Here is a 72,089-nt window from a genome sequence, read left to right on the forward strand (position 1 = left end):
TCCAAGAGTAGGGCAAGCTGTTCATCAACCTAAACACTGATTGGGAGTAGTGAGCCGCTGCCCCCAACACCGTCTCAACTATAGGCCCCGGTAAGCTATCCGGAGCCACATTTTGGTAATTAGGATGCCATGGAAGCAAATTGAATAGACTAGGAGCGGATTTTGTATGTAGATAACTGAATGTATGATCTGTTTGGTTGAATATATAAGCAAATTAACATTTGATTTAATCCAAACAAGTAATTGACGTAGCATGATCACATAAATAGTAATAAAACTAATAGAGTAGATGGATATATAGCATCTAAATAAGACAAAACCTATCTGTTGATCGCCAAAACCCACTGGCGGGCAGCGGCCTGTCAACACGGTAGAGCCGGGAAGAGCCTAGAGCTGCGGCTGGCTGAGACCCCTCCGAGCGACGGCCCGCAATGCTCTTCTGGTCACACGCGGCGATGCGAAGTGCAAGGGCGTGCCACCTGACCTATACCTGGTCAGGAAGGTGATGAGGATGCCTCGCTTAGTTCCTGCATGGCATACACGTAAACATTAAATCAGAGCCTCGATCGGCTCTCAGGCTATCCTGTGAATCGGCTCAAAGAGCCGATCCACCCATGATCCGTACGGGGTGCACGAATACCTGGTGATCCTGCTTGATCAAGATAAAGCTAATGAGATCTACGACGATTTAGGGTTTTCACCGCATAATCGGATCATCCTACTCCAGGTTGGGCCTCGCGGCCACGCACGGTGCTCGTAAGCCGATCCTAAACAAGGCCACACAACCAACGTGACGTTGATCATCGGAACATCCTGTTTAGGACTTGCGAACGCCACCCTACGTGCCGCTGGATCCTCCCCCCCTTCGTAAGGCCTAACTATTGCAGATATTAAACTAATCCTTGCGGAGCAAGGAGCAATCGTAACGGATCAGATCTACTAGATGATGAACAAGCAGGGTGCCGCCCCCACGCCTGAGATAGGCGTGAGGGCGGCTAGACATGCGAGGGTTGCACTACGTAAGCATGTTTATACGAAGAGCTATGCTAACCCTAACACATCTATGATAACTATGTTGCCCGCCATCAAAGACGCTTCAGTACGGGCAACGCATGAACAACGTGGGGCTTGTGCTGCCTAGATCGCAAGATGCGATCTAGGCAGCATGTCGCTTACCTGATTGAAACCCTCGAGACGAAGGAGTTGGCGATGCGCCGAGATTGGTTTGTTTTTGGGGTGAACGTTGTGTTGTTGTTTATTCCATAAACCCTAGATACATATTTATAGTCCAGCGGACTTTCTAACGTGGGAATATCCCACCGTGCGCGATACAAATTCTAAACCTTGATCTAAGATATGACCTACTATAATTAAAGATACACGGGCAAACTAGCCCAAATTCTCCGTGCAAGGCCGCTTCAGAGATCTTCCACGTGTAGTCCTCTAAGCCCATCTCTCTTATGGCCCACCTCTGGATTTGTCCAAAATCTGGTGATAACACATGCCCCCCTGGTTTTGGAAATAATTTTTCCAAAATCATTGTATTTTCCTCTCGAAGGGTCATGTCGTGGCGGGGACGGAGAGCCATTTGCAGCTTCCGTCATCATTATGCCCTGTCCTTTCAGCTTCTGCAAAATTCGATAGCCCTGGCGTCATCTCCTTGGAAATTGTAATGACAGTAAATTTCCACCGGCTCTTCATTATTTAACTGTGCCAATCGATTAGCTTTCTTCATCTCCTTCCTCTGTTCCAGCTATCGGCACCCAAAAAACCCTCTTCTCCCTCAGCAATGTCTTCCTCTTCCTCCTCCTTTTCAAACCTTTTCCCCCCATTCTCGCCGAAGAAGAATGAGGACAAACCTTCTTCCGAAGTGAACCCCCTCCCCTCCGATGATGAGAAGAAAGAAGGAGAAGCAGCGAAGGCCAAGGCCTTCCCCTCCATCAAGCTCCCGCCGAAGAAACGCTCCCGCATGTGGGCGGACAGCGAGGATGACGACGAAGAAGAAGAAGAGGAGGAAGAAGATGAATCTTCCTCTTCCGCCGGGTACCCGCCAACCAAGCGCTTCCGCTCCTGGGCGGACAGCGAGGACGATGATGATGACGAGGAGGAAGAGGCTCCGGCCACAGGCTGGGGTAGTGGCGACGAAGAGTTCCCCGGGAGCAGCGCCGACGACATCGACGGCGGTGATGACGAGGACAGCGACGATTAGTAGAAATAGGACTAGCAGTAGCAATGCGCTAGGCACTAGATCCCTCTTTTGAGAGCTATCGGCTCTTTCTTGTAAAGCCGCTCCTCTGACTTAATGAAATTGTTCTTTTGATTCATCTTTCAACTGCCCCAATTTCATCCCTTCCTCCTGCCATGTCAAGACCGATAGCAACGTATCGATTTTTTTTTTTTCTCCTTTTGGCCACCCATGAAGCTGGATTCTTATGTTGATTAGCTCGAAGGCCAAGAACTTCTCAATTTCAGGCTGCAATTTGGTATCCGACCATATTTTTTCGCAACCCCAATCCCTTAGCCGATGACTATTCATCGGCTATTTTGAGAATCCAATCCCTGTGCAGCGACAGGACAGTCCAAAACCTGTACAAGCCGACGGCCTCCCTTCCTGACTCCTCTCCATAGCTTCAGCAATCTTCTTTCGTGAACAGAACTGCTTCTAGAGAGGATCACAACGCAGGATCAATCGATGCAATCTCGATGTAGTCCGTTGCCCCCCGAGTCTCCATCAAGGCGAGGACAGTCGTGAGCTAACCACATGTGTCACCATCAGCCTCCAAATCGTAATGCCAGCCGATTCCATCAAAATCGGCTCTCTAAAGAACCTCTAGGGCGAGCTGCCCCCCGAGCCTTCATCAAGGCAAGAATACCGGCGAGGATGCATAAGTCGTTGATCAGCTCTCTTCTACTGAACATCGACGTCGCTGTAAACCCTTGAACACATAGCCAGTAGGTCTTGGTCCCGTTCAACTGTACTAGAGTCGATGGCCGCACATCGGCTTTGCTTCGTGCGAAAATTTTTTTTTTTTATTTTTTGGCCGATTTTTCTCCTTAATCGGCCCCCAACGTTCCACTGCACACAAGTCTGCACATATTTATCTGCGCATGTTCATCTGACTACATGCCCCCTGAGCCGAATCTGCCAAATGATTGCAGAGATCGACTTTCTTGGTAAGCCAGGGCATTGCACTTGCACGTCGTCTTCGCAAAGATTCATGCTGACTTCCATCTGCCGACGTGGCCGCTGCCCAGTAGATCGTTGCTGACCATAAACAGAATATGTGCAGAAGATAATTTTGGCCGGTTGCGGGAATCGGCCTCCACATTGCTTGCTCGATGAAGGCTTTGTAATGTTCCTCCATAAAATTTTTGGGGCCGATCACAAGGATCAGCCTCGCACGGTTTGCTCATTGGTTTAATCTTGCTACTTGGTTAGGCTGGATAAAACCAACCCAACCTCTGACTTGATGCGCCTGCTGTCATCCACCTTGAGAGCATCGTATAATCGTGGAGCATTAAGCTCTGTCGGCAAGACGAGCACCATGTTTGTGCCAGCCGATGTTTCATCACCGGCTTTCTTTTGCTTGGGACGCCACTCCATCCTCCGTGGACGACCCTCTTCATTCAGGGCTCGCTGAACCTTTGCAGCCAGATCAGGCCGTGCCTTCCTCAGCGTATGCAAGTATAACCTTTCGGCTTCCTCCAGGCCGCGCAACCGCTGAACCCTGCGTTTCTGTGAACGGCTGAGTCCGTCAGGGCACCACCTTGGACGGTGGTACCTGTCTTCTTCTTCTTCTAGTCCCTCGTCTTCTGAATCCTCAAGATCTGCCCAACGAGGTGACTCAGCGCGTTTGCTTGGTGGTGGGAGAGGCCCTAAGCGCTCAAACACAGACACGTTGGCTGCCTCCTTCTTCTTCTTGTTGCATTCGGGCAATTGCCGATTGTGGGCAATCGGCTCATTCCTGAATCCCAGCAGGTGTACGAAGAAAGGGCAATCCCGATGTGCGGCGTTGTCTTCTTGCTCCCTTGGCCTGTCCGTGGCACGGCGCTCGTGCTCCTCCTCATCGCGATCCTGCCGACGATGTCTTCGGCTTCTCTAGCCGGGCGATCTCCTTCATCATCATAGTTGGACCGTCGGCGTTGGTCATGCGACTCACATATTTGTTGAGGAGGTGATCGGAGAGAGGTCGCTGATATCTTATGTTCTTCACTTCTCCCTCTCGTGACGTAGCGCTTGCCATCATGATGGAGCCGATCGCGTGGAGCGGCCTCTTCTGTGTCCTTGCTATGAGAGCAGCTGCCCTCATCTCCATCTTTGCCAGAGTGGTTCCCAGGCCCTACCATGTTGACGCTGAACGTGGGACCTGGCTGGCAGCCCTCGGGGTAGATGACTTCTACCATATTAACGGCGGGAAGGGCTGGGTGTCTACCTTCATGGCGTATTGGTTGAAAATTAAACGCCCCTTCTCTATCGCCGCTTGGATGTGCCGACGCCACACCCTGCGATCGTTGGTGGCATGGGAAAGCGAGTTGTGGAATTTGCGGTACGGCTTTCCGTTTAGCTCTTGCGCCGTAGGGAACTTGAGACCTTCAGGAATCGTCAACTGTTTCTCCTTAAGCGGAGGTCGAAGATTTGTTCGGTCTTGGTCACGTCAAAATCAAATCCCCGGGCGGCCCTGGTGGTTTTACCCATTTGCGGGATACGGGAGTTCCTCCCCGAGTCCACTCAGCCACTGCTATTTCTTGGTCTCCCGCAGCACTTCACCTTCCTCTGTATCGACCATGACTATCGCACGCTTGAACTTGTCTTGGTACAGTGTCCGGTGGCGCTGTTCATATGCGATAGTTTCGAACCATGTGCGCCCGGCGAGGGGTAATCTGCTTGGGAGGCCATGTCCTTGAGCTGTGTTGCAAGGCCAGCTACCGCGGTTCGATCGCTTCCTTTTCAGCTTATACGAACCGAATAACATCGGTTCCTAAGATTCCCGAAGCGCTGGATGTACTCTGTCACCGTTTCTCCGCGCTTCGACGTAGTTGTGCTAGATCGGCAATGCTAGACTCGGAAGCTTCGAATGGTATTGCGTATGGAACTGTTCTTCCAATTGCTTCCAAGACTGGATGGAGTTTGCCGGCAAAGAGGTATACCATCCAAAAGCCGATCCCGTGAGGGACTGTGAAAAGAGCCTCACGCGTAGCTGATCCGACACTGAAGCCGGTCCTAGTTGCGCCAAATATCGGCCGATGTGCTCGATGGAGCTGGAGCCATCCGATCCACTGAATTTGGAGAAGTCAGGGAGCCGATATTTAGGCGGCAGCGGGATCATCTCGTACTCGTCGGGGTACGGCTTGGAATAGCCGATTGCCCTCCTTTTCGGCATAATGCCGAACTGGTCTCTCGGTATGGTACCGATCTGATCCACCGTCTTGGGCTGCGGGAGATGTATTCGAAGATTCGCCGGGGTGGCGTACTTAGCCAGCCATGTTTGCTTTTCCAGCTCGAGCCAACCGCAGGAGCTGGGCTCGGGAGTTTCGTCGGGGTGGCGTACTTAGTTAGCCACGTCTGCTTCTCAAGCTCTGTTGCCGACGTTCCTCCTGTTTGCGCCGGAGTCCCTGACGTTGTGGCCTGGTTCGAGAGTGGCCAGTTGCCACAATCTGGCACATACGTGCATGCATATCCTTGAGGGATCTCCTTGGGCGCCTCAGCCAAGAACTGGTAGTCACTAGGGTCACCACCGATCTTGTAAACGACGAATGCCGGTGTAGCCGGCACTTCAGCTGGTGCTGCCAACGCGTATGGCAGCGGTGGACGGACCGGAGTGGCAACTCTCCTTGGTGCGTCCCGAGAGCTGGTCCCGACGGCGAGTACCGGTGGCTCATGATCTCCTGGATCACGCGCAGAGCGAGACGCTCCAACACGTTGACCAAGTTTTCGCAGTGGCGGTGTAGCGAGTGAGCCACCAAGTAGTTGATCTCCTGCCGAAGGGCCCTGGTGCGTTCCTCCGACGGGGCGGAGAGATCTATCCCATCGAGTGCACCTTGTGGTGAGAACCCCTTCCATCGATGCCATGGGTACGGGTTCTCCGAAAAGAGCCGATGAGGTCGGCTTCGAGGGTGGCCTTGATCTCGTCATGTTTCTTCTTGAGCTCGACAGGCAGCTCCTCGTAGGTGATCGGCGTGCGTCCGCCGCCATCTCGGATGTAGATGGCGATGTGGTTGATGTAGATGATTGTCCCACCGGCGTGCCGTAATGTGTTGATCGCCAAAACCCACCGGGCGGGCAGCGGCTTTGTCAACACGGTAGAGCCGGAAGAGCCTAGAGCTGCGGCCGGTGAGACCCCTCCGAGCGACGGCCCGCAATGCTCTTCTGGTCACACGCGGCGATGCGAAGTGCAAGGGCGTGCCACCTGACCTATACCTGGTCGGGAAGGTGATGAGGATGCCTCGCTTAGTTCTGCATGGCATACACGTAAACATTAAATCGAGCCTCGATCGGCTCTCGGGCTATCTGTGAATCGGCTCAAAGAGCCGATCCACCCATGATCCGTACGGGGTGCACGAATACCTGGTGATCCTGCTTGATCAAGATAAAGCTAATGAGATCTACGACGATTTAGGGTTTTCACCGCATAATCGGATCATCCTACTCCAGGTTGGGCCTCGCGGCCACGCACGGTGCTCGTAAGCCGATCCTAAACAAGGCCACACAACCAACGTGACGTTGATCATCGGAACATCCTGTTTAGGACTTGCGAACGCCACCCTACGTGCCGCTGGATCCTCCCCCCCTTCGTAAGGCCTAACTATTGCAGATATTAAACTAATCCTTGCGGAGCAAGGAGCAATCGTAACGGATCAGATCTACTAGATGATGAACAAGTAGGTGCCGCCCCACGCCTGAGATAGGCGTGAGGGCGGCTAGACATGCGAGGGTTGCACTACGTAAGCATGTTTATACGAAGAGCTATGCTAACCCTAACACATCTATGATAACTACGTTGCCCGCCATCAAAGACGCTTCAGTACGGGCAACGCATGAACAACGTGGGGCTTGTGCTGCCTAGATCGCAAGATGCGATCTAGGCAGCATGTCGCTTACCTGATTGAAACCCTCGAGACGAAGGAGTTGGCGATGCGCCGAGATTGGTTTGTTTTTGGGGTGAACGTTGTGTTGTTGTTTATTCCATAAACCCTAGATACATATTTATAGTCCAGCGGACTTTCTAACGTGGGAATATCCCACCGTGCGCGATACAAATTCTAAACCTTGATCTAAGATATGACCTACTATAATTAAAGATACACGGGCAAACTAGCCCAAATTCTCCGTGCAAGGCCGCTTCAGAGATCTTCCACGTGTAGTCCTCTAAGCCCATCTCTCTTATGGCCCACCTCTGGATTTGTCCAAAATCTGGTGATAACACTATCACATCTACTCCAAACACCAAAACTAGAAACTCAAGCAAGATCAGAGAGAGAGAAGAATCACATAAGGTGCAGCTTGAGCAACAGTAGCGTTAGCGCTGGCAGCAACAGTGGCATTGTTGTCTTCTATGTTGAGTTTGCGAAAGGGGTTGTCGGCGTTCGGGAAGAAGTCGTCTTTGGAAAACTCGTCGTTGGACAACAACGTGTTGCCAATATTCGCGCGGAAGAACTCTCCAAAAACCTGTTCGACCCTCAAATGTATATGTTTACAAGAGGTGTGGTTTCGAAGGCATATTGTCCCGTCTATCGGTGCACACCAAAGGACGAGAGGAGGAACACAATGGCGGCAACACAAGGTTCTAGAAGAACATTGTCACATATGTCGTGTACAAGCTAGTGTTCACGTCCAAGTTTATATACTGCGGTTTGGGAAGATCATGGGGCGTATCCCATGTCTGAGTTGATACAGCCATGATCCAGAAAATCCGGACTGAAACGACCGTGTTAATGACTTGATTAATAACACGATTAATTTCCTGAACAGAAAAAAAATATAAACTCAGCTCGGCGAAATTCCCGCAACACACGGCGTATCGTGATGAGGAGGAATATGCGAGGGCTCTCTTTTTCTCTCATCACTTACTTACAACTTACAATGGCCACAACAGACCCTCCTGATAAGCCCTTTTCCGGTAGTGGAGAGATGAGGAGAAACCCCATAAAGACCAACTTTATCATGATCCCCACCTTGCTCACTCCGACTACATTTCTTTTATATGTGATTGTAGGATGTATTCGTGTAATAACTTTGTCTCTGTAACACCTCGGGTCTGTTATCCCTGGAACCTCTCTAGGGTATCTAGACTAGCCCCATAGATCAACATATGTCTTTTCTGCGCACTTATCCTCACTCGTGCGCATCCGGGAAGAACTTCCGGATCGGTCACCCATCGTCAAATCACTCCAGGACAAGAACTCTTAAGGTCGAAGTTCTTTGGAGATGGCCTTCGAGAATAGAAGTTGCAACTTGTTGATATGAGTATCCTATGAGTCATCTTGAGCCTTGGGTCAGTATGTCACATTCATCCCCCCTTAGATGATCGACGCCCTCGTCGATCAGCCCCAAGCTAGGAACGTTCCCTCTTGGCACATGTCCATGCGTCCAGTGCCGGAACATGTACCACGATGGGCTACATATCCGCTCCCCTGACCCGCACATGCCCATATTACCGCGAAGGTCGGTTCTGATACTAAATGTAACACCGCGACCAAGCCTGGTCGGGCCTGTTACTCTTGACAGCTCTCTAGGATATCTAGACTAGTCCCATAGATCAATACATGTTTTTTTGCATAATTTGTCCTTACTCATGTGCATCCGAGAAGGACGCTTAACCTCGGATTTCTTTGAAGATGAACTTCCGAAAAAAAAGTTACAACTTATTGATATGACTATCATATTAATATTGTTGAGCCCTGGCCAGGACGTCACAGTCTATTGGATGATCTACTTCCGTTCTACCATGATGAACCAATATTTAGGCCATTTCATTATTTATATACTGACTATATATTGATAGCGTAAATTAGAGATTGTATATATGTATTTGTCCACTCCTATATTTGTATAATGCTTATGTATTGATGCTATATAAATCTGTATATTATACCTATATAAATAAGTATAAACATCAAAAGAAAATCAAGAAATAATATCAGTGACACACCAGCTATTGTACCGCCGGTGCACCATCCGCACCACGCAGGTGCGCTAGCGGTAACAGGCTACCGTTGGCGCACCAGAAGTTGACGGAAGCCTGCTACCACTGGTGTGGTAGCACTTGCGCGCACTTGTGCACCGGCAGTAGACTTATTTAGTCCGCCGGCGGTAACATTTTCCCTACTAATGTATAATATAAGATATATTTACAAAAAAATATCACAAGAAATTTTAGATATTATATTTTATAATGGTTTAATTTTTGTTATATTTATAGTTTATATTTACATAGATTAAACTCACGGTCTAGGTACACAGGTAAGACTAATAAATCGATATGGAAGGAGTACATAGTATTCATTAATAGAAGAAGTTTTAATGAAATCGGTCAGTTCTTTGGGTTTCAATGGGAGAGATAAATTTTACAGATTTCAGTTACATTTGTGGGGAATTGAGTATTGACATCTGAGATAATATGGCATTCAGATAACTTGTCAGATAAAGCCATAAATGACAAATTAATTAACAAACAGAAGCAGGGCATTCGTACATGCGGGAATACTCATAGTTACAAAGAAATATCATATCATGAACTCAGATTATGATGGTCTTGTCACCGATCACGATCAGGAGTGCACCGGTATGGACAAGTTGTTTGCGACGCATCCCATCCTGAAGATCTTGACGAAGGAGCTCCAGATTCTTAGCTCCTGGTGCACCATGATGGGCGTCCCGTCCTTGACGCAGTGGTCGTACTTGTCCAGCACCGACACGATATAGCTGAACTCCGGCCGCCTCGCCGGGTTCGCCGACCAACACCTCTTGATTAGGTTGTTCAGCAACGGCGGGCACGAGCTCGACAGCGGCGGCCTGAGATTCTGATATGTCGATCATCAAAAATTACAGGTAAAGTGTCAGATTTCAGAGCGACAACAAACACAGCGCGTATGGAGCAGAGAGACGAACGGAATGTATCGAACGAACCTTCTCTGAGGCGGCGTAGGCGGCCTGGACGGGTGTCATGCCCTGGAAGGGGAGGAGGCAGGTGGTAAGCTCCCAGAGCACGATGCCGAAGCTGTAGACGTCCACCTTGCGCGTGTAGGGCTTCTCCTTGATCATCTCCGGCGCCATCCATCGGTAGGTGCCCTTGTTGCCCTTGGTGGCCTGGCAGCGCGTCTCCAGGCAGGAGGTGCCGAAGTCGGCCACCTTGACCCTCATCTCGTCGTTAAGCAGCAGGTTCTGCGACTTGAGGTCGCGGTGCATCACCCCCTGCGCGTGCAGGTACTCCATACCGCGCGAGATGTCCAGCGCCAGCTTCAGGATCGTCTCCGGCGACAGCGAGTAGGGGTCCTTCTTGTTCAGGTACATCCGCAGCGTGCCCTGCGACATGTACTCCGTGATGATGCAGTACACGGGGGGCTTCTTGCACGCCGCGATGAACTGCACGATGTTGGGGTGGTAGAGCCGGGACAGGAACGCCACCTCCGAGTTGAACTGCTCCTCCAGCTCGGCCCGCCGGACCTCGTCGCGTTCCGGGATGCGCACCATCTTCACAGCCACCGCGCGCTGCTTGTAGATGCCGCGGTAGATGCGGCTGTTGGCGCCCGCCGCGAACTTGTTGCCGATGAAGAGGTGGGAAAGGTCCGCCATCCACTCCTCCCGCCGCCCGCTGTTGCCGCCGGACGAGGAGGACGAGGGGGCCATGGCCGTGTCCAGCAGCATCGACCACGACTCCATGCTGTCCCACCGCTTCTTCTCCATGTCGTCCGGCTCCGACGGCCACGGGTTCTTGCCCGACGTCGACGGCGAGGAGGCGAACAAGCTCGACGCGAACAGCCGCCGAGGCGACGACGACGACGCCGCGCCGCCGCTCTGGCTCGCGTCACCGGCCGGCCGCGGCTGCCGGAAGCAGGAAAGCATCGATGAGCAAGATCAAGAATCGCACCAACACGTCGTGCCAGTGCCAGGGATTCGTCGGCGACGGAGCGACACCACGCCGGGAGAACGCCGCGCCACGAACATTGCTTGACGTACCGTCGATACTTATGAGTTATGGCAGGGTCCGAAGAAAAGTATCCGTGCCCATGAGTGAAAACTCCATGGCATGCTATATACGGCCTACCCTCTAAGCTACCTTATCCCAATCATGCAGCTACCGACCTGTAGCTAGGTAGCTAGCTAGATGATGTTTCCTGAAAGACACAATTGGCAAAAACTAAAGGCGATCGAGCGCACGCATTCTTCCTGCTTCTTCTTCCTCCTCGTTCTCTTGCAGTAGTAGTAGTTTAGACGTACGCTGGCTGGAAGGTGCTGCTGACACTGAACTCTGAAGATAAGCCATGGATGGATGGAAAGATTAAAGGCGCTCAAGGATGTCTCGTGAAGAAGCAGTTCAGCAAAAGGGCCACTTTTCTTGTCACTCTCCCAGCCCAGTTGCATGCAATATTGGTAGCTAGGCCGCATGCACGCACACTCCGTCGCGTTCTCTCGTCAGCCTAGTTTCCAGGACATGAGGGATGAGGCATGCACCTACAATATCTGTAAAAGAGAAAGAGGGGAGACGGAAAAGGTTCGTATGACATGACAAGCAGTGAGATGGATATTTAGGAGGAAAAAAAGGAGTGGTGTCTGAAAGTTACAGATGCATCAGGGGCTGCGCACTTTAACGCTTTGATCCACCCTGTTATATGGGAGGCGTTTTTCTGGTGGTCTGAACGGGTGATCGGCCGGCCGCCGCCAGCCAGTCTATACCTTGTATGACATCACCAGCTGCGTCATTTCTTCCCGGAAAGCAACTGCAGCGCGCGAGGAACGGAGGAAGAAGAGGGGGGAAATTTGAGTGATCTATATCTGAAGTTTCAGTGACCAAACTTTCTGTAGCTGGGCCGATTTTCTATCAGTTCATGGTAAGATCTCCTTCTCAACAGACCGAGGCCCATTACAGTGATGTAGTATGTGGCCCAAAGAGTATCCCAAGGATCCGCTCCAAATTTCTGTGCAAATTAGGCATCATGTGCCTTTTTAAAATCTAATCTAATCAGTCATTGCACCTTGGCGGTATCAAAGCGGCTCCATCGGCTCCGGCAATGAACCATTTGTTATTTGCGGATGACAATCTGTTCTTTTTCAAGGGAAGTAGTCAGGAAGCGGAAGCGGTGTCGAACTTGTTGGAATCCTATTGTCAAGCAGAGGATAAACAAGGATAAGTCTTCAATTTTCTTTAGTAAAGGGTACCCTCAATTTAGGAGAGATGAGGCGAATTTTTTTTGAACATCTCTATTGAGTTTCTAAATGAGAGATATATGGGAATGCCAACATATGTTGGACTGTTGGAGTTTCAAAATATGGCATGTTTAAGTTCTTAAAGGATCGGTTCTAGAGCAACGTGAAAAGATGGTTGGAGAAAATCCTCATGGCAGGTGGTAAGGATGTGCTTATTAAATATGTTGCGCAAGCAATCCCGGTGTTTTTGATGGCATGTTTCATATTGTCAAGGGGACTGTGTGAACATATTAGTTCACTTACAAGACAGTTAGGGCATGGCCAATGGTATGCCCCAACTTACTTCCTCACATGTCCAGCTAGGATCGGATGCCACCGTGTAGGTTAAAAGGAGGTTCGGATGAGGCAGTGGCTTCTTGCAGAGGAGGCATGATCCTCAAGTAAAGAAAGGAAAAAAGAATGTGAAGATGGGAAAAGCACAAGGAGAAAAGTAAAACACAGGAAGGAGATTGGATGGCCATGGGGCACAGTGTGCAGTATGCTTGCGTCACGAAGCTACTAGCGCTGGGCATATGAAAAAAACGAGCAGTGGCCTCACATGCTGGCGCTGATCTGGATGTACTGAAGCGACCACTTGTAATCGCTTCCTTTGTACGTGCCCTTATGGTGGGGAAGCACTTAGGGGGAAATGAAAGAAAATTGGGTTTCTTGGAAAATGATGACGCTGCCTAAATTTCTTGGAGGATTGAGGTTCGGGGATGTGAAACTCTTTAATTTAGCGCTTATGTCATGACAAGCGTGGGAATAATGAGCCTAAATCGTTGAGTGAAAAGATACTAAAGGCGGCTTATTTCACAAATACATCATTTTTTAGATACCGTTCTCATCCATCACATATGGTGCTCCATTTTAGATGTTCGGTCTTAGTCCAAGGTTTATCAAGAGGATTGGTGACGAGCAATCAACAAATATTTGGACAGTGAATTGGTTGCCACACAATACCAATCTAAGCCCAATTGCTTCACTAAAACAACAACCTTCTCATAAAGTATCCGAACTTATCGATGGTACATCTTCAAGCTGGAGGCCAGACCTGATTCGCGAGACCTTTTTACCAATGGACGTCTCGATTATTACTAAATATTCCATTGCATACAAGAATACAAACTGACTCATGGGCATGTCATTTCGATTGAAAGGGTATCTTCCTAGTTAGATCTGCCTACCGGATGCTAGTCAATAAGGGAGGAACTGCTGAATCAGCCGTGTATATGGAGCCTAGCCCGTTGTCGTGGAAATGTGCAACGCTCGTGCAACTATTGCACGTGTTGCGGGAGATGCCTCAACTATCCCCGTGCGCCGGTCTCCACTCCAGTCACCACCATGTCTCTCTCTCCCTCACTCGCTCACTCACGTGGGCTCAAATTCTTGTGGGCTCATTTGAGCGGATACACCGAATTACTCATGTGGGCTCAATTCTTTCCCATTCCAATGGGCCCAAACGAGACTAATGGGGTCCCAGCCCATTCGGAAAAGGAAGAGCAGTACCGAACGTTTGTCGTTCCGGCCGAGAAGCAGGAGGAATCGCAATTGCGAAGCAGGATCCCTTCGCTGGGTGGCTCTACCCGGGCTTGCTGAACCCTTCCCGGCTCCCTATCTTTGCCGCCGCCCGCCGCCGAGTCCCCCTGCTCCGGCTCTCCACTGCCGCCGGTTCTCCCCCGCTGCTCACCCCTTTAAGGTACGCTTACGCCCTCGTGTCATGGCGGATCTGCTCTTTGTAGATCCATTCCCCTTCCGTTGGATCCTCAGAATAGGTGGTTTGGCCTAGAGATCGAAATCTGAATCATTTTGGCGGCTCGATTTGGTGCGTGCGTTAGGTTAAAACAAAGATTTAGTGCACCCGCTAGGTTTCAACCGTGAATTGCTGCCTAAAGAGCTGCTCAGCAGAAACCTCTTCTTGGACATCGTGAGTGGGCATTTAATCAATCTATTTGCTCATCAGTCGGTCACCTCTTCGTTTGTTTATGCATATCGGAGCAAATATATCACGCTGCTCAATAACTCAATAAGCAATATCCAGTAGCTTCTGACAAAAAAAAAAAAACCAATTATCTGCAGTTCAAACATCGAGTTGTTCATTCTTTCTCTTCTGAACAGAGACAGCTTTGTAGATCAATAAATTATGTCGTTATGACCTAGTAGCAGTATGCCCAACTCGCAGGAACAAAGGCTACCTTTTACATTCCATAAATTCTTGCAGACGGCAACCTTTTTATGCACAAACAACTAGCCCTATGGTGGAGAAATTAAAAGAAAAATGGTAGTTAGATTTCTGTAGTCTCGTTTTCTGCGTTTGGTAGCAATAGGAGGATTTGGATAGTTCTGGTTAAACTTTGGTGCTTCATTGGGGTATTCATGTAACATTAGTGGATGCCATTTTAGCTGTTTTGGCTATAATAATCTGTTGCATCTTTTTTTTACAGCGGCTTTCACTAGCACCTAGAATAGCATTTTATTGCACTCCTCAAACTAGGTTCTTCCTTGTCTCATATGATTTTCCCTCTTATCTATTCTCCGTGATCAGAAATAATTCAAATGGCAACCAGTGGATCATCTGGCAAGAGTCAGGAAAATAGGTCAAAAGGAAAGTGGAAGACAACTACAGATCTCAAGCCCAACTTCTGCAGTAACCAACATGGAAATCGATCCGAAGATGGTACAAGAAAGCATATCACATGCTATTGCTGTGGGTATCCAGGCCACTTTACGCAAGAGTGCCCTCGATGGAATGGTTCGATCACTTCCCCGCTAGGGTTTTCAGATGGCAGGCAAGATGGTAGAAGAATGCACATCACATGTAATTGCTGTGGATATCCAGGTCATTTTACTCAAGAGTGCCCTCGATGGAATGGTCCACTCACTGCCCCGCTAGGGAGTTCAGATGGCAGGCAAGAAACTCAATATTCTCTTACACTAAACTCATACCAACAAAATATAGAAAATAGATATTGTCAGGACCAAATGGATGGGATAATCACCTGTTTGGTTTGTGGTGAGGAAGGACATTACACTTGTGACTGCCCTATGAAGGATCGGGAGCGCAAAGTCATTTGCACACTCTGTAGCAAAAAAGGCCATTGTTATTTGTGGTGTTGCCAGCAGAACAAGTCTGAGAATAACAAGTCTGAGAATCTGGCTTGCACCCGCTGTGGAGAAATAGGGCATAGTGCTAGTACAAATGGTCTCAGTTGTTCAAGTTGTGACGAACATCATCCGCATGGAGAGTGTCGAATGAGTGAGGTTACATGCTTTATTTGTGATTCTCGGGATCATTATCTTGCTCAGTGCCCCTTGAATTCAGCGTTGACTGCAGTGTGTAAGGATCAGAGAGAGAACTTACAAGCTGCTCTGCAACTTGCACTATCAAAACAAGGCAACTCATTATCTACACCTGCCAAGCCATCCGTAGAATCACAAGTATGCAAACCTAGTTTTGCTAAAAAATCAGCAGGAAAAAAGCCAAAATCACGGAAATGTTACAGCTGCGGTGAGGGAGGCCACTTTGCCAATGGTTGCATCTCAATATCAAAAGTACCGACCCCCAGCAAGTCAAATCCCGAAGTTAGAACAGGAAACACGACAACACGAGTGTTAAAAACGATATGCTTGAAATGCAATGAAGAAGGTCACCATGGCAATCATTGTCCTCAGAAGTCCGGAGCTACATCTGCCAACCTGTCCAGAGAGTTAGAAGAGAGCAGCACAATACCTACATCTTCCAACTTGTGCAAAGAATTAAAAGAACAGGACCCTCTCACTGCTAAACATTCATCAGAAATGAAGCCGGTATTGTCGGCTGGATGTTTTATCTGTAGTGAGGAAGGGCACCGGGCCTTTAGTTGTCCCTTAAGACATCCAGCATTGACCCCCGACAAGTCTAGTCCTTTGGTTACAGTAGACAACATACCAGCACGATTGTTGATATGCTACAGTTGCGGTGAAGAAGGCCACAAATCCAATCAATGCTCTCAGAAGCGCCAGAAGCGTTAAGACTTCCGCACTAGGAGCAGTTGGTAAAGCAAAACATTGTACCCATAATGGGTACATATTTTGTTACATTTTTAATCAAGCTGAGAAGCAGCTGGAAAAAAGAGAGCTTGTCTCTCAGATACAACCAAGGAATCTTGGAAGATACTCACCGACCTGAGCCAGACCTCCGCCTCTTGATGTCCAGGCCGCAAAATAGTTTGCTTCATAGCACACAATAGAACCTTTCGTAGACACAACTGTTATCTAGTTGTGTGTTTTCTATATCTGTCATTGAAGTTATAGATATTCATATTTGTACTGAATTGAGTGAACTTCCAATCTGTATTGACACTCATTAACATCCAGTCTGTATATGATATGATTCATATCGTATGCATTCTCTGTTCGGAGGTATGGGAAAGAAAGCGGGAAGTGCAGTATCTGATTTGTTTCCCACCCCTATCAGTAAGCAATCATATCAGTAAGCGAGTAGTGTTTTATATTTTGTGGAGTTCAAATAAACTTTGACTATGCACTACCTGTTGCTCAATCATATCAGTTTATCAATTTAATGATATCTATATATTGTTTCTATGTGTGGTTGCATACCATGCTACCTTGTTTTGTATGGCCGAATTGTGCTGGTTGCCAAAAATGGCCAAGTAGTTAAAGTAGCATTGTTTATAATTCTTTAGCAATCATATAACAGAGAACTTTGTGCATATGTATTGCTCGTAATGTACTTCAAACTTTGAATTGTTATGATGGATTGATAATGGCAAGGTCCTACTGTCTATGGTGATCATTATTTCATAACCTATGAGTTCATGCATGTGTGTTGAGGAAATGGATGTTTTGTTAATTGTTAACATCTGGAAACATGATAATAGACATCTATTTACATCTTTATTTTTCTGATGAGTTTGTACCCTGGTTGCAGTTAGGTTGAAAGGATGAGGAAAGGACTACACCCTCAGATGCAGTGGATCTCATATGTGACGCAGAGTGGCAGACTGATCAACGTCATGATGACCAAGGTGAACCATACCGGCAAAGTGTACCACATGAGGGCAAAGCGGCAGATGGCTCAAAGCCTGGGACAGATTGCAAAGTTCAAACGCCGCTACGAGCAGGAAGCGGAGGAGAACAAGGACAACAAGTAGGGTGCTGTTAGCCTTGAGCAGATTTGTTTACTGTGTCTGGTTTTAGCTAGTGAGCTTCGTTAATGGAAGTTTTCTTGGTTAATTTGAGCTATTCTTCTATCTCAGGGACAATACGGTTTAACCTCTGCTCGTTTTAAGTTGTGCATTTGCATTTTGGGTCGAGCTTCCTTTGTTACTCTCTTTTGCTTGAATTCTTGAAAGAAAAGTGAAACCAATTAGTATCATGATGCTATTTCTGATTGGTTTGGCTGTGTGAGTTGTGAAGGAGATTTAGGATGATTACCTTGCTGCACCCTATACAATTGATGATCTTGTTGAGTGGTAAGCAGACGGAAGGGAACAATCACACCAAAATGGATCACTAATCCTAGACCTACGGACTGGTGGGTTACGGAAAATTCTATGGACATTACTCCCTCCCTCCGTGTTCCGACCAAGCTAAATAGGTGTGAAAAGGCATTAGTACCCCTGATTTGAAACTTGAATCAGATAGCGATCGCTTCCTCGCCCATGGCCCATTTTACTCGCCTAAGTGTTCCCCGCTTATTGCCCAGCTTATTTTAGTTGCTTGAAATTTGTTCTTTCATGTGATTCTATGAAATGAACAACTTAGAGTTGTTCTGCTATTTCTTTACTAATATATTTGGTAGCAATGAATCTCTTGTGGAATGAACAACAAATATTAAATATATTTTCCCTAAAATAGGTGCTAATCTATTGTTTGAACTAAATATAGCATACTCAAATGAATCATGTTTTCTTGGTACAAGGGTATTTCAGACTTCCACCACCAGCTATAGGTTCACCAGCCGTCCTAAAAGCAGGTTGCCAAACAACAGTTTTATATTTCACAAGCTGTCCAGCAGCTGCTTTTAAGATCCCACCAGCTCCAGCTGCTTGTCGTCCAGCTGCAGCTCAAACAAACAGGCACTTAGTGCTTTGTTCCTCGACCGATGTCCTCACCCATGGGATCTGCCTCGGCCACGATCTCCTCGTCCATGCGCTCTTCGGCTCTGCCTCGACCACCATCTCCTCACCCAGGTGCTCATGGGTTCTGCCTCGACCAGCAGCAGGTGCCCGCCCAGGTTGGTCGCCTCGCCTCCTCCTCGACCAGCAGGTGCTCGCCCCGGTGATCCTAGTATCAGCCTCAACCAGCAGCTACTTGCACAGGTCCTCGCCTCTTCCTCGGCCAGCAGGTGCTCACCTTGGTCCTCGCCTCTTCCTTGACCACCGGGTGCTCCTTGACTCACATCAGCAGCAGCAGTAGCCACATACCTGAACAAAGAGCAGGAGCAGCACATCAGATGAACATGCCCTGGTGCTCCCGGTCCTTAATTGTACCCCACCTGATGAACAAGAACATTATGGCACTCCCGGACTCTTAAATTGAGTTCTTCAAGAACAGAAGTTGCAAACATGTCATGTCAAGCAAACAACTGATATTTCCAGTAGGTCAATGTAACATGGGGGTTGTAGAATTTAAATTCGGGTCCTCACAGTCAAACATAAATATACTCAGAGCGATATACAAATGAATGACAACCGACATGTTTGCAACGTGATTTGTTTATCTGTTATCTTGAATTAACACATAGAGACGTGAAGTTCCAGTAATAATAGTCACAGAGAGATAATGCTCAAGTGAACACTAAAATTTGTTCTCAATAAAACTAATTTTACCAATGTACTCCATGGAGTATTATTTTAGCTTTTAAAAAATGAAACTAAGGATTCAAGTGTTAACTAAGCAGTGGATGTGACCATATTGAGCCTGCCTCTTAAAGAAACCAAAGTAATCGAATCTGGGCATACATTGGTCAAAGCGCATAGTGTCCCACGATTATCAGCACACAGATCAGCACGCTCTAAGTAATCAAAACTGTTTTTTTTTGTGTGAATCCAAAACAAATGACCAGCAAGTTCTGATTTTGTTCTTTACACAAAAGCTCAACAAAACTTATAACATGGCAAAGCGGTTATTTTCTCTCCTTTTCTCCTGGAAAAAAGAGAATTAAGTGTTCTCCCGATCTATTAATAATCATCAATAATAATATAAATAATCCAAAAACTAATAAAAATTATAAATAGGTCTTTGGACCACCTACCGATGATTACAGACACTAGAACAAGCTAAAGGCGTGCCGCCGTCCTCGTCCCTCCATCACCGGAGAAAATTGTCATGCTAAATCCACGAAGGACCAGAGCAGCAACCATCGCTAATGATGACAATCATAGATCTGACGAGACTAGCATGAAATCACACCAACGAACACGAAAACTGACTGAGTTCCAGGAGATCCGCCGGACGCACGACTCCACGTATCCCCCACCAGTACGTACGTACTAGACGCACCACTGAAGCGAGGATAGGACGAGGAAGATCTTATTATAACTTCAAGATGTAGCCGCCACCTCATTATCCCAAAAAAGACATTGGAAAACAACCTAAAGAAAGAGGGAGAATTCCCCTCTAACTAGAGGTCATGGTCAGTCATACCTTCAAGAGCACAAGGCTATTGGAGGTGGAACGGACCAACGGGTGTCTCCGAAGAGGAGGACAAAACCATAGATTGATTTTGTGGCAGTTGATGCCTCCCAATTGCTCTCCTGGCTAGACGTACCGGTGATACAAAGAGAATTAAGTGTTATGACGCATCACCCTTTCAGCGTTAGCGGGACCATGTTTGCCCACTCCTAATCGGCTGCACAACACTAGCAAATCAGTGGCGCATTGTCAAACTGAGCAACTAGTCTATATACAAGCTCCCTCCCCTTCCGGCCAGCCCCACCCAACGCTGGCCACCGAAAAGACGTCACCGCCTCACCGGGCACCCCAGCCCGCAGCGGTGCACCACCCCGTATCCCTTGACCCCATCTTTCCATTACATCTCACATCGCCTGACCGCCGCCGGATCGCCGTAGGGCAACGCCCAAGCACAGGAGGGGGGAGGGTGGGGGGCAGGGCTCCCCTCCATCGCGATTTTGAGGTGCGGTCTTGGCGGCTCTCGAGCGTGTGCCTCGACTTGGCGTAGTAGAACAATGTTTAGATAGATGGATCAAACCGCGCGTGGCCATGGCGATTGGTTGTTCTAACTTAAGTTCAAGGGGGTTCCTATATCAGCCTCGTAACGTAAGTCCCTTTGGTCCCACACACGGGCAGACCCAAGTAAAGCTGAATGGGGCATGAGCCCCCACTAAAAACTCTGAATTTCAACAGGATTTATTCATACTCCCTCTGGTCGTGTTTAATTTACGCCGGGCAGTGTCTAATGTAGCAGTTCGATCGCTACACTCCGAGTCGATTAATCATGACCGGAGGTAGTATTTGAGAGAAAAATTTAAAATTCTGCAAAATTTAGACAAAAAATGCCCCCATTCAAGTGATTTGCCTCCACTAATTAGTTTCTCTGGGTGTGCCTCTGCTCCCACAACTGCCCACCTTCTAGCTCCATCCCTAACGAAATTCAGAAGTAGCTGTGCTGGTTGATCTGAACTTAAAAACACAAGGCACAAACAGAGAATATAGTGACTGCGGGGTGGGTGTAGTTGACAGAAGTAATTTTGTGAGGAAGATACGCTGCTTGGTATGAGATTCAGTCAGCCACCACGAACAAAGAAAAGCGGCCCCACAGGTCACCTGTGACAGCCGAAACCGACCGAAGCAGAACAAACACCGTCGCGAGTGCGCGTCGGCGTCACTCAGGAGCGCGTCCTGGCCGAGCTGATCCAGGTGTCCCGCCTCTCGATCGCAGCGTCGGCAGCTGCCGCCGGCCGCCCGCGACGACGGTCGGCACACCTGGAAACGCGACGCGGTACGGCGTTAGACGTGCGATCGCTTTGCGGCTAATGCTGTGATTATATCTCGTATGCTAGCTTCACTTGTGCAGAAGAATACGGGAGTGGCGCTCTCGATCGATTTGTGCGTACGAGTGTGGCAGCAAGCTAGTGCTTAAATATCGCTGTCTCCTGGGAAGTGAAGGAGTAAAGATGTAATCACAGCTTATCGTTACAAACACCGGATGCAGAATACTTTTAGGTAATCACACTATTATTAACGTTACAATGGTCATGCAAAATTATCAGTCCGAGATGACGTTCGGACGTGATCTTGTCTTTATCTTAGAATTTTTGCTTCAGCGTTTCAAGATGGTTTAGTTATCGCATGGATCTCATGAGGTTCGGTGGAATCTAAAAGAGAGTGAAAAAATCTCTATTGATTCTATGTACTTCCTCCGTTCCATAAAAATCGTCTGAGATTTGACAAAATCTGGATACATCTAGACACTATTTCAGACGAGTTTCATGGGACAGAGGGAGTATAATGTTTTGACCCAATCTAACACGTTAGTTGTCAATAATTAAAAAATTGGTCTATGAGGATTTTATTAAAGAGGGAGATCTTTGTATATCTTCGTAGGGAGATAATCCTAACTAACAACATCCTTGTAAAGCTTAATTGGTAAGGCAGTAAAAAGCGTGTCTTTTATCACCACGGTGAGACCGTCAACCACTTTTTCTTCCGGTGCCAATTTGTGAGATCAATATGGCCAGTAAACCAAATATGTTCTACCTTGTACTGCTTCGAAGCGTTGCAAATACTTTTGGCAACTGACTTAATGGAGTGGATCATGGTCTAAATTTTTTATTAGGGTGGGAGCGATTGCCATTATTTGATCGCTATGACTATGTAGAAATAACAATTTTTTTCTGGTTGCACGTTATTTACCGGTGCACTGATTTGCTCGTTCGTGTTCATTGCTTCAACGCGTGAAGCATTAAGAGCTATTTATGAAGGTATCTACATGATTGAAGGATGCAACGAAGGATATTTTTTCCAACATGGATGGCGGTGTAATCTACTAATTGAGCTTCCCTTGTCTTGGGCGTGCATCCATGTGTTGTTTTTTATTATTCAGTCTTTTTTGAACTATACTATCTTTGTGGGAGTGTGGGCAGCTGTATGCATCTTGTTATGTAGAGACTAAATGTAATTTTTAACTTTTAAGTAATAAAACATATTTTATCGAAAAAACATCATTAATGTTACAAATACTGAAAGCAAATACTATTTAGGAACATTCGAGGGTTGTGTGCTGTCAATGGTTCCCATGAGCCGATGTATAGATACTACTAGATTTAGATGTATAGATACTACGAAGGAGAAGCCCGGGGCCCTTCACAATCTTCCACGAAGAGGTCACCGGGACACCAACCAAGCCAACTAGGAGGTCACTCTCCAAGAGTAACAAGCTCACGGTCTCTCACTCGAACTAATCGTGGTGGAGAGCTCAACACTAGAGGTGTTCAAATCCTTCACACTCACCAAAGCAACAAATGCTAGGATGATATTAGAGAGGAAAAACAATGGAGGAAATCAACAAATGACTCCAAGATCTAGATCCCAAGAGTTTCCCTCACTTAGAGGAGAAATGGATTGGAGGAGGTTTGTAGATCTAGATCTTCTCTTTCAGATCCCCCAAGAATATGCAAGAATCGTATGAGGGAAGGGAGAGGAAGCAAGCTCAAGAGATTCAACAATGGTGGTCAAAAACATGCTCAATAACAAGATAAATCTGTTGGGGAAGAAACCCCTTTTATAGCCAAACGTGACGGTTTGGGGCAGATCTGAGAGTTTTTCGTGCAGCCTGGTCAACCGAGCCGCCTGGCGGGAGAGCCGGTCAGACCGGGTGGCCCTGAGAGCCCCCTGGAAACCGTCCGGTTGGCACCGGTGTGGGAGCCGGTCTGTGCCGGACAAGCCGGTGAGACAGCCGGCGCCACCGGGCCAAACATGAAAACATGTTTTACAAAAACCATGATAACATTTACGTCCGGACTCCGATTTCGATGATCTTGGGCTTGTTGGAATCAGAACAATAAGCCCTAGAACTTTATCCATAGAAACATCATTGTCCACCCACGGAGTAAAAACCACAAGATGAATGTTTTGACCTATCTATAAAAGAGACACCGGTGAAACCTCCAAGCTCGAAAACGCAATAGAAGATGTATACGAATTCCGTTTTCGATGAACTTGGGCTTGTTGTAAAGCTACCAACAAGCTCAAGAACCTCACATAGAGAAACACTAAGAAGCAACAAGATTTATGGAATTCAAAGCATGCAATGGGTTGAGCTCCCTAAGACGATGTGATCAAGTTACCCAACTGAAAGCCCCTCTTGATAGTGCGGCTATGTATCCTATAACCCGGTCTCCCAACAACCACCTTGAGACCGGTAAAAGGGAAACCTAGCAAGGCCATACCTTCAAGATCCACTCAAGCCGGAATGCCTCACTTGATCATTGTTGCTTCGTGAAGACTCACAAATGCTCCTCCATACACCATGATGGGAAAGATCCATTGATGCACATCTTCACATGTCCATTATCACCAAATGGACAACAAGCTTCAAGCATATGATCCTCTTGAGATGCTCAACTTGAACTTGCCCAACTCAACCTTGATGACGATCACCAGTTGATATCATCCTCTTATGGACCATATGAGATCTCACTTTCGATGCATGCCCATGGAAAAATACCTAACCCATATAGACAACACAAGGGCAAATATATGATGGGTTAGTTCATAAAGCATAATTGACAAGGCTTACCATACCACATGGACTTTACGTGGCACATTCTTCATGCTTCATGTGTTGACCAAACTTGAATCTATTCTTCACTCTTTGTATTGGTCAACCTTGTATCTTCTCATGCTCTATCATACTATCTTCAGGTGTATATAGAATTATTCATTTGTTTGAATGCTCTAAATCTTAGTCCATATCTCAACTTATGAGACTATCATGACACCGACTTAGAACCATAATTTGAATTCTTCACTTGGAATCAAGCACTCAAGATCTTGATCATTCATTGCTTATCACATAAGCTAGAGCATGGCTAATATTGAGTTCCACATAAGAACTCCATCTTCATTTCTTGTTCTTGATTATATCACATATATATCTTCAAATCGATGATTTTGATGCCAATACACAAGGTATATCTTTATCTTCATGGAATCCATACTTGAATCCAACACATGGAATACAAGTAGTACCTATGGAATATTACTTCATATAAACTCAATGAAAACATTAGTCCATAGGGGTTGTCATTAATTACCAAAACCACACATATGGGCAATATACCCTTACAATCTCCCCCATTTTGATAATTGATGAAAACCACAATAAGAGGGTTTATATAATGAATATTATTGACAAGTATGCAACTTATCCGAGAATAAGTTGTATACAAGAGGTTGTATTTGATATGGTAAAGTAACATGAAGCTACTAGCCCATATCAAAACCAGCTCTACTCACACAACTACAACTAATGCAAGGGATGTGAGTAGAACCAACATATATAGTGCAAACTCCCCCACAATGTATGCACGTGTGATGGACATAAATTCATTGCATACATTGTTAAGATTAACCTTCGGGATAGTTTCCACTATATATATACAACCATGCAAGACATATAAATATGGAATGCATGAGAGGCAAAACACTTAAGGACAAACCAAACTTAAGTATAAAACCATTCCCTTAAACCCTCTAAACTTGTCCCCCATTGGCATCAAGTGCCAAAATGGGTGAAAATTTTAGAAAGCCAATATAATGTGAGTTCCTCCCTAAGGTGTGCATTTCTCATAATTTGAATCAAATGCACACATCCAATGACGAATACTTGAAGAAAGTCAAACTATATTGAGGATCAAAGATTGCTCAAGGATAACATGGTGAAGAAAGCTTTAACAAATAAAGCAAGCAATCAAAGATCAAATCGGACAAACAAAGATGTCATGATAAAAGAGATATAGTGCTCTAAGTGAAATAAGGAAGCTCCCCAAGGTTCGTGCATAATTTAGAATGTTTGAATTTGAATACAATATGCACAAACATGGAATCCTCACTCCCTCTATTCATTTAGAACATACACAAGATAATGAGAATATGTTTATCAAGAACAACTTGAGTCCAACAATACGAGATATGAGTGCATGAAGATAAAAATAAACCAAGCACTCATAAATCTTCTTTACCAACACCACTAAAATCAAAAGAATAAGAAGATGGTCGGCAAAGAACAAGGATATCAAGATGATGGATTAACTCTCTCATGTATATAAGTTTCTAAAGTGGACAAGATGATCCATAAAGAAACATGCATACACAAGAGGTTAATAAAATACATAAGACATGATATCCAAGATGAAGTCATAAAGTATACCAAAGGATGTTTTCTTAAAAGCATATACATAGCCTATGGCTCCAAATTTTCACTTATGGTATATGCATGAACTTCAACCAAGAAAATCTCAAAAACATCGCAAATAACAATAAGGGAAGTAAAGCTAGTTGGAAAGTTTTGAGAAAGGCAACAAGTATCACAAATATGGATTTATTTTGCAGTTTCATCAATATTGCACATAAGAGCTCTTTGAAGAATTGATATGGAATAAATTGCTATAGGGCATACTTGGGATATGTGAATCATAAACATGATTTATATATATTCCTATCGTATGTATCTTCTCAAATTACTCAAATGTACAATAAGAAGTTTTCTTTTAAAAAGGATTTTTCAAGAACCGCAAAATTTTCGAAATAAAGAATTTCATGCCAAGATGCAACCTACAAGAGGTTGGATGCTATATGAGTATGCATGAATAAGATACTTGTTACCGACATAGCAATGGCATGATGTAGTAGATAAGAGTTCATCGATCATCCTAGCTTGGCTCCAATTCTCATATGGTGACAACACCTTCCTTATAGATGAGACAAGCCTTCATTGCATCTCCAATGTACCTAAAACAACATTCAAGTACATCTTGGTCCCCAAACTTATTGGGTCCAAAATAGTTAGACTAACCACAATACATAGGATACACTCCATATCAATATGTGCATATTTAGATGAAGTTGGAATTTCATGCACATCTTAGCCATATAGGATTTGATGGAGTATACCCTATATAATGGATCAAATAAACCAATCATACTACAAGTATAAACAAATTACATGTAATCATGCACAAAGACTTTAATGATCCAAGAAATATACACTTTGGACCAAATACCAAATGAATTCAAAAAGGCATAAAGACCAAACAAGTTTGTTGTCCAAATTATATCAAAGAAGAAAATCACAAAATATTTGTTCAACAAAGTTCAACTAATGAACTAAGTAGAAGAGCTCAAAGATTTATCTCATTCAAGCAAATAAAACATGTAAGAAAGAATGAGATAACACACTCCCAAAAGAGCAAGGTTCCAACAAATAAACCAAGCCCTCTACACTTTTCACAACGGCACAATGTACCTTAAAGAAAAAGTTTGCCTTCCAAAACAAACACTTGATATGAATCAAGAGAATTTATAAAAAGATTTTTCAAAGGGATAGGGAAGACACATGGGAGCAACAAAAGATTTTTTGGAAATGAAATAAGGCAATAAGAAGCAATACAAGGTGAAGATGATCCATAAATTCAACTACATACAAGGTTATCAATTGTAAAAGACAATGAGAATATTGTAATTAACTTCCGGTGGTATATTTCAAGGATTCGAGATCAACTTCACAAGATGCATATGGTTAAAGGTATGAATTAAGAACCATGCACAAAAAGAGATTCTCAATATATCCAATGATGCAAAGCAATGATTATAATAACTTGGAGCAAACGATTTCCCAAATAAGATGTATAGATATGTCTTTGAGAAAACCGCACCAAGAATCTCTTACTCAAACAAAAACCAAAAGATAAGCAAAGGGAGCTTTTAATAAGAGTGATTTTGTTTGAGAGAACATGCCACCTATGAATAAGATAATTACGAGTATCAACACTAAGTGGCACAACCTCATATTTTCACATTTTCTAGGCTTGTGATATGTACAAAACATATTACTCCCCCATAATGTGATATACCATTTCTTATAATCAAGAGTAAATTAAAATTCGACTAGAGATGATTAATGGACATTTAGAATTTGAATTTCTCATGAGTATGACACACCACATAGTGACTATATAATCTTGCAATATCAATACTAAGTGGTGGTACCCATGTACACACATTTTTAAACAAAGAGAGATGCACAAGGCATATCACTCCCCCAAAATGGGATGTTCCATTAATCACTCAAAGAGAGCCAAATAAGATGTCATAAATATGTATTAGGCTCAAAACAATACGCAAGTATATGATGAGTCAAACAAACATACTTGAATACACAAGATAGGCAAGTAATACACACCACATACAAACACATATTTGGTACAAAACCAAACATGCAAAGGGGCAAATAACTTACAATAAATATGAGGAGTTGAAGTATAAGTTACCGCAAAGAGGAACATTGGATATAAGATATAGATGATAATCCTTATTACTTGGCTTCATAAAAATAATATATGAAGATCCCTTAATTGTTCATGAAGTGGCCAAGTCTCCAATGCCCTCCACATACACCTATTGATCAAGTTTGAGCTTGTTGGTCCGCAACCAAGTTGGGTCCTAAGAGGTTAGTCACAATAGGCTTGGCAACCCAAATGGTTCTTTTCTTGAAACCACTTTAAGTTCCAACAAACTTGGCAAACACATTTCCATTCTTATCCTTCCCAAGAGAGTAATCATCATTAATAATGATAGGGTTAGATAAGGTAACGTTTAAGCATGAAGAGGCAAAGTGCCCCCTTCTCACGACATAAGTAGCAAGTGTTCCCCTTTCTCTTCTTTATTGATTTCTTTTCTTGGGGAACTTTATCTTGATTCTTCTTAGGAAGTGGCCTATCTTCAACTTAAGGTCGAGCTTTAGCTTGAGCTTGACCTTGTGGCCGTTTCCCTTGTTGCTTCTCACTCAAGTGTTTTTTTCTTTTTCAGTGGGCATGATCTAACGTGATGCCCTTTAACCTTGCACTTGAAACAAACAAACTTGGCCGGATCCTTGAATTTTTCTTGGCCCTTCTTCTTGTTGCTCTTGCTCTTGGACTTGTTCTTGTTATTGGAGTTCAATCCAAGTCCACTCTTGTCATTGGGGGATTGTTGCACACTCAACATCTTGTCAAGTGCGGATTTCCCTTCATGACGCTTTTCCAAGTCTTTCTTCAAAGAAAGGACTTGAGCCTTGAGCTCTTTGATTTCCTCTACATGGTTATTAGAAATACAAGTACTAGAGGAAGTAGAAGCTTCACTGTTAGAGCAAAAAGGCAAGGTAAGTAATCCAACACAAGGTGTATCAATAGTTTGACTAGATGGATTACTAGGACTAGCACAAGGCAATATATCATTTGGAGTAGAGGCTGTGCTAATTTCCACATGAGGCTCACACTATGTTACCTTAGTAATACTAGCCTCATGGGCTAACTTTATCCCATCATAGGAGGTTAGGAGATCCTCATGAGAGCCCGAGAGCTTTTTATGGTTTTCTTCCCATTCCCTATAATTGCTAGTTAGCAAATCTAGTTGAGCCCTTAGCTCAACATTCTCCTTTAAGATAGATGCTTCACAAGAAGTAGAGTTAGTAGCACAAGCATCATCAATAGATTTTTCTTTTTCAAGCACATAAGATTCCATTTCTTGCTTAAGACCATGAGTTATGCACCTTTCATTTTTCAGCTCTTGCCTAAGGAGACTGAATCTCCGTTGCTCATTTTCAATATGAGATTCCAACTCCTCAATGAACTCATCCCTTTCATTGAGGGACTCCATCAAGAAATCGAATTTGACAAGTGCATCACCATGAATGGTGCATCTAACATTGTAAAGGCCTTTGAGTATAGCATCTTCATCTTGTTCATCATCATCACTCTCATCATTAGAAAATGTGTTGGGATTCAAGGTAGGAGTTACCTTTGGTCCCTTTGCCATACGGCACATGTGCATGCCAGAGGATGAAGATGAAGATGTTTTGGAATCTCCATTCATGAGAGTCTCATGCCTCATAGATTGTTCCATTTCCTTTACATTGTTAGACAACAAACAACTAGAGGAAATAGAAGCATTTTGTTTATGGCAAGAAGACAAAGCAAGCATATCCATGGGATTATGTAAGGAGTTTATACATTATATGCAAGGACTATCAACACAAGCATGTAGATTATTTTCAGTGTTAGATGTGTTTAAGTCCAAAGAGGAAACATTGCAATGGGATAGAGATGAAGAGTCATCACTATTGAGCACAATATCAACACTGCAATTTCCCTCACCACTCACCATATCTTTACCTTGTGTCTTGCAACACGTTGGTGAAGTGGAAGAAGATGATAACTCATCACGGCCAGAGGTGGAAGAAACTTGGAGCTTTTCATGATGTGAAGGGGAAGAGAGCTCCTCTGAGACACCACTGACCAAATAAGAAATGGATCCACCAAACATTTCTTTAATCTTGATCCACATCTCATGAGACAACTTTCGCTTTATAAATATCAAGAACCTACGAAAATCTGGTCTCAAGGAGAATAAAATCTCATTAGATACTTGAGCTTCAAGATGTAAGTTTTTCTCATTCTCTAAAGATAGATTTTGAGGATCCATCGAAGGAGAAAAACCTACATCTAGAAATCGCTCTATATTTGGACACAGGGTCCGAAGATTACAAAGCAAACGATTTCTCCACAAAAGATAATTTGTGCCATCAAGGATAATTGTTTCATTGTGCACTACATTAGTAGCCAACATCTTTACTCTCAAGGAGGTGACGCCTTAAACAAGGATAGACCTTGCTCTGATACCAATTGAAAGGACGAGATGTCGCCTAGAAGGGGCGGGGGTGAATAGGCGTTTTAAAAATTCTTGCGGATTTGACCTGTAAGAATGCGGAATTAAACTAACGTTTATTTTACAAGAACAAATCGTAAATATGCTAGGCTCACCTAAGTGCAACAACAACAACTACAGCTAAGCAAGATAGGCACACGATGTATGTAGGACAAGTGATAGCAAGATATATGTACTTCAAGCATGATGGCTATCACAAGGAAAGTAAGCTCGGGTATAAAAATAACCGAGGCACGCGGAGACGAAGATGTATTCCCGTGTTCCCTTCCTTTGCAAGAAGGTACGTCACGTTTGGAGGGGTGGAGGTCCCACGAAGGATTCCCCAACGCCACGAAGGTTCACCCTATTCTCCGAGCCTATCCCACGAAGGAATAGCCCTTATGGCTAGCTTTTCCTCCACTCCGGAGATGGCAAGCTTCACAACCACTTCATAAGCTCCACGAAGGAGAAGCCCGGGCCCCTTCACAATCTTCCACGAAGAGGTCACCGGGACACCAACCAAGCTAACTAGGAGGTGACCCTCCAAGAGTAACAAGCTCACGGTCTCTCACTCGAACTAATCATGGTGGAGAGCTCAACACTATGCAATGATGCAAAGCAAGAACACTAGAGGTGTTCAAATCATTCACACTCAAATCCCACCAAAGCAAAAAATGCTAGGATGATATTAGAGAGGAAGAACAATGGAGGAAATCAACAAATGACCCTAAGATCTGGATCCCAAGAGTTCCCCTCACTTAGAGGAGGAATGGATTGGAGGAGGTTTGTAGATCTAGATCTTCTCTTCCATGTACCCCAAAAATATGCAAGAATCATAGGAGGGAAGGGAGAGGAAGCAAGCTCAAGAGGTTCAACAATTGTGGTAAAAAACGTGCTCAAGAACCATAGAAAATTGTTGGGAAGAAGCCCCTTTTATAGCCAAACGAAATATGACAGTTTGGGGCAGATATGTGAGTTTTTCGTGCAGCCTGGTCAACCGGGCCGAAACCGGGCCAGGGACCGGGCTGCCTGGCGGGAGAGCCGGTCAGACCGGGCCAGGGATCGGGCGGCCCTGAGAGCCCCCTGGAAACCATCCGGTTGGCACCGGTGTGGGAGCCGGTCTGTGCCGAACAAGCCGGTGAGACAGCCGGCGCCACCGAGCCAAACATGAAAACATGTTTTACAAAAACCATGATAACTTTTGCGTCCGGACTTTCGATGATCTTAGGTTTGTTGGAATCTGAACAACAAGCCCTGCAACTTTATGCATAGAAACATCATTGTACACCCACGGAGAAAAACCACAAGATGATTGTTTTGACCTATCTATAAAAGAGACACCGGTAAAACCTCCAAGCTCGAAAACGCAATAGAAGATGCATACGAATTCCTTTTTTGATGAACTTGGGTTTGTTGTAAAGCTAGAAACAAGCTCAAGAACCTCACACAGAGAAACACCAAGAAGCAACAAGATTTATGGAATGCAAAGCATGCAAAGGATTGAGCTCCCTAAAACGATGTGATCAAGTTACCCAACCGAAAACCCTTCTTGATAGTGCGGCTATGTATTCTATTACCCGGTCTCCCAACAACCACCTTGAGACCGGTAAAAGGGAATCCTAGCAAGGCCATACCTTTGCCTTGTGCATCCCGCTTGATCTTAATGATAACTTCTTGAAGCTCCACTCAAGCTGGAATGCCTCACTTGATCATTGTTGCTTCGTGAAAACTCACAAATGCTCCCCATACACCATGATGGGAAAGCTCTATTGATGCACATCTTCCCATGTCCATTATCACCAAAGGGACATCAAGCTTCAAGAATATGATCCTCTTGACATGCTTAACTTGAAGTTGCCCAACTTAACCTTGATGACGATCACCACTTGATATCATCCTCTTATGGACTATATGACATCTCACTTTCGATGCATGCCCATGGAAAGATATCCAACCCATATAGACAACACAAGGGCACATATATGATGAGTTAGTTCATAAAGCATAATTGACAAAACTTACCATAGCACATGACTTTACGTGGCACATTCTTCATGCTTCATGTGTTGATCAAACTTGAATCTATTTTTCACTCTTTGTATTGATCAACCTTGTATCTTCTCATGCTTTATCATACTATCTTCAGGTGTATATATAATTTTTCATTTTTTTGCATGCTTTAAATCTTAGTCAACCATATCTCAACTTATGAGACTATCATGACACCGACTTAGAACCATAACTTGAATTCTTCACTTGGAATCAAGCACTTAAGATCTTAATCATTCATTGCTTATTACATAAGTTAGAACATGGCTAATATTAAGTTCCATATAAGAACTCCATCTTCATTTATTCTTCTTGATGATATATGGGTGGAGGACCTAGGTGTAGACGCACCCGATTTCCAACAAATAAAAAATAATAAAAACACTACTTAAATGTTTCAGAATAATTTGAATAATTCACACACGTGTACGTCACCTTGATATTTAGTTGTGCATTTTTTTTTAAAAAATATGACCGTATGTGACCTACACAAATAAGAGAGAACATAACTTTGGTATGATGTACGTCTACTCCTTATATTATGAGCATTTTTCTGCAGGTTACATACTTTTCGCAGCAATCGTGATTTGTGCTGTAATTTTTGTATTATATTAAATACATTTTTTCAATTTTATTATTCAAAAGGGTACCTGAGAGCCAGAAATTCAGGTCAGGGTATGTGTATTCTCAGTTTACTCCGTGATACAAAAATGTAAGATGCTTTGCTCTGACTTGGGACTGCTCCCAAGTCCGAATCTAGACTGATAACTCGCAACATTTCAGTATATTACATCAACTCGTGCCGGGGTGTGATTCAGTGGGTCGCTATTGTGATTTGGTTTGGCCTTTTGCTCACAAATAAATCAGCTGCACAACACGGGCAAACCATGGCGCATTGTCAAAATGATCAACTTTTTTTTAGGGGATCAAAATGAGCAACTAGTCTGCATAAAAAGTTTGAAACTCCCTACCCTTCCGGCCAGCCCACCCAACAATGGCCACCGGAGAAGCCGTCCCCGGACACCCCAACCCGCAGCCATCCCTGCAGTCTGCACCATCCCTCTCTATCCCTTGACCCATCTCTCCCTTACATCTCCCCTCACCAGGGCACAAGGCCACCGCCGGATGGCCGTTGGGCAAAGCCCAGACATGGGAGGATGGCGGCGGTAGGGCTCTCCTCCATCATGGTTCTGAGATGCGGTCGTGGTGTTTCTGGTGCGTGTCCCTCGCCTTGAGGCAGTAGAACAATGTTTAGATAGATGGATCGAACCGTGCGTGGCTATGGCATCGGTCGCGCAGTGAAGTGAACTATATTTTTTTTTGAGAAATATAATACAAACGTAGATGCTTACATACACGCGCATACACTCATTCCTATAAACGCACACACGCACACCCTATCCCTATGAGCACCTTCGGAAGACTGAGCCAGCGGATTGGATCTTGAAATTGACGAAATCACCACAGACGTCTCGCTGTCGACGGGAACATCACCTCCCACTGAATGAATATTCCGCTTTTATGAGACACACAGATATCAAACCCGGGGTTTGAACTCGGGTGGACTGGAGATACAACAATCCTCCTAACCACCCAACCTCAGGTTGGTTCTCGAAGTGAACTATATTTATCTAACGTAAGTTCAAGGTGGTTGGTATATCAGCTTCGTAACAAGAATCCTACACCTATGGGAATTTGGTTGCGGGCTGTTTTTACGGAACGAGGTGGAGAAACCTGGCAGATGCAAATCTTTCCCCTCTCATGATTTTAAGAGCCGAAATCCCTTCATGATTCCCACGTTATGTAAGTTAGATTTTGTAAAAATCAGCCCATATGTGTTAACATTTCTAAGTTCCTTTGGTCCTGCAACTGCCCACTTTCTAGCTTCATCCGTGTCGAAATTCAAAAGTTACTGTGCTTATTGATCTGAAACTTAACAGAGAATATAGAGGCAGCAGGGGGTGGGTGGGGGTGGGTGTAGTCGACCGAAGTAATTTTCTGAGGAAGATATATGCTGCTTAGCTAATCACGTCATTAACGTTACAAATACTAGATGCAGATACTATTTAGGAACATTCGAGGGCGGTGTGCTGGCAATGGTTCCCAGGAACCACATGTATATATATTATGGTGAAGAATGTTGTGTTCCTACAAAAATAATGAAGCAATGTTGGTTTGAGTCATCTCGTTTTTTATATAACCCCGTTCTCTTCCTTTGTATAGTGTGCAAATAAGTTGTACCTTATTTTTTGTTCGCGGGGGTGTTCTCATCTCTTAATAAATTTAACCAATAGTGTAAAAATATAAATTTCTTCCCTCTCTACGAATAATGAAAAAACAGAAATATGAAGTTGTTATCCATAAAAATGATTGATTTGTAGTGTGCCAGTCGGTGACATTAAGATAATAACAATCAGTAAATTTCTTCAAGGTTATTTCGTAGTAAATTACTACGCCCAAATATAAGCAAACAAAATGTCAGGTGTATATATCATGTGAAATATGATGTCAGATGTATATTCTAAAATGTCATATAAATTCTTATGCAACCATGCACATAATGTGGTAAAGCTTGACAGTTTCGTTGGTTGTACAAAATGTAGATTGAAATAAACTTGGCTATAGGAAGTATGTAATCCTACTCTAGGCAATTGGGTGCAAACATTAATTAAAACCCGAACTTTTGGAATCTGGTTATAATTAGAACAAATGCGAGATTCCGTCTGAGGTTTTCTTAAAGAGCTGGCTTTTAATAAACTTGGATGAAACCAGATGAGCACGTCGCCTCTAAGCAGAGAGTTTGTACTAATGTCAGTATAATTTTTACATAGAAACTATATATGTTAAACACTCATTGACCATATTTGAGAGTACTGAAACATTCTGTAAACAACATCATGTTGGGCAGAGCCAATTGGATATTTTTGGGTGCTCTTTTGCCCCTCGTATAATAGGGGCTGGGGTGGCCAAGCCAGCCCTCCCAATCTGGATAAAAGCTCGTCGAATTCCTTGCAAAAAAATCTGGACAAGCTCCAGAAGGTATCCATCAAGCAAAAAACATATCTCTATATATGTGTGTGACCATTATGGACACTTATGGGATCATTTCGGACCTCTCGGGGCCACTTTGAGACCATCCCACACACTCTCGAAGCCTATCTCTATTATCTTCATATAAAATTCATGCTCCTAAATGTTGCTAAATCATCAAGTGAGTGATCTTGTGGGTTCAGATATATGTGATACGTTGCAAACGTATCTATAATTTATGATCCATGCTTGTTTTACACCAATTCATATATGTTTTGTTTACACTCCGTTGCACTTTTACATGATTTCCGGCACTAACCTATTGACAAGATGCCACAGTACCAGTCCCTGTTTTCTACTGTTTTTCGTTTCAGAAAAGTTGTACAGGAAACATTCTCAGAATTGCATGGAACAAAAGCCAAAGTCAATATTTCTCCGTAACAAAGATAGAGACCGAAGGGGGGACGAAGAAGCGCCAGGGGCAGCCAGGCTAACCCTAGGCGCGGCCCAGGCCCTAGCCGCGCCTAGGGGTGGTGTGGCCCCCAGGGCTCCACCAACCTCGCCCTTCTGCCTATTTATTCAAGATCTCGGGAAAACCCCAGACAACCGAGCCCCCATCCACGAAAAGTTCCGGCGTGGCCACCATCACAGAACCCATCTCGGGGGGGGGGGGGGGGGGTTCTGAAGCTCTTCCCGGCACCCTATCGGAGGGGGAAATCATCGCCGGTGGCATCTATACATCGCCATCCCGCCTCCGAAGTGATGCGTGAGTAGTTCATCCCTGGACTATGGGTCCATAACAGTAGCTAGATGGTTGTCTTCTCCAATTTGTACATCATGTATAGATCTTGTGAGCTGCCCTACATGATCAAGATCATCCGTATGTAATCCTACATGTTGTGTTTGCTAGGATCCGATGAATATTGTATACTATGTTGAGGTCGATTATATATTCATGTCATATGTTATTTATGATCTTGCATGCTCTCCGTTGCTAGTAGAAACTCTTGCCAAGTAGATACTTGCGACTCTAAGAGGGAGTATTTATGCTCTATAGTGGGTTCATGCCTCTAGTTTTCTGGAAGAGTGACAATAACTTCGAAGATAATAGATGTGATGTTTCTACTAGGGAGAAAACAACAATGTTTTATCCGAGAGTAATTCTATTGTTTACATTACATATAATGCATAATGTAATTATCTGTTGCGTGCAACTTAATACTGGAAGGGGTTCGGACGATAACCGGAAGGTGGATTTTTAGGCATAGACGCAGTTGGATTACGGTCTATGTATCATGTTGTAATGCCCAATCAAATCTCATAGTAATCATCTTGTCGTGTATGATCAATATTCTGTCAATTGCCCAACTGTAATTTGTCCACCCAACATGCTATTTATCTTTATGGAGAACCACCTCTAGTGAACTGTGGACCCCGGTCCTTTTTACTTAATACTGATAAATTCAACCACTACAATCATGTTCTATTTAATTACTGCAAACATCTCTTTCCACTCGATACGTCTAATCCTTTGTGTTCAGCAAACCGGTGAGATTGACAACCTCACTGCAAGTTGGGGCAAAGTACTTTGGTTATGTTATGTGCAGGTTCCACGTTGTTGCTGATGCCGGTAGTGCACCCTACCACTAGTCAGCTAGCAACACCTTTAGAAGTCACGTCTTTCTCCTACTGGTCGATTAAACCTTGGTTTCTTACTGAGGGAAAACTTGTTGTTGTGCTTATCACACCTTCCTCTTGGGGTTTCCCAACCGCTTCCACAACAACTACCAACAAGATTGTCTGGCGCCATCACTGGAGCACCATCAATATGTGGTAAAACACTCATATTTAGGGGCTAATACAATTATAGCATAGAATATAAACTTAATCATGAATCTGAAAATATATAGTAATACAACTTGTGAGAATTTGTCCTCTATGGAGTGGTGACTGGTGAACAATGACATCAGGCCGATACAAGGTGGGTTTGTGTCGTGGATAGTGGTGGCAACATATGTCCAAGGTCCTTAGAGCATCTCCACTCGGCTCCCAGATGACCCACACGTATAGGGGATCGCAACATTCTTCGAGGGAAGTAAAACCCAAATTTATTGATTTGACACAAGGGGAGCCAAAGAATATTTATAAGTCTTAACAGATGAGTTGTCAGTTCAGCTGCACCTGGAAATAGACTTGTTCGCAACAATTTATCAGTAGTAACAGTTTTATAGCACTAGCAGTAGTGAAGTAACAACAGTAATGATATAAAAACAGCAGTAGTAGCAGTGATTGCAGTAGACAACATGATTAAAATACTGTAGATATATGGATGGATGAATGGGCGCTGCATGGATAAGATAATTCATATAATAAGCAAGACATGGGCATTTGCAGGTAACAATGATAAAATCATCCAAGTACTAAGTAACCATAGGCGTGTGTTCCTATTAAGTCGTACGTGCTCGCAAGGAGAAACTTGCACGACATATTTTTGTCCTACCAGCCCGTTTGCAACGGGGCTTCAAGGGAATCTACTGGTAATTAAGGTGCTCCTTTTAATAGAGCACCGGAGAAAAGCATTAACACCCCGTGAACGCACGTGATCCTCACATCACAGCCACCCCCTCCGTTTATCCCAATTGCTGTCACTTTGGGGCCCCAGGTTCTGGACAACGATATGTGTATGCAACTTGCAAGTAAGATCAAAAACAATAATTATCCTCATGAATCAATAACATGTTCAGATCTGAGATCATGGCACTCGGGCCCAAAGTGACAAACATTAAGCACAACAAGTTGCAACAATGTCAAAAGTACTAATAACGGAGACTAGGCACCATGCCCTAACAATCTTATAGCTATTACATGAATGATCTCATCCAATCCCTACCATCCCCTTCAGCATACAGCGAGGGAATTACTCACACATGGATGGGGGAATCATGGATGGTTGATGGAGAGGCGTCGGTGATAATGATGGCGATGATCTCCTCCAATTCCCCGTCCCAGCAGGGTGCCAGGACGGATTTTCTGGTTCCCGAATTGGGGTTTTCGGTGGCGGTGGAGCAGCGGGACTCTCTCTGGAAAAACGTCAAACTCCCTCGGTTTTTAGGTCAGGTGCCTTATGTAGTCTGAAGGAGGGGTCGAGAGGGTGCCCGAGGCGGCCACACCCCCTAGGCGCGGCAAGGGGTGGGCCACGCGTAGACATGGTGTGGGCCCCTCGTGGCTCCTCTCCGCCTCGTCTTCTGGCTCCGTGAGTCTTTGGGTAAAATAGGGACTTTGCGATAATTTCCGGGGATTTTCCTGAAAGTTGGATTTCTGCACAGAAACGAGACACCATAGCAATTCTGCTGAAAACAGCGTTAGTCCGTGTTAGTTGTATTCAAAACACACAAATTAGAGGGAAAACAACAACAAAAGTGTTCAGGAAAGTAGATACGTTTAGGACGTATCACTCCCCAAGACCCTCTCCCCAAGCTATTTTTAACGCCGGATGGACAAAATTTCCCCAATCGCGCCCTAGCAGCCCAATTTCCGCCGGATTGGTCATATTTTTCATCTGGCGATCGTAGGCCTAACCCAACATCCCGAGGAGCGTCTAGGAGCGCCGGATGAAGTAAAAGGCGCGTGGTCCAGGTCTGTCGGTGTCACACACACAAAAGATTCCCCCAATCCCCTCGTGTTGCCCAACCCAGCTCGTTGCCGCCGCGCCGCCGCCGGCACCACCCCACCCTCTCCCTATGCGCATACGCCGGTAGAAAGACCACACCCACTCCCTAGCTACACCGACCTTGCCGCTGTCCATCACCTCACCGGTGCTCCTTGCTGCCCCCTGTGTCGGCCCCTGTGCCGACCGCTACGGCACCACGCCCGTGAGGTGTTTGACGTTACGATTGCTCGAACATTGCAGTGACCCAGCATACCACTGTATGGTGTAGTACGCAAGTCGTTGACATAACACAAGTGAAGCACCGTTTCACTCATATTACATCCCTCAGCTTGGTACAACAGAAACATATGCGAGTCCAAGGCATGTCTATAGAAGGATACACGATCTGTTTACAGAAGATCAACACAACCTCCTACTTTACAGTGAGGTAAAACTTCAAATAAAGCTCCGAGAGAACAACCTGTAGTCTATCTTATTGCTAACATAAGCTCTAGAGATACTTGGCTTGCTATAGAATTCTAGCTACTTAGGTGCTAGTATTAGGGAAATAGTTCCCTTCTATTACTAGCCTAGGTTTTCCACTTTATCTGATGCAAGAGTTGACTCCATTGACTTCATTGATTGGTTCTCCATCTTGTTGTAGTTGACTCCTTAGTCTTTGAGTTCCACGGTAGTTTCTCCTCCGGTGATTTTGATCTAACAAGGGGGTTCAAGAGGGAGGGAATGAGTACGAGCGTACTCAGCAAGTTCATTATAGGAAATAGGTGTATCATGCACTAGCTACAACCATAGACCAGAAAGTCATAGGCGAATGCAAGTTTTCATAATCATTTCTTCAAAAGGTTGATTTTATTCTGAAAACTATGCCCGCCAGTCTTCACAGGTTGACCAGAACTTCACGAAGTTCCTTTCCTGCCACGTTCGTAGTTTCCTTCCCGGAATAGGGAGGGACAAGCCACAATTTGATACACTCTGCAGAGGTGCGTTACTTTTCCCATAAGAGAACTTATCCTTGTTGCCAACCGAGTATCGTGCTCGTCCACACTTCCTTGGTGTGAGGCCCAGTATAAGAACCAAGCCAATCACTGCCTTCTCCCTGACCTCACATACCCACCCTTTTGTAAATCTGTCTTGTCCTTTATCTATAGGTAGACTGACCCAGGAATTTGTTCTGACCTTTACCATTAAGGTAGACTATTTCGAACAATTCACATGCCCTGTCCTATATACTATAGATAGACTAACCCGGACAACCCTTACAATCCATCATAGACCTTTAATAAGTCTGCCCTCTCCTATATCTATTGGTAGACTGTTACAGACCAATGTACTCACCTTTACCAATTAGATAGACTGATACATGCAACCCTTATCATTGATCCGTTGATATGTGAGAGGAAAAATATACATTTGACTTCCCCAGAGCCATTATAGATCTCATGGTTAACGCGATATGTACAACACTAGAATCACTAGATGGCATTGGTGATTAGTCCTAGATGAGTAGTACCCTTGCAATGGAACCTCCACCATCAACACATACCATGGTTCCTGATACGTCTCAAACGTATCTATAATTTCTTATGTTCCATGCTACTTTTATGATGATACTCACATGTTTTATACACATTATATGTCATTATTATGCATTTTCCGGCACTAACCTATTAACGAGATGCCGAAGAGCCAGTTGCTGTTTTCTGCTGTTTTTGGTTTCAGAAATCCTAGTAAGGAAATATTCTCGGAATTGGACGAAATCAAAGCCCAGGGTCCTATTTTTGCACGAAGCTTCCGGAAGACCGAGGGGGAAAGGAAGTGGGGCCACGAGGCGCCGCCACAACAGGGCGGCGCGGCCAAGCCCTAGGCCGCGCGGCCCTGGCGTGTGGGGCCCTCGTGTGGCCCCCCGCGTTGCCCTTCCGCCTACTTAAAGCCTCCGTCGCGAAACCCCCAGTACCGAGAGCCACGATACGGAAAACCTTACTGAGACGCCGCCGCCGCCAATCCCATCTCGGGGTATTCAGGAGATCACCTCCGGCACCCTGCCGGAGAGGGGATTCATCTCCCGGAGGACTCTACACCGCCATGGTCGCCTCCGGATTGATGAGTGAGCAGTTCACCCCTGGACTATGGGTCCATAGCAGTAGCTAGATGGTTGTCTTCTCCTCATGTGCTTCATTGTCGGATCTTGTGAGCTGCCTAACATGATCAAAATCATCTATCTGTAATGCTATATGTTGTGTTTGTTGGGATCCGATGAATAGAGAATACTATGTTATGTTGATTATCAATCTATTACCTATGTGTTGTTTATGATCTTGCATGCTCTCCGTTGTTAGTAGAGGCTCTGGCCAAGTTTTTGCTAGTAACTCCAAGAGGGAGTATTTATGCTCGATAGTGGGTTCATGCCTCCATTAAATCTGGGACAGTGACAGAAAGTTCTAAGGTTGTGGATGTGCTGTTGCCACTAGGGATAAAACATTGATGCTATGTTTGAGGATATAGTTATTGATTACATTACGCACCATACTTAATGCAATTGTCAGTTGCTTACAACTTAATACCGGAAGGGGTTCGGATGATAACCTGAAAGTGGACTTTTTAGGCATAGATGCATGCTGGATAGCGGTCTATGTACTTTGTCGTAATGCCCAATTGAATCTCACAATATTCATCATGTCATGTATGTGCATTGTCATGCCCTCTCTATTTGTCAATTGCCCAACTGTAATTTGTTCACCCAACATGCTATTTATCTTATGGGAGAGACACCTCTAGTGAACTGTGGACCCCGGTCCATTCTTTTACATCGAATACAATCTACTGCAATACTTGTTTTACTGTTCTCTGCAAACAATCATCATCCACACTATACATATAATCCTTTGTAACAGCAAGCCGGTGAGATTGACAACCTCACTGTTTCGTTGGGGCAAAGTACTTTGGTTGTGTTGTGCAGGTTCCACGTTGGCGCCGGAATCCCTGGTGTTGCGCCGCACTACATCTCGCCGCCATCAACCTTCAACGTGCTTCTTGGCTCCTACTGGTTCGATAAACCTTGGTTTCTTTCTGAGGGAAAACTTGCTGCTGTGCGCATCATACCTTCCTCTTGGGGTTCCCAACGAACGTGTGAGTTACACGCCATCAAGCTCTTTTTCTGGCGCCGTTGCCGGGGAGATCAAGACACGCTGCAAGGGGAGTCTTCACAATCCAATCTCTTTACTTTGTTTTTGTCTTGCTTTATTTTATTTACTACTTTGTTTGCTGCACTAAATCAAAACACAAAAAAATTAGTTGCTAGTTTTACTTTACTTGCTATCTTGTTTGCTATATCAAAAACACAAAAAAAATTAGTTACTTGTTTTACTTTACTTAATATCATGCATGTTTTTATTTCACTAGTTAAGCATAATGGAAAACAACAAAAATATGAGAGATCTTTATGAACTTTATCTTGAATTAGGACATGATGTGTTTGAAGAGAGAATGAAAAAACCCATGGAACTTTATATGCATGCTAATGGGAATGTTATTACTATGAATGCTTTGAACACCATTGTTGCTAATGCTATGGAAAATTCTAAGCTTGGGGAAGCTGGCTCTGATGAGCATGATCTTTTTAGTCCCCCAAGCATTGAGGAGAAAATTTTCTTTTATGATTACAATACGCCTCCTATATATGATGATAGCCACTTTGTTGAATTTGCTCCCACTACAACTAATAAAATTGATTATGCTTATGTGGAGAGTAATAATTTTATGCATGAGACTCATGATAAGAATGCTTTATGTGATAGTTATATTGTTGAGTTTGCTCATGATACTACTGAAAGTTATTATGAGAGAGGAAAATATGGTTGTAGAAATTTTCATGTTACTAAAATGCCTCTCTATATGCTGAAATTTTTGAAGCTACACTTGTTTTATCTTCCTATGCTTGTCACTCTGCTCTTCATGAACTTGTTTATTTACAAGATTCCTATGCATAGGAAGCATGTTAGACTTAAATGTGTTTTGAATTTGCCTCTTGAATCTCTCTTTTGCTTCAAATACTATTTCTTGCGAGTGCATCATTAAAATTACTGAGCCCATCTTAATGGCTATAAAGAAAGCACTTCTTGGGAGATAACCCATGTGTTTATTTTACTACAGTACTTTTGTTTTATATTTGAGTCTTGGAAGTTGTTTACTACTGTAGCAACCTCTCCTTATCTTAGTTTTATTGCATTGTTGTGCCAAGTAAAGTCTCTAATAGAAGTAAGATACTAGATTTGGATTACTGCGCAGAAATAGTTTTCTTTGCTGTCACGAATCTGGGTAAAATTCTCTGTAGGTAACTCAGAAAATTATGCCAATTTACGTGAGTGATCCTCAGATATGTACGCAACTTTCATTAGTTTTAAGTTTTCTCATCTGAGCAAGTCTGGCGCCTGTTAAAAATTCGTCTTTACGAACTGTTCTGTTTTGACAGATTCTGCCTTTTATTTTGCATTGCCTGTTTTGCTATGTTAGATGGATTTCTTTGTTCCATTGACTTTCTGTAGCTTTGTGCAATGTCCATAAGTATAAAGAATGATTGTGTCACCTCTGAACATGTGAGTTTTTGATTATGCACTAACCCTCTAATGAGTTTGTTTCGAGTTTGGTGTGGAGGAAGTTTTCAAGGATCAAGAGAGGAGGATGATATACACTATGATCAAGGAGATTGAAAGCTCTAAGCTTGGGGATGCCCCGGTGGTTCACCCCTGCATATATCAAGAAGACTCAAGCGTCTAAGCTTGGGGATGCCCAAGGCATCCCCTTCTTCATCGACAACATTATCAGGTTCCTCTAGTGAAACTATATTTTTATTCCATCACATCTTATGTACTTTACTTGGAGCGTCTGTTTGTTTTTGTTTTTGTTTTTGTTTGAATAAAGTTGGATCCTAGCATTCATTGTGTGGGAGAGAGACACGCTCCGCTGTTGCATATGGACAAATATGTCCTTAGGCTTTACTCATAGTATTCATGGCGAAAGTTTCTTCTTCGTTAAATTGTTATATGGTTGGAATCGGAAAATGATATATGTGGTAATTGGTATAACATCTTGAATAATGTGATACTTTGCAATTGTTGTGCTCATGTTTAAGCTCTTGCATCATATACTTTGCACTTATTAATGAAGAAATACATAGAGCATGCTAAAATCTGATTTGCATGTTTGGTTTCTCTAAGGTCTAGATAATTTCTAGTATTGAGTTTGAACAACAAGGAAGACGGTGTAGAATCTTATAATGTTTACAATATGTCTTTTATGTAAGTTTTGCTGTACCGGTTCATCCTTGTGTTTGTTTCAAATAACCTTGCTAGCCTAAACCTTGTATCGAGAGGGAATACTTCTCATGCATCCAAAATCCTTGAGCCAACCACTATGCCATTTGTGTCCACCATACCTACCTACCACATGGTATTTCTCCGCCATTCCAAAGTAAATTGCTTGAGTGCTACCTTTAAAATTTCCATTCTTTACCTTTACAATATATAGCTCATGGGACAAATAGCTTAAAAACTATTGTGGTATTGAATATGTACTTATGCACTTTATCTCTTATTAAGTTGCTTGTTGTGCGATAACCATGTTCCTGGGGACGCCATCAACTACTCTTTGTTGAATATCATGTGAGTTGCTATGCATGTTCGTCTTGTCTGAAGTAAGAGCGATCTACCACCTTATGGTTAGAGCATGCATATTGTTAGAGAAGAACATTGGGCCGCTAACTAAAGCCATGATCCATGGTGGAAGTTTCAGTTTTGGACATATATCCTCAATCTCATATGAGAAAAATAATTGTTGCTACATGCTTATGCATAAAAGAGGAGTCCATTATCTGTTGTCTATGTTGTCCCGGTATGGATGTCTAAGTTGAGAATAACCAATAGCGAGAAATCCAATGCGAGCTTTCTCCTTAGACCTTTGTACAGGCGGCATAGAGGTACCCCTTTTGTGACACTTGGTTAAAACATGTGCATTGCGATAATCCCGGTAGTCCAAGCTAATTAGGACAAGGTGCGGGCACTATTAGTATACTATGCATGAGACTTGCAACTTGTAAGATATAATTTACATAACTCATATGCTTTATTACTACCGTTGACAAAATTGTTTCTTGTTTTCAAAACCAAAGCTCTAGCACAAATATAGCAATCAATGCTTCCCTCTGCGAAGGGCCATTATTTTACTTTTATTGTTGAGTCAGTTCACCTATTTCTCTCCACCTCAAGAAGCAAACACTTGTGTGAACTGTGCATTGATTCCTACATACTTGCATATTGCACTTGTTATATTACTTTACATTGACAATATCCATGAGATATACATGTTACAAGTTGAAAGCAACCGCTGAAACTTCATCTTCCTTTGTGTTGTTTCAATACCTTTACTTTGAATTATTGCTTTATGAGTTAACTCTTATGCAAGACTTATTGATGCTTGTCTTGAAGTACTATTCATGAAAAGTCTTTGCTTTATGATTCAATTGTTTACTCATGTCATTTACCATTGTTTCAAATCGCTGCATTCATTACATGTGCTTACAATAGTATTGATCAAGATTATGTTGGTAGCATTGTCACTTAAGAAATTATCTTTGTTATCGTTTACCTACTCGGGACGAGTAGGAACTAAGCTTGGGGATGCTTGATACGTCTCAAACGTATCTATAATTTCTTATGTTTCATGCTACTTTTATGATGATACTCACATGTTTTATACACATTATATGTCATTATTATGCATTTTCCGGCACTAACCTATTAACGAGATGCCGAAGAGCCGATTCTTTGTTTTTCTGCTGTTTTTGGTTTCAGAAATCCTAGTAAGGAAATATTCTCGGAATTGGACGAAATCAAAGCCCAGGGTCCTATTTTTGCACGAAGCTTCCGGAAGACCGAGGGGGAAAGGAAGTGGGGCCACGAGGCGCCGCCACAATAGGGCGGCGCGGCCAAGCCCTAGGCCGCGCGGCCCTGGCGTGTGGGGCCCTCGTGTGGCCCCCCGCGTTGCCCTTCCGCCTACTTAAAGCCTCCGTCGCGAAACCCCCGATGCACGAGAGCCACGATACGGAAAACCTTGCGAGACGCCGCCGCCGCCAATCCCATCTCGGGGGATTCAGGAGATCACCTCCGGCACCCTGCCGGAGAGGGGATTCATCTCCCGGAGGACTCTACACCGCCATGGTCGCCTCCGGATTGATGAGTGAGTAGTTCACCCCTGGACTATGGGTCCATAGCAGTAGCTAGATGGTTGTTTCTCCTCATGTGCTTCATTGTCGGATCTTGTGAGCTGCCTAACATGATCAAGATCATCTATCTGTAATGCTATATGTTGTGTTTGTTGGGATCCGATGAATAGAGAATACTATGTTATGTTGATTATCAATCTATTACCTATGTGTTGTTTATGATCTTGCATGCTCTCCGTTGTTAGTAGAGGCTCTGGCCAAGTTTTTGCTAGTAACTCCAAGAGGGAGTATTTATGCTCGATAGTGGGTTCATGCCTCCATTAAATGCAGGACGATGTGAGAAAGTTCTAAGGTTGTGGATGTGCTGTTGCCACTAGGGATAAAACATTGATGCTATGTTCGAGGATATAGTTATTGATTACATTACGCACCATACTTAATGCAATTGTCTGTTGCTTGCAACTTAATACCGGAAGGGGTTCGGATGATAACCTGAAAGTGGACTTTTTAGGCATAGATGCATGCTGGATAGCGTTCTATGTACTTTGTCGTAATGCCCAATTGAATCTCACAATATTCATCATGTCATGTATGTGCATTGTCATGCCCTCTCTATTTGTCAATTGCCCAACTGTAATTTGTTCACCCAACATGCTATTTATCTTATGGGAGAGACACCTCTAGTGAACTGTGGACCCCGGTCCATTCTTTTACATCGAATACAATCTACTGCAATACTTGTTTTACTGTTCTCTGCAAACAATCATCATCCACACTATACATCTAATCCTTTGTAACAGCAAGCCGGTGAGATTGACAACCTCACTGTTTCGTTGGGGCAAAGTACTTTGGTTGTGTTGTGCAGGTTCCACGTTGGCGCCGGAATCCCTGGTGTTGCGCCGCACTACATCTCGCCGCCATCAACCTTCAACGTGTTTCTTGGCTCCTACTGGTTCGATAAACCTTGGTTTCTTTCTGAGGGAAAACTTGCTGCTGTGCGCATCATACCTTCCTCTTGGGGTTCCCAACGAACGTGTGAGTTACACGCCATCAGTTCCATTGCCCACCACATAGTCATATTCATAATTATAAAATAATATTTTGTTTTTCAATGCAAGAGTGATAAGTATAGTACTTTGCATATAGTTTGATAAAAAATAATCAAATGACATGAGCAAGCGATGAACTTGCCTTTCTTGACTACAAGATTATGCAGGCGAGGTCTTCGACATGCAATAACTCCAAATTCTGAAATAGCATCATCGTCCGGTAAGGACAATGTTTAAAAGATTGGCAAATATGCTATAATGCATAAGTATGAGATGCAATCATTCTAAGCGTAACCTAACCCCGTTGATTTAGGATTAGTGAGTTGGAATGATTTCTTCAAGGTGTGTTGCACTTTTAGAGATGGTTCACAAAAATATTCTTATTAAGGTTTGATTAACTTAGTAGCATAACAGGTAGTGTAATACATCACAACAATACATTACTAGCACACAATAATAACATTTGGTAGAATCTTAACATGTGATAAATAGTTGTTAGTTTTAGTACTATATGACATGGTTAATGATTACTTATCATATACTTCAAAGGAATAACTTTTGAAAAACATGTTCTTTGATAAAGAACAAGTATGATAATTAGATTTGTGGGGTTCTATGGTTTACTATGGTTCCAAATAGTTTCTGGAGTAAGGATTAGATGGATCACAACAAAGTTGGATTCATCACTATCTAGAGTTTATATGGTTTCAGTTAAGCATAAGAATCTTAAGAAATTAATTATACATGGTTACTATCATGGTTGGTATATCTTACTGGTGATAGATAGCTAGGGTTTTATAGGTTCTATTAGGCAGGTTTGATGGCTACTCTTTATTTACTTCAAAAGAATAACTTTTGAAGAACATATTACTTAAGTAATAAGAAGTATTTCAATGAAGGCTTATGAGTATTAGGGTTTGCTATTGGATCCACTAATTGCAGAATAGTTGGTTCCTAAATAAGATAGTTCATAATTCTTTAGTACTTGTAAGTTTTAGTGGAATATGGGTATGTAATGCAAAATATTGGACATGGTTGCTTTTAGAGTTCATCACAATGGTGTGATGCTAAATATGGATAATTAAGGATGATGGCCTTGGTAATAGGAACTAGGATGGATCCTACTTGATTATCTAGGTTTTATTAGGATGAGTACATGAAATACCAACTTATAAGTAATATGGCTTCTACTATTTTATGAGAACAAGAATACGTATTTAGTTGTTTAATTATGGATCTATGAGTGAACAGAAGGTAACATGATCACATTTTATAACCTAGGATTTAGGGTTAGAAGCAATTTAGGTTCTCATAAAATAAATGAGTTAGGGTTTGGTTCTCAAAGGAATTAGGGTTTTAGGGTTTCACATGAAATTATAAGGTTGTAGTTTTCTTTATAATGGATTAGTGGTTTCCTATTTGTAGTGTAATTCTTAAGGTAATAACTTGGTGATCAAGTTTAAGTTACTAACACCTTTGAATTAAGAAAATAATAATGGACTTAGCATTTATTATTTTTAAAGAATTAATAATTGAGATAAATTTGTATTTAGATTTAAATCCCTCTAATTAGGATTTAATAAGATAATAATAAAATTTAGTTGGCTTTATTGTTTCTTTATTTATTTGATGGTTTTTATTTATTTTAGAAAGTTTTTCTAATTATTGACTTTTAATTGAATTTTGGATAAAAGAAAAGCTTAAATAATAAAGGTTAAACAATTAAATTTTATTTAAAATAAAAATTTCATATTATATTTTTATTGGATAGAGTTGATTTTTATGAACATTTTGATATCTCATTTATATTTTCCTCAGTTTCAATGAATTTTATATTCATTTGCAAAGTTTCAGTAATTTTTGGAATAGGAATTAAAGTAGAAATACTACTTACACCCGGACTAAATCTACCCGCAGTGAATGACTGGTGGGCCACTGTCCACGCTGGCTGCCACGTGAGCGTGGACCGGGTCAAAATCGAAGACGAGCGAGAAATCGGCGACGGCGCCGCCATTCCTGGGCTCGCACGGACGGACTACCGGTTCCATTCGAACCAGCATGTCATGAGGAACATAAGGGTAACAACACCGCCTCCAAATGGTCGTCGGAGCTTGCTCGCCGGCGAGGCTGAGCGTTGGTGCTTGCAGATGAACGGCGTGACACCACTACATCACAAGATTTAACGAGCCAAGCATGTTGTGAGATGCAGTAGCTCACTAGGAGCGTATAGAGCTTGTCGGCGAGGCCTGGGGTGATCTGAATCGTCGGCAATGATGGTGGCCGGTGTCGGAGAAGATGAGCTTGTGAGGTCGCTTCGGGATGCTCCGGCTCAATTCCTCGTGCAGGTGGAGCAAGTCGAGGGTGGTGGTGATGATGATAGCATCCACGGCGAGGATTGAGAATGCCCCAATCGACGGTGAGAGGTGGTGGCCCGAGAGCTAGGGTTTCGGGATTTCGAGCGATTGAGATGAAGAGGGGTAGAATTGGGAGCTTCCTCGGCTTTTATACTGCCTTCGGCTTGCACTAGCGGTCAACATCGGCGGCGGCGACCGTGTGACGTGTCCCTCCCCATCGCAGTGTCGAGCTCCCTTGCGTGCAGAGGATGAGACGAAGACGATGACCTTCGTCTCGAGTTTATCCGCAACGAATCGCTATACGGGATGGGCTGGGCTGATGAGGGTCATGGTGTTGGGCTGGTGTGGGCTTGGCTTGCTGGCTGCTCGGCGGGCTGCATGGCCAGGTAAGTGATACGTCTCCGACGTATCGATAATTTCTTATGTTCCATGCTACATTATTGATGATATCTACATGTTTTATGCATACTTTATGTCATATTTATGTATTTTCCGGAACTAACCTATTGACGAGATGCCGAAGGGCCAGTTCCTGTTTTCTGCTGTTTTTGGTTTCAGAAATCCTAGTAAGGAAATATTCTCGGAATTGGACGAAATCAACGACCAGCATCTTAGAATCCCCGGGAGCTTCCAGAACACTCGAGAGCCGCCAGAGAGGGGCCACAGGGGGCCCACACATGGGGCTGGCGCGGCCCAGGCCCTGGCCGCGCCGCCCTATTGTCTGGTGGCCCCAGACCCCTTCTGACGCCGCCTCTTCGCCTATAAGAAGCCCCTCGACCTAAATCTTCGAGACGGAAAAGCCACGGTACGAGAAACCTTCCAGAGCCGCCGCCATCGCGAAGCCAAGATCTGGGGGACAGGAGTCTCTGTTCCGGCACGCCGCCGGGACGGGGAAGTGCCCCCGGAAGGCTCCTCCATCGACACCACCGCCATCTCCATCAACGCTGCTGTCTCCCATGAGGAGGGAGTAGTTCTCCATCGAGGCTAAGGGCTGTACCGGTAGCTATGTGGTTCATCTCTTCCCTATGTACTTCAATACAATAATCTCATGAGCTGCCTTACATGATTGAGATTCATATGATGATGCTTGTAATCTAGATGTCATTACGCTAGTCAAGTGGATTTTACTTATGTGATCTCCGGAGACTCCTTGTCCCACGTGTGTAAAGGTGACAGTGTGTGCACCGTGTGGGTCTCTTAGGCTATATTTCACAGAATACTTATTCACTGTTATGAATGGCATAGTGAAGTGCTTATTTATATCTCTTTATGATTGCAATGTGTTTTGTATCACTATTCATCTATGTGCTACTCTAGTGATGTTATTAAAGTAGTTTATTCCTCCTGCACGGTGTAATGGTGACAGTGTGTGCATCGTGTAGTACTTGGCGTAGGCTATGATTGTGATCTCTTGTAGATTATGAAGTTAACTATTGCTATGATAGTATTGATGTGATCTATTCCTCCTTTCTTAGCGTGAAGGTGACAGTGTGCATGCTATGTTAGTACTTGGTTTGGTTATGTTGATCTGTTGTGCACTCTAAGGTTATTTAAATATGAACATCGAATATTGTGGAGCTTGTTAACTCCGGCATTGAGGGTTCGTGTAATCCTACATAGTTAGTGGTGTTCATCATCCAACAAGAGGGTGTAGAGTCTAGCATCTATCTATTTATTCTATATGTGATCAATGTTGAGAGTGTCCACTAGTGAAAGTATGATCCCTAGGCCTTGTTTCCAAATACTTCTATCGCTGCTTGTTTACTGTTCTACTGCATCTGTACTTTTTGCAATATTACCACCATCAACCACACGCCAGTCCTGGATAGCAAAGCACTTTTCTGGCACTGTTGCTACTGCTCATACTTATTCATACCACCTGTATTTCACTATCTCTTCGCCGAACTAGTGCATCTATTAGGTGTGTTGGGGACACAAGAGACTTCTTGCTTTGTGGTTGCAGGGTTGCTTGAGAGGGATATCTTTGACCTCTTCCTCCCTGAGTTCGATAAACCTTGGGTGATCCACTTAAGGGAAACTTGCTGCTGTTCTACAAACCTCTGCTCTTGGAGGCCCAACACTGTCTACAAGAATAGAAGCTCCCGTAGACATCAGTAAGCTCCTCTCCTCTCTTTTCTTTTCTGTTTTGATTTCCTGTTTTGAATTCAGTTTTTTAGTTCTTTTCTTTTTTGCAGGTCTGACTTATTTCAATTATACTGCAATACTTTAGTGGTGTGTTAGGAGATTTTTAAATGGGTAGTAACATTTTTACTTATTAATTACTATTGGAATTTGAGTTAAATATTTCAATATGTGAGGTTGTTTGAATACTAACAATGGAGTATTCAAATATTTCAAAAGCACTTCTAATTATATATCTAATGGCAGGTAGGATTTTACTTGGTATTACTTTGTAAGAAATAAATTATAAATTAAAGTTTATTATATGATTTCTTATTTAAGAAGGTGATCTAGTGGTATGATTTCTTGTGCCTACATATTTCTAAGGACTTGGGTTCTTATTTGAGAATTTGTCACTTGTATTTTATTTTATGTGAGCACTTATTTGTTAAGGTATTATAAGTTCTATTATAACCCCCTTTCAAGGTTAACACTATTATTATCTTTGAAAATATCTAGAGTACATATTGTTCTCAGCATGGTTTGGTCTTAGTTAAAAGGATAAGTGGTTGATCACCACACATGGGTTTAAGTATATGGTTTAGCACTAGTTTTTTTCTTATGTTCAGCAATTGGATTGTCTCAAGTTCTAGGGTTGTCTCAAGTGCTTGGATAAACAAAGTCTTGTTGTTCTTCATTGGTTTTTATCCTTGATAATGAGAATGATCTAAATTTGGTTGCTAGTGGTCTACCTATAATTTCATGTGATGGATGGTTTTACTATTGTGGATGAGGCACTATATCATATTTGATTGTATTTATATTATAATATTGGTCAAAAGGTCAAGGTTGAATGTTATTCCTCAATTTTGGATAGTTGGGGTTTGATTTCACCAAGGCATGATCATATGAGTTTCAAAATACTCATAGTTAGTTTTATTCAAATAGTTTGAACTATAATTCGCAATGTAAACATATTTAGTTTTATGATATTCCATATATTTAATAAGTTACGATTTAAATAATAATGTGTGGCTTTTATGCACTTTAGACCTTTTGGTTAAACTTATTTGGTAATAAGTTTAGAATTGAATTAAATTACACACAAATGTGGTTGCTAACTTTTAAGTGTTAATAAGTTAGGGTTTGATTTTTAAAGAATGTGTTGTTGTAAGGAATACCATGTTATGATACTTTATAGGATTTGATATTTGATCCTCACTTGAAGTGTTGTTATTGTAAAGCTAATCCCATTTGATCTTATCCATAGATCAAATCGTCTCTACGCAAAAAAAGATTTCAGCAAATATCACAGTGAAATTTATAGCGCTTGACTTGATGATCTACTTCAATTCCATCAAGTCAAGTGAAACTTCAGTTACTATGACAAGTTTTATTTGAAAGCGCAAAAATTCACCGGATTTTCTATGCATGAATGCAATGCACACTCTGTGTTCTCTCTTTTTGAAGCCTCTAAACTTGGGAAATTACATACATGGACTGCAACTACGAGGACGAGTAAATGTTTGTTTTGTTGTTGGAGGAGGACAACGCCACTGCCGCCGAAGGTGAAGATCACATGATGATCCTGGCGTCCCTAGCCCCCTATACGCCCAGTGGAACTTAAATCCACGGTGTGGCGGCTCAGCGCCTGGTCACCGGAAGGCCATGGCGATGCAGTGCTTGGAGGGCTACGTCATGTTGTACGCTGATTACTTCTCCGATGAACTGCTGCACCTTGAGGCAGTATTCGGCGCTGGTTCAGGATGAGCTGGGATCTCTTTCTCAAGATTGTTTATGCCGTTCAAGACTTGCACCCCTACTTCCGATGCAAACCGGACTGCACCGGCATGATTGTATTTTCCTCGCTGCAGAAGTGCAAGTTCGCTATGAGGTTGCTTGCATATGGAGCTTCGGGTGACACTGCCGATGACTATCTGCTCATGGCCTAGAGCACCGCCATTGATTTCTTAAACAACTTTTGCAGGGCAGTCAAAGTAGTGTTCGGGAAAGTATACTTGAGATCACCCACTACTGAAGATAGTGAGCAAATACTTGCAACCAATGCAGCAAGAGGATTTCCTAGAATGCTTGGGAGCATCGACTGCATGCACTTATGCATTGGAAGTGGAAGAACTATCCAATGGCTTGACAAGGCATGTATATGGGGCTATGGGCCACAAAGGAGGATGTAGTGTGGTACTTGAGGCAGCGGCTACATATGATACCTGTATTTGGCACTCCTTTGAAATGGCAGACTCAAACAACGACATCAACATCTTGCAGTGTTCGCATGTCTTTGCTAAGCTTGTTGAGTCCCATGCTCACCCGGTGAACTATGAGGTCAATGGGCGCCACTATAACAAGGGATACTACATTGTAGATGGCATCTATCCTACATGGTCAACATTTGTGAAGATGATCTCAAGCCTGAAGCTGCCATAGGAAGCGTGGTTTTCCAAGCAGCAAGAAGCTGCAGGAAGGACGTCGAACGAGTATTTGGTATCCTCCAACAGAGATTTGTAGTTGTCCGATTTCCAGCTATGACTTGGTCGGAGGATCAGATGTGGGAGGTGATGACATGTTGTGTTATATTGCACAACATGATCATAGAATTTGAGCGGAAACATCCAGTTGGCCGAGTTGCTGCAGCCATATCAGCCATATCACCGACAGGGTTCTCTTGCAGAGCTTGATGATCATGTGCCAACATCATGGGATTCCTTCCTAGCTATGCGCTAGGAGATCCGAGACTCACGTGTGCACCAAGAGTTGCAGGACGATCTGGTCGACCACCTATGGACTCGCAAAGGTGCAGCAAGCGCTAGTGCACCATGATTTGCTATGTTTGTTGTGTTGTTGTCATGTTGTATTTTTTGAACTATTAATTTGCTTTACTGAAATAATGACAAACTTGGTGAACAATATCATAAATTTTCATATTTTGTGTTGTATTCTCAAATTTTGCCGAAAATTGGCCGAATAATGGCATATTTTTGGCCAAATCTGGCCGGCCTGCGAAGCGGCTGTGGGTTCGCCGCTGGAAAACTGGCCGTCCTCAGGCTGAAATTTACATCCATCTGGCGCTAACTAGCGCCGGATTTAGATATGGGGAGCACCAACAAGTGGACATGCTCTTAGCGCGTAGTGGCTCGGGGGGACGAGGATAGATGTGAGGAGAAGCATAGTGATGTAACACTGTTGATAGACTAGCAAATATGCACGCGTGTTCCATGGGAACAGAAGCCCAAAATGTAGCACTAGTGAAAATTGCTATTTTTTAAAAAAATAGGTTTTTTTTGTTAAATTCTGCTAATAATACTTAAACCGGTGATTTTTCAAAAATAATTTAGCCTCAACCATCTGTTCGCCAAAAGGAACTTGTCGGCCAATAGTACGCAAACAAGCCTATTCGGACAAATATTAGCCTGTTAGCCGAGCAGTTCGTGGTCCTGTCCCGCCTGACTGCCGACAGCCCGGTCGGTCACGACAAGCCCTTGTTGGCCAACTATATGCCGAAAGGCCTTTTCGGCCACATGTTGACCGACATGTTTTGGACGGCAATATCTCATGACGTGCTCGGCTTCTTCTTCATCTTGCCCCTTCCTTCTCTCTCCCACTCGAAAAGAACACACAAGTTCTACTGATTAGAGCCCTTTTTTATACCATATTCCAGCAAAACTTCATCCCAGGGTGAAGGGAACCCCGATCTACTGATGGATTAGCTAGAGAAGTTGATTTTGTGGTTCTATTTTGGAGCTACAAGGGTGGTTGTGGATGATGACATTGGGAAGGATGAGCTGCTTCGTGGTGGTGATGCTGGCGTAAGCTCTATGCTAAGGCGCCGGCGGCAGCGACACCTATGGTGTCGTATCCCTCTTGGGGGCGCCGTTGTGGGTTTCCTCTCCATGCCAGGGTTCCAGGCGAAAACCCTTGTCCAATTCGGAGTTGGCGACGACGGCGTAAGGCGTCGTTACCCTCTTGGGGCCGTTGTCGTGGAGCTCAGGTTTCCGTTGTTGCAGCATTGAGGATGTATCATCCTGCTGTGAAGGCTCTTTGGCTCTGGCTTGAGATGGCCTACCTGACCTCCTATCTTTTACATGTGACCTCGTTGGTATCGTTCTCGTCCTCGCTATCCACTGGCAGGATCGGTGCTCCACGTCCCGGCTCCAACCATGACTTTGTTCCATCTTGGTAGTCTAGGTGTCATAGTGCTAGGTTTGGTGGCTTCTTCCGTTTTCTTTCTCGACTTGGAGATGGGGGCATTTGCTCTCCTCTCTTTTATCGTTTCTTTTGTCTTGCTTTGTAAGAGGATTTTTTTCACCACCTTGTGTTAGTTTGGCCGTTGGTTGCTGCTTTATTTATAAAGCGTGACAGAAACATATTTCGAGGAGGTTGATATGAAACTTCCTTCCGAAACTTGAAAACACAATGCACAAACAGATAATATAATCACAGCAGGGTGGGTGTAGTTGACACAAGTAATTATCAAAGGAAGATAGTATATGCTGCTTGGTATCAGATTCAGAGTTTCAGAGTTAGCCGCCACGAACAAAGAAAAGCGGCCCCACAGGCCACAGGGCAACTGCGACAGCCGAAAACGACCGAAGCAGTACAAAACCGTCGCGCGTCGGCGTCACGAGGCCAGGCCCACGTACTTTCCCACTGCACAGGCCGACAGCCCAGCCCCGTCGTCACCCGCGCGTCTCCTGAGTCCTGACCGAGCTGATCGGGGCATCCTGGGGCTCCCACGTGTCCCGCCTCTCGGAGCGTCAGCACTCAGCAGCTGCCGCCGGCCGCCCCGACGTCGCGCCTGAGGACGGCCGGGAAGAGAGCAAAGGTCGACACTTGTGCAGATTGCTTTGCCGCTAATGCTTGATTATCTCGTATGCACCACCTGACACTTGTGCAGAAGAATACGGGAGTGGCGCTCTCCATCGATTTGTGCCTACGACTGCGGCAGCAAGCTAGCTAGTGCTTACCCATCGATGTCTCATGGAAAATGAAAGAGGAAAGATGTAATCAGAGCCTATCGTTGCAAACACTGGATGCGGATATACTTTTAAGTAATCACAGCATTAACGTTACTACAAATACTGGATGCAGATACTATTTAGGAACATTCGAGGGCTGTGTGCTGGCAATGCTTTCCAAGAGCCACATGTATATATATACCACAGCGAAGAATGTTGCGTTCCTCCAAACAAAATGAAGAATAATGTTGGTTTGAGTCCGCTCGTTTTTTATATAACCCCGTTCTCTTCCTTTGTACGGTGTGCAAATAAGTTGTACCCTTTTATTCGCGGGAGTGTTCTCTTCTCTTAATAAATCATAGCATCAGAGAACTTATATGTAAAAATATAAACTTCGCCCCTCCGCCCCTCCTCTACGAACAAAGAAAATAATAGAAATACCAAGCTATTATCCATGAAAATGATTGATTGTAGTGTGCGAGTCGGTGACATTAGGATAATGGAAATCAGTTAACTTCTTCACGGTTATTTAGTAATTAATTTCTACACACAAGTATATTATTGCCAAATAACTAGAAAAATACTCTGCGCGGTTGAAACATAACTTTTTGCAGCAAACAAAGTGGCATGCGTATATGCCATGCAAAATATGATGTGAGATACATATTCTCAAATGTCATATAAATTCTTATGCAACCATGCACATAATGTGGTAAAAATTTGATGGTTTCGATGGTTGTACAAAATATAGACTAAAATAAATTTGGCTATAGGAAGTAGATATATTCTGCAAAGACGGATTTGGTGGTTGTACAAAATGTAGACTAAAATAAACTTGGCTATACGAAGTAGATAGATCAAGTTCTTTGCAATATGGTATTAATTAAAACCCGACCTTTTGGAACCTAGATGTAAGAGCACCCACAATGTGTAGCCAAAAGTGGTTTCATATTTGCTTTTGGGCTTTTGTAAACTGTTCATACATTGTAGAGGTAGTTTCAAAACCAGAAAAACAAGAATCCGGAGTAACTAGATGCTCCAATGCTAAATTTGACTTCCGACATTTAGAACTAGTTCTCTACACTGTGAGGGTAGTTGGCAATAACAACATTTGTGTTAGAATTGGCAATTAACTTTGTAACACAGTACAACTATACCCGTTGCAACTTTGAAATTATGGAATCAAAGTACATCAAAAGTAAATCGCATGTAGATGACTAGGAAGCATAGGCGTGGCGGCACGCCGCGCCCGTGATGCTAATCTTCTAGCATTCATAATTAGTGTTAATTACTCTGAAGTGTGCATCTGATGGTCTGCATGGTGGTGCGTTTCAAGAATGATGCCTGAGAAGTTTAACATAGTAGGTCTTGAGATGAACTTTCATGGAAGGAAACGACATCAAAGTCTTCTGCATGCAATGTTACAAGACATTGAAAATACCGATAAGTGATTTATGGGCTCCATCTTTAATGTGAATGTTTCTCCTTTAATCTTGGCTTGGCTTAGGAGGGATTACATATGTTAATCTTGTCACCAAACAGATGAAATATTTCATTTCATAAGATAATGCGCTATTAGTATGACATACAAAATAAGGAATGTTAAGGACGAAAGTGTGTGCAAAATCTAAAGCACACATGACACACCTGGTCATAAGTGTATTATCTCCTACCTATGATTCTAAAAGGCTTTGCTCTATATGAAAACAGAGGGAAGTTCTGAGGCTCTGTGACAACTTCATGTACCTTTGTGCGTTGAGCAGTTTTGATTCTATATGTTGTGATGTCCTGTATTTTTTTTGCTGTACATTTATATCGATGAAGCTCTTCAAAGTATATAACCAACCTTCCTTTAGCCGTTTCTTGAACTGATCATTTTGGTTGCTCGGTATAAGAACTTCCATGGTGTTTCCATGTGGTAAGAAAAGAAAGAGAAGAAAAGAACATTGAGGATATGCAGAATATCAAGTGTTGGTATTGGGCAAGTAAGGAAATGCGGACCATAGTGAGGGTAAGACTGGACCGTGGCACATCCAGCTAAAGAGAGGAAAAAGTTTTTATTCCTATGGTACAATAAAGCCCACTTATGTACTGACCCAGCCCAGCCACAGTGAAGTCTCCTTAAAAAATAAAAAGCCACAGTTAATTCGTTCCTGATTTTTTCGCAAAGAAAAACGAAATTGTTCCAGATTTAGCTAGTCGGTCGTCGTTGTCGCTTCGTTGTTCCTGCTCACATGCTCCGCTGCTCGTTCTTGGGTGATTCCATGGAGGTAAACCGCTCCGCTAGCTCAAGGCAGAGGCCAGTGTGGCAGCCGCCGACTTGCCACCGGTGACTCAGCGGCGGACGGGCGGAGGTAGCAGCTGGAGACACGTGATCCGCCGAGCGGCGACCTCGTCCAGCAAGGCGCCCAGCGGCCACCGCCCAGCGGCCACCGCCCAGGCCCATCGCCGCCAAGTCCCCGCTCCCCAAGCAGGCGCATGCGAGCTAGGTGCTAGCAGCAGCGGCAATCCGACCACCCAGCCCACATCTCTTATCTACCTTCTCCTATTTTGTTGATGTGCTGCTTCCTCCAAGTCCAAGCCTGCATCAGTGCGGCTGCTCCAATTCCTCTGCAAATCGCACGGGACAACGCACAAGTGAGTTAATTCACATTCTCCAAATGGCTTAGTGTCAATATCAATTTCCGTAAAATTATCTGTTAGCAATTTTGCAGCATGAATAATTCAAGCCATTGTTGTTTAGAAATTGCAATTTAGGTAAGTACAGGTTGAGAATTACAATTCTTTGTGATTTTCTTTAGGTTGCCTAGCCGAAGATTTTTCGTAGCTCCGCCCAGTGGGGCAAACTGTAGCGGGCATAACACATCTAATGTTGTATGTTGGTGCTTCTAGTCCCTTTCTGCTTCTCTCGTCGTAGTGTTGTTCCTTCTGCTTCAGTAACATGACACATGGAGGAGGGCTCACACGCTGTATGAATGGTGGGTGAAGGATGGGGATGAGATATCGATGTTGGAACCTGGAGCCTTGCCCGAACGATTGATACAACAACTCGAGCAAAGAGCGGATTAAGCTGATAGCAACTGGTATGTTATCTTTTGCTATGTGATTTTCCTCAAGCGATATATGCTGGAACATGCAGTCGTGTGGGTGTATGACACCATAGGAATTATGTTTCTGTTTAGTTCTGGTAGAAGCACAGCCGCCCTAGGTTAATTTGAATGAAATTTGGGACACTAAGTAAATCAAGGAACAAAAGTTAAGAGGAAAAGAACCAGAACACTCTAAAGCATACTTTAACTCTGGAGCATAATTTCAAACTGTTCAATGTAGCCAAACTTTCCTTTGTTAGTCTGCTTGGTAAATAAAACCAGAGAGTTGAAAGCGGAGCAAATCTCATAGAGTCAGATCACAATAAAGCAACTTTTCTAGAACAATAAGAAGCAACATAAGAGTAAGAAATAGAAATGGCGGCTTATGATATACTTGTTTATTACAGCCATGTACAACAACACACAATACAGAGAACAAAACTATAGAAGATGCCCTTTAGCGCATTAGCTAAAAAAAGTAAAGAGAGAACATTGTCTATATGGTTCTTCAGGCAATTTAGTATTTTCCTTGCATTTAATACCCTCCTTGTTAATTCCATTAATTTTCTTGGGTGTGCCTATGTCTCAGTTGACTGAGATTTTCTTAAGTCTCAGTCAACTCAGAAAAATGCAACTACAGTTCAAAGAAAAGTGCAACTCGGTTCAGTTGCACATTTCTGTCAGAAAAGTGCAATTGCACTTTTTTAACAGAAAAGTGCAACTCAAAGCACATTTTTGTAAGTGACTTAGACTTAAGAAAATCTCAGTTGACTGAGACATAGCAAAACCGAATTTTCTTATCGTGAATTGATGTACTGTGAATAAATGAGAGAAAAGGTAACATCACTCCACCAAAGATACTGAAAAGACCTGTCAATGACAGTGAATATCTTATTTGCATGAACGCAACCTCAGCAACCAACACTCAAAAGAAATTCATATCATTGACTCAGAGAGAGGTAGAGAGTATACGGGAACAAAATCTTCAGATTCAGGAGAGTGATCACATATACATGGTCAAGGAAGAAGGTTCATTCTTTCATCATTAAGAGGATCATAACTAATAACACCGAATTGCTGTAGAAAATATGGTGATGGTAATTTTCCTTAGTTCAATTATTTTTGCAGCAACATATCAACTTCTAGACATCATCACATAAACATGGTTATTAATTATTATGTCTCTTTATATTTATTATGGCCTAGTTGCATTAGATTATGTTCCAATAACTAAGAAAGCAAATGATGGTACCTGATCTAATGATCTCGTTGGTTTCCTATATCTTTACCGATATATTTTTCATCAAATTCATAGTATTGTTGAACGAACAGATCAACTGATGAATATTGTTGCTATTCTTGTCAGTTTGGTACTAACATAAGGGAAAATTAGGAACAACTACAGTATGCCTGGATGAATAGTATCGCTAAATATATCTGGGGAAAAACTTGGTACTGAGATCTCTTGACATCCAAAAGTGTAACCCATGCATAAAGTGACACATTTTTAGAAAATAATCTTTTTAGTATAAAAGGATAGCTGGTATAACTTAACACCTTAAAAAGAGGAACTTTGGAAGAAGCATGCAGCATGAAGTTATCAAAGTTCAGAGCAAACCTGGTCATTAGAACTCAAGATAAATCCTTACTTTTACTATATTATAGGAGTCAAAAAAGCTACACCAGATCTTAAAGTCAGAGGATGAACACATACATACATATCGAATAGTGAGTATTGAAGTATTATAACAATTGACATCCAGCGGCTTAACGGATCTCGTATATATTGTTGTATCCATGAGCATATTATATATTATAATCATTTATCAGATCTTGCCTTGCTGCAACAACACATCGCAATTTTCACACTATCGGTGAAAGGAAGGCAAGGGCGTGTCCACGGACCTGTAGATGCTTCCAATCTGCCAAATTGAGGTCTTCATAATTGAATGATGTTAAAACTTGGACCTTGCACTGAAACAATAAGGAGAAGATGACAGCTATAAGAATCAAGCCCAAAAACACATCCAAACAAATACAGTGTACTAAACTCTTCTCTACTCATTCTTCATACAACTCAAGCCACTACCTATAGAAGACAACATCCAAAATAAAAGAAGATCCAACTGGAATATTGTTCCAGCATACAAGTAAACATGTTGGACATTTAATAAAATGTGAAAGTGGTGTATGTCAAAAGTGCAAAAGCATAGGAAATAATAGATTGAAACTCGGTGTCATCACCAGGGAAACCAGGGTTCTCCGAACCTATATAAAAGCTAATCAGTTTAGCGCACCGTGAATGATTCTAGCACTGTAGATGGCATATTTATCCTCTCTTTCCTCCAAGAGTTGTGCGACACATTGCCTCTTTTTTCCTTCGTTGATTCTTTCACGTTTTATTAAATGTCCAACATGTTTACTTGTATGCTGGAACAATATTCCAGTTCGATCTTCTTTTATTTTGGATGTTGTCTTCTATAGGTAGTGGGGCGAGCACGCACGGGGAGGGGGGGGTGAGTCATTATAACCTATATAAAAGCTAATCAGTTTAGCGCAGCGTGAATGATTCTAGCACTGTAGATGGCATATTTATCCTCTCTTTCCTCCAAGAGTTGTGCGACACGTTGCCTCTTTTTTTCCTTCGTTGATTCACTGGTTGGTGTATGTCAAAAGTGCAAAAGCATAGGAAATAATAGATTGAAACTATGTGGCCTGTGGAGAAAGGCCCGACCAAACACGGAGCCCGAGTGAGGATCCCTGTGACCACCGCAAGGGAACCTGGGAAGGAACCGTGGACCCCCTTTTTTAGGAAGGAAACATCAACCATGACGATCTCTTCTCTGTTCCCGTGAAGGGTTGCGTCAGCAGTGACTTAGCCTTGACCACTTTCTGGCATGGACCGAGAGTGATGGGGCAAGACTGTGTTGCGCTGAGCCTAGGCCCAAAGAGTGTAGGGAGGACCGCTTAGAGTAAAAAAAAAGAGGACCTTAGCTTGTGATAGGGAGGGACGGGATCATGAGAGCTAGAAAGAAAGGAAGTCATATTTTGCCTAGGAAACTCCGCGAGAGCTCTGTAGTCACTTTGTTCATCCACATATCCAAGCAATACCGACCAGACAAGAAGGAGTAGGGCTGTTATCCCAGTGTTTTTGCAGGTTGTCCAAGATATAGAACACAATTGCCACTGCTTGACGAATCTCTAAAAGGGTGTATACCTCTATGTCCGTGTTCCCAGAAACAACATTTGGCTTTTTTGCCGTAGCAACGCACGGGCATTTGTGCTAGTCCAAGCAATACCGACCAGACAAGAAGGAGTAGGGCTGTTATCCCAGTGTTTTTGCAGGTTGTCCAAGATATAGAACACAATTGCCACTGCTTGACGAATCTCTAAAAGGGTGTATACCTCTATGTCCGTGTTCCCAGAAACAACATTTGGCGCGGTCAATAAGGGAGTGCAATATTTCTAGATGTAGGCATCATCCTTATTCTCCTCGTCTCCGGCACCACCGAGAAGACAGAGAGAATGTGGAAGATGATTCTATTCCATGACCACAAGGGGCTTATAGCATTACATAGAGAGAGAGAGGGAGCAACGCTACCCACGCAGGGACGTGCGCAGACGTGTGCGTGGGCGAGGGAAACGGATAGAGCCTGAAGACTAGGTCTACTAGGAAACATGCCCGTGCGTTGCATCGGGAAATAAAATCAAAGTCATAATTAGCGCACAAATTAAATTCTCGGCAGTTGCGGTGTGTCACTAAAACCAGTCAGTTTCATCGCTTCAAGCTATACGGAATAAACAATTAACTTTCATGCTTTTCAAATATGCCTTGCTACATGTTGATTTTACACATTTGATTGATGCATTATTTTACTGAAATTTTGTTGGTAATCTCTTGATCCCTCGCCTATGTGCAGGCTCGACCTTGACATCAGCTACGGATCCTTCAGTGATGGCCATCCTTCCGTGGATCCTCCCCCTATGGCCGTCCTTCCACCCGAAACTTTTACCTGAGCAGCAAAACTCTGTTGGGATATTGCAAAAATATCTACATTGGAAAAAAATAAGAAACACGTATTAATTTAGAGATCGCGTTGCATATTCTCTTATATACAATAATGTTTTTGAAACATGCAATAATTCCTCTATTTTTTGGTGATCTCTTTATATGTAAACTGATGTACTTCAATGCCGATGAAACTTCAGGTTCTCCTAATATCATAGAACGCAGTGACATTCTCTATATGTTGGTCACAATTTATTTTTATTTTAATTTATTCTGGGACGAAAAGGAGATTTATAGAACAATTCAGGACAGAGTACAAATTAGATATGACAGGCAACGTACAAAGGTGCTGCAGAAATCAAAATTAAACTTTCCACCGTTCAGCCCAGCTTGGCCACTCATGTACCGCCCAGTTGCCTAAGAGCTATGTAGTCATGGAATAATGTTGACATGTGTTTGACCTCTTCAACGTAGTGGCACCCTCGACAATAACAGCACATTCAATCTCCTGCTCGATTGGTCCAGCTCTCAGGGAAAACATCCAGTGTAGTTGTTTAGGCTATGAAACAACTCAGTTAATTCAGATTTTTTGCCAGTTCACATTTGCGAGGCTGCTCCAATGTCATCGCCACGTTCTGACGCTTTGAGGACTCTGCTGCCGTGTTGCATCGAGGCCATTGTCATCCTCAGGTCCATGCATACGTCGAGGCTACCGGCGTTCTCCCGCCTTGACCACTTCCTCCTAGCTCCATCAAGTTGTTCTTATGACCTTGATTCCATTTGACAACACCCTCGTGCGTAACCTGCTACACCATTTTTATCTTTTCCATCTTGATTCACAATATCACAAGGCATAACAGTACAGAAATACCATCCTCTGAACTGAACCAAACATACCATACAAAAGCACTGAACCCCATCTCCTCCAAGCTGAAACTCTTGTCTCCTCCAAACTGAACCATGAAACTTTCAAGCATCAAAACAAAGCTAGCTAAGGATTTGTAAGTTTAAATACAGGTAGTTTGATGAACCGGAGTAGACACTCTGATCAGTTAGCACTTAGCAGAGGTAGCTTTGCACACAGATGTGCTCAAACATTTGCCACTCTACGAAAGAAAGTAATCCTTGACTAAGCTCTTCGGTTTCTTTTGGAATTCCATCAACTCTGATCTATCTTGACATCTCGTGTTCCCAAAATTACAGTAATGAGGCACGGCTAGCTATGTCCTAATTAGTAAGTCAGGTCAGGCACAAGCAGCTTCACTTATAAGAGCAGACGGTGGATGCACTTATAGGGGCAGCCGGCCACGCGCGCACTGCAACCGTCGGTCCAGCACGCGCTGTATAGGTCGACTTTGGAGAAGCTCCAACGCCCCGTGCGTCCTCAGGCAGCCGCCTGTCGGCCGACGTCGGAGGTGATCGAGGCATTATCGTATTGCAGGAGATCGGTCCACGACGGTGTCGGCGCTAGTTCATGTGACGGCGTAGGCCTTCATCTCGGAGTCGTCGACACCGAGCTTCTCCACCGCGTCCTCCTATTACACGGGGACATGTTGATCACGTACGACCATGATAGCAGCGCCGAACGCCCTGATTCTCGCCGAGAGGAGGAGCAGAGCTCTCCTCGTGATCTCAAAGTGCACACCGTCGAAGCGCTCTTCTCGCCCACTACCTCATCTCATCGACTTTGCCCTAGTCCGCCATGGTCGACACCATGGTTCTGCCCTAGTTCTATTCGGTTCGCGGCGGCGGCCACGGCCACATCGCTGACCTTCCTAGTCCGGCGGCTGCTCTTTCGTGAGGACGGAATCGAGAGGAAGTCAACTGGGTTCGATATGATGGTAGGTATAGGAGGATAGCTTCAACTGGTTTCGAGACGGACTTTGCTGGGCCTGCACGTGACGACACAGGACTCTGCATTGGGTAGAGGAAGAAAAGAAACCAAACGTCAGCCCAATGCACAGGCTGGTTCGGGATTCCTCCTACGGCTGTTACTTTGACCGGTTTTATTGAGCGATCGAAACAAAGCAATGCTGGACGGTTTTATTGACGTACGAAGGTTTTTATACGAGCGGACACCACCGATCGCCGCTTAATAGTAAAGATACGCAACTGAATAAAACACTTGTTCAAACACCCCCCGCAGTCGAAACCGGGTCTGGAAGAACGTTGAGGCTGGATCGAAATTCTTGGAAGACAGCTGTGGGAAGGCCCTTGGTGAAGATGTCCGCATATTGCGAGCTCGTGGGCACTGCGCGGTACTCAGCTTCGGCGCTTGAACTCAGCATCGTGGACTCACGTTTGGAGGACCACGAGACTTGATTGTCGCCGAGGAAGACGAGGTGGATTTTCTGGTGTCCGGGCAGCCCGCCCAATCAGCATCAGAGTACGCCGTCAGGTCAGTGGTGGAGCTGGAGCGGAGCTAAAGACCGAGGTGGGAGGTGCCCTGCACATACCATCAGATCCTTTTGATTTGCTGGAGGTGAGTGTTGTGCGGGTCATGCATGAACAAGCTGACCTGCTGAACCGCATGTGACAGATCCGTTCGGGTAAGCGTCAGGTACTGCGAAGCTGCAGCCAGGCTGCGGTATTCAGTAGGATCAGAGACTCGGCGGCCGTTGTTGCAGGAAAGCTTGGCTTTTGTGTCGAGCGGCGCGGCGATGGGGTTGCAGTTCAGCATCCTTGCGCGCTCCAGCAGTTCGAGCGCATACTGCTACTGAGAGAGGAAGAGACCGTCAGCTGTTCTATGCACATTGATCCCCAATAAGTGGTGAATATCTCCCAGATCATACATGGCGAACTCGTGGTTAAGTGACTGAATGACGTGGTTGAGAGTGATGGTGGAGATGGCGGTGAGTATTATGTCATTGACATACAACAAAAGATAGGCAATGGTTTGAGGTGTATGAAGAATGAGTAGAGAAGAGTCACTTTTGGAGGAGACAAAACTGTGGGAATGTAGAAATGTGGCGAAACGAAGAAACCATGTCCGCGGTGCTTGTTTGAGGCCATATAGGGATTTTTTGAGGAGACACACATGTGAGGGATGTGTAGGATCAACAAAGCCGGAAGGTTGAGTATAATAGGCAGTCTCGGCGATCTGTCCATGCAGAAACAAATTTTTCACATCAAGTTGATGGATTGGCCATTTTTGGGAGGTGATAAGGCTGAGCATGACCCGGATGGTGGCTGGCTTGACGACGGGACTAAACGTCTCACCGTAGTCTATGCCAGCTTGTTGAGTGAAGCCACGCAGGACCCATCTTGCTTTGTAGTGTGCCAAGGAACCATCCGAGTTGTACTTGTGGCGGTAGATACATATCCCCGAGACGACATTGGCACCTGCAGGACAAGGCACTAGAGACCAAGTGTCATTCCGAAATAGAGCGTTAAATTCATCTAACATAGCATCGTGCCAACGAGGGTCTTTTAGTGCTACACGGTATGAGGAAGCTATAGGGGAAATAGCGGAGGAAACCGTGAGATTAAAATGTTGTTTAGGTAGAAAGAAGCCTTGTTTACTGTGCGTGGTCATTTTATGTGAGTTAGATGGGGAATTGCCGGGATGGATTTGGGCGGGAGAGTGAGTTGAGGTGGCGGTGTGGAATTGGCTGGCGTGGGTGAAGAGGACGCTGGCGTGGGACACGAGGGTGATCGTGTGGGGCTAGCTGGGGCAGGGCTGATGGTGTCGGTACTGGTGGGAGCAGGGGGTGGAGTTTGAGGTGTTGGATCGTGGGGAGCAGGAGGAGGGGACCGGGCTAGGGATTCGGTGGGATCTGGTACAGTGTAGGGAGTGCGAGGCAGTGGTGGAGCAGGGGGCAGGTGGCGCTGTCTGAGTGGGGTTCGGGGGGAGCGAGGTAGGTGGATCTGGTGCGTGATCCGAGGTGGATCGGATCTAGGGCGGGCGGATCAGCTGTGGAGGAGGGCTGTGGGCGCACTGGTGTGGGATTGGCTGAGGCGTAGGGAAATTGGCTCTCGTAAAAAACGACGTGCCGAGTGACATGGGCATACCCTTTGGGTACCCATTATTAGTATACCTGGATCGGCTCGGCCCACTATGGAGAAGGCCCAACAAGGCAACCCGAAGAAGTAGTCGACTAGAACTCTTGTAAAACCCTAGGTTGGTTGCATATATAAAGCCAGCCAGGGCACCCGATAGAGGGAGGACAATAGATAGACAACATAGCTCCGCCTATGGCGGCACCCTGTAAACATACATATGATCATATAGTAGATTCCTAGAAGCACGTAGGGATCCTCCACCGAGGGGACCCGAAGCTGGGTATGCCGTGTGCCTAATCTCGCTCCCGGAATCTCCATCGTCGCTCTCTCCCGAAAACCCAAGTCTACAATATGTAGGCATTGGCGAGGTGATCCCTCGTCAATTGCCGCCATCTGTGGGGATCGAACCCACGACCACGTCTGTGGGAATAGCGACGACTGGATTTTGTCATCCGGGCGGGATCCATCGTAGCACCCGACGTGAGGTTAGATCGTAGCACCGGTATCCTTTCTGTTCGCGAGGGTAGCCGAGGAAAACACAACGTGTGGAGCGAGGCTCGAGTTTGTGGGCGGCGGTGGAGGCTAGGTTGGGAAAGCACAAACACCCGAAAGTACGAATATGATCGTACGTGGGATAGGTGCCATACAGAAGAAACTAAGGGATGTTGTTGTTAATGGCACGGCAGGGACAAAGGTTGAGAAGATGATTGGCAGTGTGGAGGGCTTCGACCCAAAAATGGGATGGTAGGGATGCTTGGAATAGGAGTGTATGGACGATGACATTGTGGGTTTTGATGAGGCGCTCAACGCGGCCGTTTTGTGGGAATGTGTAGGTGCAGGAGAGGCGGAGTGAGATGCCGTGAGTGGATAAATAGTCGCGGAGGGAGGTGGTGAGAAACTCGGCACCATTGTCGCTCTGCATGCATCGGATGGTCGTTTGATATTGGGTGGCGACAAAGGAGAAAAAGCGCAATAGAGTGTCTCATGTATCGGATTTGGCACGCCGGGGAAAAACCCATGAGTAATGAGAGTAGTCGTCAAGAATAACAAGATAGTATTTATAACCGGAACAACTAACAATAGGTGAGGTCCAGAGATCACAATGGATTAAGAAAAAGGGAGAGGCGACACGGGAATGAGATGTAGAGAAAGGTAACCTAGAAATTTTGCCTAAATGACAAGCATCACAAAAGGAAATCATTTTTTGCTATTATTACATTGAGAGAGGAAATCTAAAGGTATGTGCGATAGAGCGGTGGTGTTGGTGTGTCCGAGTCGATGGTGCCAGAGATCGCCGGTGATCGCGAGTGCATATGAGGTGCCGCCATGGCTGCCAAAGAACGGGTATAGGTCGCCGGTGCTATTAGAGCGCATGAGTAGTCTCCGGGTAGCCAAGTCCTTCACAGAGAAGCCAAATGGGTCAAATTCGACAGAACAAGAATTATCGCGAGAAAAGGAACGAGTGCTAATCAGGTTTTGGACAATGGCAGGTGAAACAAGAACTTTGTTAAGGTGGAAGGGGCGAGGTGGGAGATGGGTTGTACCAGTGGCAACACAGGAAGGCGCGACCCGTTACCAACGACAATATGATGACGATAAAGCTCTAAAGGGGAATGAGCATGGCTCAAGTTACCTTGGTTGCCGGTGACATGAGATGTCGCACCCGAATCCATGATCCACTCGCCTTCGTACTGCTTGAAGGCTGAACCATAGCTGGGAGCGCTCTGGAGCATGGCGTTGTTGTCCCAAGACATGGGCTGGTGCGTGGTGAAGGACCGCTGCTGTTGTGGCACGGCGGGGTACTGCTGGGGCATATGGTACGTGGGCGCCATGGGGGTACGACTGTAGTGGTTTCTGCGACGCGGGTTGTGGCAGCGCGGAGGGCGTGGTCGAGTAGATGGCGGGGTAGACCTGGGTCAGGGCGCCGGGACGGGAACCGAGGACACTGTGCACGTTCGGTGGAATCCACGGAGCGCGAGGAGGGAACGGGGCCCCGACGAGCGAGAAGTACCCGTACCAGGGCGTGTGTCGACTGTCGCGGTCGAGAGAGGTGTCGGAGTGGCCACGTCCACCACCAGAAGGGTTGTCGCGGCCGCGCCCGGTGTTGTGTCAGTTGGTGGTGTTGTTGGGCTGGCCGCCGCCGCGACCACTAAAGCGTGGAATCTGGTTCTTACCCCGATAGTTGGAGCTGACGCCGGGGATGCGAGGTGGAGCTCCGTCGTGGCTTGGTTGTCCCCGATCCGCACCGGGGGCGGCCGGAGTTTGATGACGATCACCATCGTGGGCAACCAGCACCTGGGAGCCGGCCTGCTCCTTCTCAGTGTTGATGTCGATCTCGGCCATCTTGATGCGGGAGCACGCATCATCGAAGGAGGGGAGGGTGCTGTTCTTCAAGATCGCCGTCTGCAACTTGAACTTATGGCCCAGGCCATCGAGGAACGTGGCGGTCAGTTCGCGGTCATCGACGGGGCGACTGTCCGTGGCAAGATCGTCGGCCAGCCCTTGCAGCTTGCTAGCGTAGGTGGACACGGTGAGATCACCGCGCTAGCAGTTGTGAAACGCCTTGCTGAGGTAGAGATAGCGCGCCATGCTACGATCGAGGAAGAATCCCTCGAATCGCACCCAGGTGGAGAGCGCACGGCCGACCATGCCCTGGACAAGGCGATGCAGGTTGTCGCTCAGCGTGGAGAGGAACCACAAAGAGATATGTATGTCGACCGCCTGCCAGTTGTCATCAGGGGCAGCCGGAGCAGCACCGGCGTTGATGTGGTCCAGCGCCTTGTACATGGTGAGCAGAGAGTAGATGATCTTCCTCCACTTGAATTAATTGGCTCCGTCGGTAGATACTTGAAACTTGATGTAATTCGAGATGTGGATGGGGAGGATTGGGTGGGAGATGGGTGCCGGGAAGAAGGTGTAGGGCAGGCGGTAGTAGGTGGAAGCCCGGCGGTGGTGATGACGGACAGGGCGTCGGACAGGCTGCCGAGGTTGAGAGCATCGGAGATGTGGGGTGTGGGTGGGGCACAAATTGGCGTGGTAAGAGGGACAGAGGGATTGGGTTGGGGAATTGTGGCCGAGGTGGAAGAGGGAGTGGTTTCAGCCTTTGTTGAGCCTGAGCTCTGATACCAAGAAGACAGAGAAAATGCGGAAGATGATTCTATTCCATGGCCACAATGGGCTTATAGCATTACATCGAGAGAGAGAGAGAGAGAGAGAGAGAGAGAGAGAGAGAGAGAGAGAGAGGGAGCAACGGTACCCACGCAGGGACATGCGTAGACGTGTGCGTGGGCGAGGGAAACGGATAGACCCTGAAGACTATGTCTATACTGCAACTGAATAAAACACTTGTTCAACGCACCGGAAGGAGGAACGGCCGGAGGAAGCTTACGAGCTCACAGTCCAAGGACGATCGGGGCGGGAACCCATTCTTGTGGGTTCGTGTAGAGCGCTCTTTCCAAAGACGACAAACGTCGCGGCGTGGAAGACGGGAGTAGATCCCTTCGTTGTCAACACCAAGGCCAGGCCCAGTTGTTTTGCTGGAATCTGAAGGTCTCCGTGCCACTCGTGGAGGGGCAGAATGAGGTGATTCCCTGTTCACCTTCTCACCCGCGCGGCCAGGAAGAATCTCTCACCGCAGCGTATGCCATGCTACAGTTTCCACCAACGGGGGATGTGCACCGCATGGACGCATGTCGGAACTCATCGGCTATTCGTGCGCCATATTTGTAGATGGGTTCTGAACGTCTGGGTCGTCTCCAGGCGGTTACGTGTTAATATATATGCCACACAACTGGGTCAAGTATTGTACAAGGACCTCTCCAATACACATACGTAATGAAGAGAAAATAGAAAGAAGAAAGAGACCCGGCCCTATTACATTATTTAACACCCTCCCTTAATCTGAACCTTTTAAAAGGTTTAGATTACGTTTAAATTCTTCAAGCTTCTTGACTGGAAGGGCCTTTGTAAAGCCATCTGCAATCTGATCTTTACTCGAAATGAACCGGATATCCAACTTCTGATTAGCAACTCTTTCTCTGAGAAAGTGAAAATAAATCTCAATGTGCTTGGTACGAGCATGAAATACTGGATTTGCAGATAGGTAAGTTGCACCTAGATTGTCACACCAAATGCTTGGCTTTTCCTTTGTAAGAGCAAAATTCATATCCCTAGTTTTGTGTGTTTGATGACAACAC

At 44.4% G+C, this 72,089-nt stretch overlaps 2 protein-coding genes and 1 long non-coding RNA gene across 6 annotated transcripts; 2 read left to right on the forward strand and 1 right to left on the reverse strand.

The window, feature by feature from the left end:
* Positions 1-9,600: 9,600 nt before the first annotated feature.
* On the reverse strand, positions 9,601-11,543 carry LOC127312791 (serine/threonine/tyrosine-protein kinase HT1). Its single transcript, XM_051343343.2, has 2 exons — positions 10,127-11,543; positions 9,601-10,020 (listed from the first exon to the last, which is right to left on the reverse strand). The coding sequence occupies exons 1-2, from the start codon at positions 11,060-11,062 to the stop codon at positions 9,769-9,771; spliced, it is 1,188 nt and encodes a 395-aa protein (XP_051199303.1). The 5' UTR covers positions 11,063-11,543; the 3' UTR covers positions 9,601-9,768.
* Positions 11,544-13,907: 2,364 nt separating this feature from the next.
* LOC127312792 (uncharacterized) lies at positions 13,908-17,780 on the forward strand. 3 transcript variants are annotated; one of them, XM_051343344.1, is made up of 2 exons: positions 13,908-14,102; positions 14,949-16,840. In XM_051343344.1, the coding sequence occupies exon 2, from the start codon at positions 14,960-14,962 to the stop codon at positions 16,412-16,414; it is 1,455 nt and encodes a 484-aa protein (XP_051199304.1). In that variant the 5' UTR covers positions 13,908-14,102; positions 14,949-14,959; the 3' UTR covers positions 16,415-16,840. The 3 variants fall into 3 exon arrangements, with proteins under 3 accessions (XP_051199304.1, XP_051199305.1, XP_051199306.1); XM_051343345.1 differs by lacking the exon at positions 14,949-16,840 and adding an exon at positions 17,334-17,780 and having other exon boundaries at positions 13,920-14,102; XM_051343346.1 differs by lacking the exon at positions 13,908-14,102 and adding an exon at positions 17,334-17,780 and having other exon boundaries at positions 16,414-16,858.
* Positions 17,781-59,292: 41,512 nt separating this feature from the next.
* Positions 59,293-64,126, forward strand: LOC127312795 (uncharacterized). 2 transcript variants are annotated; one of them, XR_007858591.1, is made up of 3 exons: positions 59,293-59,430; positions 59,595-59,876; positions 63,803-64,126. It is a non-coding gene; the product is annotated as an uncharacterized lncRNA (long non-coding RNA). The 2 variants fall into 2 exon arrangements; XR_007858590.2 differs by having other exon boundaries at positions 59,397-59,876.
* Positions 64,127-72,089: the final 7,963 nt, after the last annotated feature.

This window comes from Lolium perenne, chromosome 7, assembly GCF_019359855.2.
Source record: "Lolium perenne isolate Kyuss_39 chromosome 7, Kyuss_2.0, whole genome shotgun sequence".
In the NCBI taxonomy this organism is placed as follows: domain Eukaryota; kingdom Viridiplantae; phylum Streptophyta; class Magnoliopsida; order Poales; family Poaceae; genus Lolium; species Lolium perenne.

What these genes read in the sequence shown, in the direction of transcription:
- LOC127312791 (XM_051343343.2), bottom strand. Translation starts at nt 11,062, where the DNA reads ATGCTTTCCTGCTTCCGGCAGCCGCGGCCGGCCGGTGACGCGAGCCAG. An exon ending in CCTACGCCGCCTCAGAGAAG is followed by an intron (nt 10,021 to 10,126) that starts GTTCGTTCGATA and finishes TCGACATATCAG; the next exon opens with AATCTCAGGCCGCCGCTGTC.
- LOC127312792 (XM_051343344.1), top strand. Translation starts at nt 14,960, where the DNA reads ATGGCAACCAGTGGATCATCTGGCAAGAGTCAGGAAAATAGGTCAAAA.